This window comes from Microtus oregoni, unplaced genomic scaffold (genome assembly GCF_018167655.1).
Source record: "Microtus oregoni isolate MIOR12 unplaced genomic scaffold, Mior012 000123F_ref0000434, whole genome shotgun sequence".
Classification (NCBI taxonomy): domain Eukaryota; kingdom Metazoa; phylum Chordata; class Mammalia; order Rodentia; family Cricetidae; genus Microtus; species Microtus oregoni.
The window spans coordinates 1,874,747-1,946,835 of record NW_024544755.1 but is presented as its reverse complement, the minus strand read 5'-3'; positions in this window follow the sequence as shown (position 1 = coordinate 1,946,835).

Here is a 72,089-nt window from a genome sequence, read left to right as displayed (position 1 = left end):
ATAGATGGTTGTAAGCCACCATGTGGTTGCTGGGAATTGAACTCAGGACCTGTGGAAAAGCAGTCAGTGCTCTTAACCTCTGAGCCATCTCTCCAGCCCTGTTATAGTCGTTTTTGTTTTACTGGGCAGGAAAAGATATCCAAGTGGGAATTTTTCCACAGCTGCTTTAATTTTCTCAGACTCTGTATTTAGTATGAGAAGTGGGGTGTGGGGTAGGTTGTACAAACACAACTACTGAAGAAAAGAAACCCCAAGAAAGCAAGCGAGTGGTTGCCATGGTGAAATGTCTTTGAAAGGCATTTAGGTGACTGGGAACTGCCCTTGCTGCCTCCCTCCTTTCCTCCCTCTCACCAATCCATAATTGTGGCAGCCCCTTGGCCCACATAGTCCTTTCACTGATCGGTCAGACACACTCTTTGTTTTATTTTTTAATTTTTGAATTGTGGGTGAAGTCAATTAATTGAGCTCTTAGATTATCATCATCATCATCATTATTATTATTTGTTTATTTGTGGTTTTTCTACATAGGGATTCCCTTTGTATGCTTGTTTGCCCTGGAACTCACTTTGTAGACAAGGCTGGCCTCAGACTCACAGAGATCTAGCTGCCCCTGCCTCTACCTCTGCCTCCTAGTGCCGGAATAAAAGGCCTGTACTAAACACACTTTTAGTTTCTCTGTGTCTGTCGTCGCTTTGCCTGCAGAACAAGGTAGCCTCAAACTCACAGCGATCTGCCTGCCTCTGCCTCTCCTGATCTCTGAGGGCTGAGAACTGAGAATAAAGAAATGTGCTGCCACCATTACCCAGCTAGGCAGCTGCCCAAAATATACTGCTGCTGCGGCAGCAATAAAAAAAAAAATAACCTGAGATAAACAAAGAAAAAAAGGAAAACACCAGTTTTTCTTCCTTCTTTCCTTTTTTCCTTCTTTTCTTCCTTCCTTGTTTTTTTTCTGTTTTCTTCTTTTATTATTTTTTTGGTACAGGGTTTCTCTGTATAATACCTTTAACTCACTATATAAACCAGGCTGTCATCTTGGTGACATTATGGTTTTGGTTTTTTTCTTATTTCCTGTTTAATCATTTCTCTCTCTCTCTCTCTCTCTCTCTCTCTCTCTCTTCTCTCTCTCTCTCTCTCACACACACACACACACACACACACTCACACACACACACACAGATTTAATTTATGTTTTTTATTTTTGTTTGTGTTTTTGTTTTGATTTTCAAGGCAGGGTTTTCTCTGTTGCTTTGGAGCCTGTCTTTGGAACTAGCTCTCGTCGACCAGGCTGGCCTCAAACTCCCAGAGATCCACCTGCCTCTCTGCCAGATATGGAACCAGTCCTTTTGAATGCTTTCATCCTTCCTGGTCATTAAAAATTTGAAATGAAACTAAGTTCTACACAACTGGAAAGACTGTCTCAAATAAAAGTTAAGTAAAATGTTCTGAAATAGGGCACCTTCCCTGCCCCCCCCCCACCAAGGACACACTTGGGTGCAGACCAAGAGATACAAACAAAATTTGAAATGAAACTAAATGTACATGAAATTAACAGAATGAGATACTAAAAACTTAGTTGGATTGTCACTGTGGTGCACATCTTTTATTCTATCATCCAAGAGACAGAGACAGGTGTACCTCTGTGAATTCCCAGGTTTTGGAGAGAGGCCCCCATCCCAAATTAAAAAAAAAAGAAGAAAGAAACATTATGAACTGTCTCCTTGTTTCTAGAAACTTGTTTTGATTTGCATTTCTCTGATGACTAAGCATGTTGAACATTTCCTTAAGTGTCTTTCAGCCATTTTAGATTCCTCGGTTGAGAGTTCTCTGTTTAAGTCTGTACTCCATTTTGTGAATTAGATTATTTGTTCTTGAGATGACCAATGTCTTGTGTTCTTTGTATGTTTTGGAGATCAGACAGACCTCTGTCTGATGTGGGGTTAGTGAAGATCTTTTTCCATTCTGTAAGGCCGTCATTTTGTCTTGTTGGCCGTGTTCTTTGCTTTACAGAAGCTTTTCAGTTTCAGGAGGTCTCTCTCACTTATTAATTGTTTCTCTCAGTGTCTGTGCTACTGGGGTTCTATTTAGGAAGCGGTCTCCTGTGCTGATGCGTTCAAATGCGTTTGATATTTTTATTTTTATATTCTTTTATTGTGGATGAAGTCAATTATTTGAACTCTCAAATATTTTTATTGTTATTATCTCTTTATTTGTTTGTTTATTTGTGGTTGTTCAACATAGGGTTTCGTTGTGTGCCCTTGTATGCGTATGCCCTGGGACTCACTTTGTAGACAAAACTGGCCTCAGACTCACAGAGAGCCATCTGCCTCTGCCTCCTAATGCTGGGATTAAAGGCTAAACAACCTTTTTTATATATTTATTTTCCTAATAATTTATTTTGTCGGCATTGGTGTTTTGCCTGCATGTATGTCTATCTGAGGGTGTCAGATCTTGGAGTTACAGACAGCTGTTGACTGCCATGTGGGTGGTAGGAATTGAACCTGGGTCCTCTGGAAGAGCAGTCAGCACTCTTAACCGCAGAGCCATCTCTCCAGCCCCCACCTTTTTTTTGAAAACAGGGTTTCTCTATGTCACTTTGCCTGTCCTGAATCTCAATCTGCAGAACAAGGTAGCTTTAAACTTACAGTGATCTGCCAGCCTTGGTCTCCCTGATCTTGAAGGTGTTTTATCATCTCTCTCTCTGTCTGGCTATCTATCTATCTATCTATCTATCTATCCATTCATTTATTAGTTTATGTATTTGTTTATGTGTTTATTTATGTATTTATTTATTTTTGTTTTCTGAGACAGGATTTCTCTCTAGCTTTTGAGTCTGTCCTGGATCCAGACCTGGTCACAGCTGTACCTGAAAATAAAATAAACAAACAAACAAAAACAAGAACAAAGCAAAGCAAAAGCCAGGCAGGACTCTCTGGTTGACCTTCCCTTTCCCCCTCCCCCATGGGCTCCTCAGAGGCAGTGAGGCCTCCGGCAGGGAATCCACAGAGCCTCTGCCCAAGGCTCTCCAGGGAACCCACTCTCTCCCTTTCCCCCAGCCCCAGGGCTGCCAGCCACATCTATCTCAGGCAGAGGTGGCGGGCACTCTGGCTATCCAGGATGTGACAGACACAGACACAGAGAAGCAGGGAGGAAAGTTGCCCACTCTCTCACTAGACGCAGGCATGCAGGAGGAACAATGAAAGAATGAGAACTGGAGAGATGGAATTTCTGGAATGTCCAGAAACCACATGGTGGGGATCTAGTGACCTCTTTTGGTGACAGGGAGTACAGCACAGATTTGGGTTCTTGTGCTCCTGAGATGTAACCCCCACAAGGCAGCAGCTCATAAGTGATTGTAAATCCAGTTTCACACGACTGCACATAAAATAAAGTTAAATAAATCATAAAAAAATTCTTTAAAAATTTGAAATTAAAATAAGTTCTACACAACCAGAAAGACTGTCTCAAATAAAAGTAAAATAAAATGTTCTAAAATAGGACAACTTCCCTGCCCCCCACCCCCACAGGGACACACTTGGTGCAGACCAAGAGATACAAACAAAATTTGAAATTAAACTAAATCTACAAGAAACTGACCCTGGTTATTGTGGTGCACATCTTTTATTCTATCATCAAAGAGACAGAGGCAGGTGGACCTCTGTGAATTTCCAGGCTTTATAGAGAGGCCCCCAACCCTAGAAACTGGACCATGGGAGTTTAGGACCTATAAGACAGTGCACGAGTCTTGTGATTTCACTTGGTAGATGAGTCTGGATTTTAACTCACAGATGTCCTTCTGCCTGTGTCTCCCACGTGCTGGGATAAAGGGTTCCCTAATTCTTGAATGGCATACTGAAAGTAGTTATTTCTACTTAGTTTGCGTTTGATTTTTTAAAAAAAATCCATGCCTATTTATTTATTTATTTTTGGTTTTTCACGACAGGGTTTCTCTGTAGCTTTGTAGATAGTGTTGGCTGGCTGGCTGGCTGGCTGGCTGGCTGGCTTTCAGTTCCCTGACAGAAATAAGCACATTATGGAGGAACCACAAAGTTGTTACACTATGTGGGTGTGATGAGGAGAGATTGTGAGTGTCCTGTCAGAACAAAGTTAGTCCCATAGTTGATGAAATTCATTATCCCAAAAATTCAGCAGAATATATCCCAAGTTTGCAAATGTGTGATCAGCTTGTGACAGGTTGGGCTGGAGATGCTGAGAACTGGGGAGCCCTCAATGCAAGACCAGATACTCGTTCCCATGAAGAGAGAGGGAGGGAGGGAGGGAGGGAGGGAGGGATCATTCATTCATTCATTCCTATACTCAAGTTTAAGAAAAGAGGAGTGGCTATGGAGAGACCACTCACAGGTATGAAAAATCATTTCCTAAAAATCAAATTTCTCAGTCACTATGCAACTGCTATGGTGCTTCTCCTAGATAGAACAAAACACACACACACACACACACACACACACAAAGGTGAACCAGGGAAAAGCTTTCTAAGCCTTTAAGGATGCACCGTGACTTCAGAGACCTCAGGGAGTATAGGGATGGGTGCTTGATGCTTCAGACTCATGTCATTGAAGGACATAACATAGTCTGGATTCACAGAGATTCACAACACAGAGCCATTGTCACTTACCCAGAGCTAACAAGAAATTGCAGTCTCAGCCGGGCTGTGGTGTGTGCATGCCTTTAATCACAGCACACACACAGATCTCTGTGAATTCAAAGATGGCCTGATTTACAGAGTGAGTTTTAGGACAGCCCAAGATACACAAAGAAACCCTTTCTTGAAAAACAAAACAAAACAGCAAAAGAAAGAAAGAAAGAAATGGAAAAAGAAAAAAAAAAGGCAGTCTCTTCCCACTCTCTCATCCATTGGCTCTTAAAGAGCTCTCAAGCTGAACTGGAGACCAGGGTGTCATTCATAACTGGGAAGCTAGAAACCTTAGGGGACCACAGGAGTCAGACTGACTGCAGCACTTGATGCCTCAACCCTGCTAATGGCTGTGATATAAGGCATGGTAAAATATGGGCTTTGGGCCTTTCGGCCGCGGTAGCCATCTTTCAGTAACTCGCCAAAATGACAAACACAAAGGGAAAGAGGAGGGGCACTCGCTATATGTTCTCTAGGCCCTTTAGGAAACATGGAGTTGTTCCTTTGGCCACGAATCTACAAGAAGGGCGATATTATAGACATCAAGGGAATGGGCACTGTTCAAAAAGGAATGCCCCATAAATGTTACCACGGCAAAACCGGAAGAGTCTACAATGTCACCCAGCATGCTGTGGGCATCATTGTAAACAAGCCAGTTAAGGGCAAGATTCTTGCCAAGAGAATTAATGTGCGGATTGAACACATCAAGCACTCGAAGAGCAGAGACAGCTTTCTGAAGCGGGTGAAGGAGAACAACCAGAAGGAAAAGGAAGACAAAGAGAAGGGCACCTGGGTTCAGCTCAAGCGAACCCAGAGAAGCACACTTCGCGAGGACTAACAGGAAGGAGCCTGAGCTGCTGGAGCCCATTCCCTACGAATTCATGGCCTGATGTACAAAAAGAAATAACACACCTGGACTATTAAAAAAAAAATACGGGGGGCTGGAGAGATGGCTCAGTGGTTAAGAGCATTGCCTGCTCTTCCAAAGGTCCTGAGTTCAATTCCCGGCAACCACATGGTGGCTCACAACCATCTGTAAAGAGGTCTGGTGCCCTCTTCTGGCCTGCAGATACACACAGACAGAATATTGTATACTTAATAAATAAATAAATAAATATTTAAAAAAAAATACGGGCTTTGGCAGAGCGCTACTCCCCTTTCTCTATTATTATTGCTACACAACGAAAAGGACCAGGGGGGGCGTGATGTGCAGTGCTGGTATTGAAATCTCACTGACTCCTTCCGCACTCCTTGTCAATTCCCGACTTTGTCAAATCAACTATCGTGAATCTTTGATGTGGGTTGGCCCTTTAGGAACTCAGAGAAACAAGACAGACCTATTTCATTCCAGAAACCTCCCAGTTCCTGAGCCCTAGCCCTGGAAGTCTCAAAGCCATCACATCCAGAAATCTCTCTAGTCCCTGCTAGTGGTGAACTCACTTCGTCTTCCCCAGGACCACTAATTATTTCTCCGTGTTTTCCTCTGAGATCTGAGGTCAGCTTTCTTCTTCCTCCCTCTGGCCTCTCCATGATCTCCATTCTCTAGACAACATGTCTAGAACTGAGTCTTATAGGCACCGAGAGAGTGTATCTTGAGGGCACTTGGCATTTCTAGGACACGAGTGACATCACAAAATTCCGAGAGCTCTCCGGGATACCGTAGAATTTCCAGAGAAGGGACTGCTGATGTCGTGAGGCACGGCCTTTACCTCCTTGCTAATATTTCTCCCCGAACTGACCAACCGACCGACTGACCGGAACCTGAGGTTTCCTTTCCAGGAGTCTCTCCTGCGACACAGAGGGAGCCATTCAGGATTTCCTCCTTCCAAAACCAGAAATTTCTCTCTGCTTCATTAAAATCTTTTCACTACTTCCTTCTCCCATGGGGAGTTAGTTAGTTGAACACTCACTTTTTTCATGAATGTCCCTTCCTCCCTCTCCGGAACATCTCATATTACTGATTCATACTCAGTAAATCAGTAATATGAGAAATTAGGCCAGGAGGACACGGAAGATGAGGGTTGAGTCCTCTGAAGTGAACAAGCACTTAGGGAAGGCTAAACTTAAGGGAATTTGACTCTGAGTGGCAAGACATGAATAGCTGCTGCCAAGGCACAGATGCAGGCATCGGGCTGAGGCACCAACTGGGCCCTTGGCATCCTCCTGCATCATCAGAGCTGTGTGAGAAACTCAGACCAAAGGAGGGCCATGTTCAAAGGGAGAGGGCATTTTCTATGGATGGCTGCCAGCTATCTCTTGGCTTCTGTAAGTACAGGAACTCAACAAAGACAGAGACATGCCAGACAGGAGGTTTTGGTAAAAATCTGAACTGAACTGAATAGAAACTGGCTATTACGTATTAGTGTTTTCAGAGTTATGTCTGAGGAACAAAATACTTAAATAAAATAAAACCAAATCCTTAAAAAACATCCAGGTGTCCTCTGAGGGGGCATGGAAAACAAAACAAAACAAAAAGATAAGAGGGATTTTAGTTGTTCCAAAAACCCTCAGAGCCGGGCGGTGGTGGCGCATGCCTTTAATCCCAACACTTGGGAGGCAGAGGCAGGTGGATCTCTGTGAGTTCGAGGCCAGCCTGGTCTAGAAGAGCTAGTGCCAGGACAGGCTCCAAAGCTACAGAGAAACCCTGTCTCGAAAAATCAAAAAAAAAAAAAAAAAAAAAAACCCTCAGGAACAAAACTTCCCCTGGAGAATAGCAAGAGTTCATTGGGAAACTGTCTGTCTCCTGTTGCATCGTTTCAAGTTTTTCTAACTTGAGACTGGATGGTATCAGCTGTAAGATTTTCATCTTTTACGCTCACAGTGAGATTCTAGCCTTTTTTCTTTTTTTATTGAGAGATGGACACATGTTCCCTCCCTCTAGTTCTATTGGCTGTACAGCTTTGACCAAGAAAGAGGGTTGGATTTCATCAAAGAATTTCTCTCCATTTTATATTTCACCCACTTTTGATTGCTATTAAGTGCAATCTAGCTGGTTTGTGGTGTTTCAGGAACACTTTCCTTATTCTTCTGGGTTGTGTGTGTGTGTGTGTGTGTGTGTGTTTGGTTGGTTTTGTGAGACAGGGTTTATCTAGGGAACAGTCCTGGAATGTCCTTGGTAGGTGAGGCTGGCCTTGAACTCCCCCTGCCTCTCTGTCATTTCTTCCTACTTGGTGTGTGTTTGGTTGCTGTTTTGAGTTTTCAGATCTCCTGAAAAAAAGATCAAGATCATTTCTTTCCTAAACTCTGTGTCCTTGGGACACAAGCATTAAAGGGTGTGGCTACAGCTCCACTGGACCTCTTTGATATGGATATCTGCAGCCTTTCCTGTTGGAGTTGGGAAACTGAAAGTTGTTGACTTGAATTCACTCATTGCAAAAAAAAAAAAAAACAAGAAACAAAAAAAAAAAACCACCCTTATTTATTTTATTATTTCACATTTTAACTTGATTTTTTTTTCTTTTTTTGAGACAGGAATTGGCTTTTTATTTATGCTCCAGACAATCTATCTCACTACATGGCCCAGGACTTCTTTCTGAACGCTTCCATGATAGTAGTCAGCTGCCCAAAATATACTGCTGCTGCTGCAATTTTAGAAAAAAATTAAATAAAAATAAATAACCTGAGATAAACAAAGAAAAAAAGGAAAGCACCTATTTTTCCTTCCTTCCTTCCTTCCTTCCTTCCTTCCTGTTTTCTTCTTTTATTATTTTTTATTTTTGGTTTCTCTGTATAATACCTTTAACTCACTATATAAACCAGGCTGTCATCTTGGTGACATTATGGTTTTGTTTTTTCTTATTTCTGGTCTGAAAATTGACAAATTGACATTTCTTCTCCCTCTCTCTTTCTCATTTAATTCATGTTTTATTTTATGTATTTATTCATTTATTTATTTATTTATTTATTTTTGTTTGTGTTTTAGTTTTGATTTTCAAGGCATGGTTTCTCTGTTGTCTTAGAACTAGCTCTTGTCGACCAGGCTGTCCTCAAACTCCCAGAGATCCAACTGCCTCTCTGCCAGATATGGAACCAGTCATCTTGGTTAGTTCAAAAGCCACCCCATAAACACATGTGCGCGTGTTTATGACATGAACACGTGAGACATGAACACGTGAGAAACAGGAAGGAACGAGGAGTGGTGTCCACTCTCTCACTAAATGCAGGCCTGCCTGCAGTGATTGAAAGAATCAGAAATGGAGAGATGGAATTTCTGGACTTTCCAGAAACCACATGGTGGAAATCTAGTGCTCTCTTCTGTTGACAGGGCCTAGATGTGCATATTTGCTGTTTTCTGGTTGAAGCTGGGAAACAGTACCTTCTTGCTGAAGTTGGATAATTGTTGAATTCAGCCATTTTCAGGTTTCATAGAAAACAAAACAAAACAAAACAAAAAGCCCCTTCTTGGTTTTATTTCACATTTTAACTTGTTTTTTTTTTTTTTTTTTTGGTTTTTGAGACAGGACCTGTCTTTTTATTTGTGTTTCAGACAAACTATTTTACTACATGGCCCAGGACTTCTTCTTTCTGAACACTTATGCTGCAAATACAATCTTTTTTTTTAAATTAATTATTTATTATGTATACAGCACTCCTTCCATGCATGACTGCAGGCCAGAAGACCCCATTACAGATGGTTGTGAGCCACCATATTGTTGCTAGGAATTGAACTCAGGACCTTTAGAAGAACAGTCAGTGCTCTTAACCTCTGAGCCATCTCTACAGCCCCTGAAAATATAATCTTAAAAGAAAAAGTAAAATTAAAATGAATGGCCTGGAATTAACAAAGACAAAAAAGGGGAAAAAAACCCTGCATTTTCTTGCTTGCTTGCTTTTTTTTTTTCTCTTCTTTTAGTATTTTTTGAGGCACGATTTCTCTGTGTAACAGCCCTAGCTGTCCTGGAACTCAGTTTATAGACCAGGCTGTCTTGTTGGTAACGTTCTCTTTTTATTCTTATTTCCTATCTGTAAATCCACATTTCTTCTCTCTCTCTCTCTCTCTCTCTCTCTCTCTCGCTTTCTCTCTCTCTCTCAATTTATTTATTTCTTGTTTGGTTTTGTGTTTTGCTTTATGAGACAGGGTTTCTCTGCTGATTTGGAGACTGTTCTTGGAACTGGCTCCTTTTTGTAGACCACGCTGGCCTAAAACTCCCAGAGATCCTGCCTTTGCCAGATATGGAGCCAGTGCTCTTGAATGCCTTCATCTGGTGAGGTCAAAGTATACCCCCCCCACACACACACCAAACACAATCACAGGCACAGGCACACCCAGAGACACATAAATAAACTTTTAAATTAAGAGCCTGGAGAGCTAGTTTCTTGGCTCTTCCTGAGAAATTGGGTTCAATTCCCAGCACCTGCATGGTTAAATAAATCATAAAAAAAAATTCTTTAAGAAATTGAAATTAAACTACACAACTGGAAACACTGTCTCAACTAAAAGTAAAATAAAATGTAAAAGAGTGCAGTGCTAAGTGCAGTTATGAAAATGTTTGGAAATATGACACCTTCCCTGTCTCCCCCACATACACAGGCACACCGAGAGAGAGGTTTAAATAAATGTGGTGGTGGCACATGCCTTTATTCCCAGCACACAGGGGGCAGAGGCAGGTGAATTTCTTGGGAGTTGGAAGCCAGCCTGGTCTACAAGAGCTAGTTCCAGATCAGCTAGGACTGTTACCCAGGGAAACCCTGTTTCGAAAAACAAGACAAAAAAATTAAAATTGAAGTAAATGTACAAGCCAAAGCTACAGGCCCTGGCCTCCACTCCTGTCCCTGAAGGCACCTGGTAAAAGTGAGAAGGCAGATTTCAGAGACTAGTAAAGTTCAAGGTCACCAGCCCTTCCTAACAGCTAGAACTCCTTGCTGAACCATTAAAGGGTGAGTCTAAGGCGGGCAGTGGTGGCACACGCCTTTAATCCCAGCACTCTGGAGGCAGAGGCAGGCAAATCTCTGGGAGTTCCAGGACAGGCACCAAAGCTACAGAGAAAACTTGTCTTGAAAAGCCAATAAATAAATAAATAAATAAATAAATAAATAAAATAAAGGGTGAGGCTACAACTTGATTGGTCTGCTTAGATATGTATTTTTTTTATTTTTTTGTTTTTTTTAGATATGCATATTTTTGTTATAGTCGTTTTTTTTTTTTTAAATTTATTTATTATATTATGTGTATAGCATTCCTTCCACGTGTGCCTGCAAGCCAGAAGGGGGCACCAGGTCTCATTATAGATGGTTGTAAGCCACCATGTGGTTGCTGGGAATTGAACTCAGGACCTGTGGAAAAGCAGTCAGTGCTCTTAACCTCTGAGCCATCTCTCCAGCCCTGTTATAGTCGTTTTTGTTTTACTGGGCAGGAAAAGATATCCAAGTGGGAATTTTTCCACAGCTGCTTTAATTTTCTCAGACTCTGTATTTAGTATGAGAAGTGGGGTGTGGGATAGGTTGTACAAACACAACTACTGAAGAAAAGAAACCCCAAGAAAGCAAGCGAGTGGTTGCCATGGTGAAATGTCTTTGAAAGGCATTTAGGTGACTGGGAACTGCCCTTGCTGCCTCCCTCCTTTCCTCCCTCTCACCAATCCATAATTGTGGCAGCCCCTTGGCCCACATAGTCCTTTCACTGATCGGTCAGACACACTCTTTGTTTTATTTTTTAATTTTTGAATTGTGGGTGAAGTCAATTAATTGAGATCTTAGATTATCATCATCATCATCATTATTATTATTTGTTTATTTGTGGTTTTTCTACATAGGGATTCCCTTTGTATGCTTGTTTGCCCTGGAACTCACTTTGTAGACAAGGCTGGCCTCAGACTCACAGAGATCTAGCTGCCCCTGCCTCTACCTCTGCCTCCTAGTGCCGGAATAAAAGGCCTGTACTAAACACACTTTTAGTTTCTCTGTGTCTGTCGTCGCTTTGCCTGCAGAACAAGGTAGCCTCAAACTCACAGCGATCTGCCTGCCTCTGCCTCTCCTGATCTCTGAGGGCTGAGAACTGAGAATAAAGAAATGTGCTGCCACCATTACCCAGCTAGGCAGCTGCCCAAAATATACTGCTGCTGCAGCAGCAATAAAAAAAAAATAACCTGAGATAAACAAAGAAAAAAAGGAAAACACCAGTTTTTCTTCCTTCTTTCCTTTTTTCCTTCTTTTCTTCCTTCCTTGTTTTTTTTCTGTTTTCTTCTTTTATTATATTTTGGTACAGGGTTTCTCTGTATAATACCTTTAACTCACTATATAAACCAGGCTGTCATCTTGGTGACATTATGGTTTTGGTTTTTTTCTTATTTCCTGTTTAATCATTTCTCTCTCTCTCTCTCTCTCTCTCTCTCTCTCTTCTCTCTCTCCCTCTCTCACACACACACACACACACACACACTCACACACACACACACAGATTTAATTTATGTTTTTTATTTTTGTTTGTGTTTTTGTTTTGATTTTCAAGGCAGGGTTTTCTCTGCTTCTTTGGAGCCTGTCTTTGGAACTAGCTCTCGTCGACCAGGCTGGCCTCAAACTCCCAGAGATCCACCTGCCTCTCTGCCAGATATGGAACCAGTCCTTTTGAATGCTTTCATCCTTCCTGGTCATTAAAAATTTGAAATGAAACTAAGTTCTACACAACTGGAAAGACTGTCTCAAATAAAAGTTAAGTAAAATGTTCTGAAATAGGGCACCTTCCCTGCCCCCCCCCACCAAGGACACACTTGGGTGCAGACCAAGAGATACAAACAAAATTTGAAATGAAACTAAATGTACATGAAATTAACAGAATGAGATACTAAAAACTTAGTTGGATTGTCACTGTGGTGCACATCTTTTATTCTATCATCCAAGAGACAGAGACAGGTGTACCTCTGTGAATTCCCAGGTTTTGGAGAGAGGCCCCCATCCCAAATTAAAAAAAAAAAGAAGAAAGAAACATTATGAACTGTCTCCTTGTTTCTAGAAACTTGTTTTGATTTGCATTTCTCTGATGACTAAGCATGTTGAACATTTCCTTAAGTGTCTTTCAGCCATTTTAGATTCCTCGGTTGAGAGTTCTCTGTTTAAGTCTGTACTCCATTTTGTGAATTAGATTATTTGTTCTTGAGATGACCAATGTCTTGTGTTCTTTGTATGTTTTGGAGATCAGACAGACCTCTGTCTGATGTGGCGTTAGTGAAGATCTTTTTCCATTCTGTAAGGCCGTCATTTTGTCTTGTTGGCCGTGTTCTTTGCTTTACAGAAGCTTTTCAGTTTCAGGAGGTCTCTCTCACTTATTAATTGTTTCTCTCAGTGTCTGTGCTACTGGGGTTCTATTTAGGAAGCGGTCTCCTGTGCTGATGCGTTCAAATGCGTTTGATATTTTTATTTTTATATTCTTTTATTGTGGATGAAGTCAATTATTTGAACTCTCAAATATTTTTATTGTTGGGGGCTGGAGAGATGGCTCAGCGGTTAAGAGCATTGCCTGCTCTTCCAAAGGTCCTGAGTTCAATTCCCAGCAACCACATGGTGGCTCACAACCATCTGTAATGAGGTCTGATGCCCTCTTCTGGCCTGCAGACATACACACAGACAGAATATTGTATACATAATAAATAAATAAATAAATATTTAAAAAAAAAAAAATATTTTTATTGTTATTATCTCTTTATTTGTTTGTTTATTTGTGGTTGTTCAACATAGGGTTTCGTTGTGTGCCCTTGTATGCGTATGCCCTGGGACTCACTTTGTAGACAAAACTGGCCTCAGACTCACAGAGAGCCATCTGCCTCTGCCTCCTAATGCTGGGATTAAAGGCTAAACAACCTTTTTTATATATTTATTTTCCTAATAATTTATTTTGTCGGCATTGGTGTTTTGCCTGCATGTATGTCTATCTGAGGGTGTCAGATCTTGGAGTTACAGACAGCTGTTGACTGCCATGTGGGTGGTAGGAATTGAACCTGGGTCCTCTGGAAGAGCAGTCAGCACTCTTAACCGCAGAGCCATCTCTCCAGCCCCCACCTTTTTTTTGAAAACAGGGTTTCTCTATGTCACTTTGCCTGTCCTGAATCTCAATCTGCAGAACAAGGTAGCTTTAAACTTACAGTGATCTGCCAGCCTTGGTCTCCCTGATCTTGAAGGTGTTTTATCATCTCTCTCTCTGTCTGGCTATCTATCTATCTATCTATCTATCTATCTATCTATCTATCTATCCATTCATTTATTAGTTTATGTATTTGTTTATGTGTTTATTTATGTATTTATTTATTTTTGTTTTCTGAGACAGGATTTCTCTCTAGCTTTTGAGTCTGTCCTGGATCCAGACCTGGTCACAGCTGTACCTGAAAATAAAATAAACAAACAAACAAAAACAAGAACAAAGCAAAGCAAAAGCCAGGCAGGACTCTCTGGTTGACCTTCCCTTTCCCCCTCCCCCATGGGCTCCTCAGAGGCAGTGAGGCCTCCGGCAGGGAATCCACAGAGCCTCTGCCCAAGGCTCTCCAGGGAACCCACTCTCTCCCTTTCCCCCAGCCCCAGGGCTGCCAGCCACATCTATCTCAGGCAGAGGTGGCGGGCACTCTGGCTATCCAGGATGTGACAGACACAGACACAGAGAAGCAGGGAGGAAAGTTGCTCACTCTCTCACTAGACGCAGGCATGCAGGAGGAACAATGAAAGAATGAGAACTGGAGAGATGGAATTTCTGGAATGTCCAGAAACCACATGGTGGGGATCTAGTGACCTCTTTTGGTGACAGGGAGTACAGCACAGATTTGGGTTCTTGTGCTCCTGAGATGTAACCCCCACAAGGCAGCAGCTCATAAGTGATTGTAAATCCAGTTTCACACGACTGCACATAAAATAAAGTTAAATAAATCATAAAAAAATTCTTTAAAAATTTGAAATTAAAATAAGTTCTACACAACCAGAAAGACTGTCTCAAATAAAAGTAAAATAAAATGTTCTAAAATAGGACAACTTCCCTGCCCCCCACCCCCACAGGGACACACTTGGTGCAGACCAAGAGATACAAACAAAATTTGAAATTAAACTAAATCTACAAGAAACTGACCCTGGTTATTGTGGTGCACATCTTTTATTCTATCATCAAAGAGACAGAGGCAGGTGGACCTCTGTGAATTTCCAGGCTTTATAGAGAGGCCCCCAACCCTAGAAACTGGACCATGGGAGTTTAGGACCTATAAGACAGTGCACGAGTCTTGTGATCTCACTTGGTAGATGAGTCTGGATTTTAACTCACAGATGTCCTTCTGCCTGTGTCTCCCACGTGCTGGGATAAAGGGTTCCCTAATTCTTGAATGGCATACTGAAAGTAGTTATTTCTACTTAGTTTGCGTTTGATTTTTTAAAAAAAATCCATGCCTATTTATTTATTTATTTTTGGTTTTTCACGACAGGGTTTCTCTGTAGCTTTGTAGATAGTGTTGGCTGGCTGGCTGGCTGGCTGGCTGGCCAGCTGGCTGGCTTTCAGTTCCCTGACAGAAATAAGCACATTATGGAGGAACCACAAAGTTGTTACACTATGTGGGTGTGATGAGGAGAGATTGTGAGTGTCCTGTCAGAACAAAGTTAGTCCCATAGTTGATGAAATTCATTATCCCAAAAATTCAGCAGAATATATCCCAAGTTTGCAAATGTGATCAGCTTGTGACAGGTTGGGCTGGAGATGCTGAGAACTGGGGAGCCCTCAATGCAAGACCAGATACTCGTTCCCATGAAGAGAGAGGGAGGGAGGGAGGGAGGGAGGGAGGGATCATTCATTCATTCATTCCTATACTCAAGTTTAAGAAAAGATGAGTGGCTATGGAGAGACCACTCACAGATATGAAAAATCATTTCCTAAAAATCAAATTTCTCAGTCACTATGCAACTGCTATGGTGCTTCTCCTAGATAGAGCAAAACACACACACACACACACACACACACACACACACACACACAAAGGTGAACCAGGGAAAAGCTTTCTAAGCCTTTAAGGATGCACCGTGACTTCAGAGACCTCAGGGAGTATAGGGATGGGTGCTTGATGCTTCAGACTCATGTCATTGAAGGACATAACATAGTCTGGATTCACAGAGATTCACAACACAGAGCCATTGTCACTTACCCAGAGCTAACAAGAAATTGCAGTCTCAGCCGGGCTGTGGTGTGTGCATGCCTTTAATCACAGCACACACACAGATCTCTGTGAATTCAAAGATGGCCTGATTTACAGAGTGAGTTTTAGGACAGCCCAAGATACACAAAGAAACCCTTTCTTGAAAAACAAAACAAAACAGCAAAAGAAAGAAAGAAAGAAATGGAAAAAGAAAAAAAAAAGGCAGTCTCTTCCCACTCTCTCATCCATTGGCTCTTAAAGAGCTCTCAAGCTGAACTGGAGACCAGGGTGTCATTCATAACTGGGAAGCTAGAAACCTTAGGGGACCACAGGAGTCAGACTGACTGCAGCACTTGATGCCTCAACCCTGCTAATGGCTGTGATATAAGGCATGGTAAAATATGGGCTTTGGGCCTTTCGGCCGCGGTAGCCATCTTTCAGTAACTCGCCAAAATGACAAACACAAAGGGAAAGAGGAGGGGCACTCGCTATATGTTCTCTAGGCCCTTTAGGAAACATGGAGTTGTTCCTTTGGCCACGAATCTACAAGAAGGGCGATATTATAGACATCAAGGGAATGGGCACTGTTCAAAAAGGAATGCCCCATAAATGTTACCACGGCAAAACCGGAAGAGTCTACAATGTCACCCAGCATGCTGTGGGCATCATTGTAAACAAGCCAGTTAAGGGCAAGATTCTTGCCAAGAGAATTAATGTGCGGATTGAACACATCAAGCACTCGAAGAGCAGAGACAGCTTTCTGAAGCGGGTGAAGGAGAACAACCAGAAGGAAAAGGAAGACAAAGAGAAGGGCACCTGGGTTCAGCTCAAGCGAACCCAGAGAAGCACACTTCGCGAGGACTAACAGGAAGGAGCCTGAGCTGCTGGAGCCCATTCCCTACGAATTCATGGCCTGATGTACAAAAAGAAATAACACACCTGGACTATTAAAAAAAAAAATACGGGGGGCTGGAGAGATGGCTCAGTGGTTAAGAGCATTGCCTGCTCTTCCAAAGGTCCTGAGTTCAATTCCCGGCAACCACATGGTGGCTCACAACCATCTGTAAAGAGGTCTGGTGCCCTCTTCTGGCCTGCAGATACACACAGACAGAATATTGTATACTTAATAAATAAATAAATAAATATTTAAAAAAAAATACGGGTTTTGGCAGAGCGCTACTCCCCTTTCTCTATTATTATTGCTACACAACGAAAAGGACCAGGGGGGGCGTGATGTGCAGTGCTGGTATTGAAATCTCACTGACTCCTTCCGCACTCCTTGTCAATTCCCGACTTTGTCAAATCAACTATCGTGAATCTTTGATGTGGGTTGGCCCTTTAGGAACTCAGAGAAACAAGACAGACCTATTTCATTCCAGAAACCTCCCAGTTCCTGAGCCCTAGCCCTGGAAGTCTCAAAGCCATCACATCCAGAAATCTCTCTAGTCCCTGCTAGTGGTGAACTCACTTCGTCTTCCCCAGGACCACTAATTATTTCTCCGTGTTTTCCTCTGAGATCTGAGGTCAGCTTTCTTCTTCCTCCCTCTGGCCTCTCCATGATCTCCATTCTCTAGACAACATGTCTAGAACTGAGTCTTATAGGCACCGAGAGAGTGTATCTTGAGGGCACTTGGCATTTCTAGGACACGAGTGACATCACAAAATTCCGAGAGCTCTCCGGGATACCGTAGAATTTCCAGAGAAGGGACTGCTGATGTCGTGAGGCACGGTCTTTACCTCCTTGCTAATATTTCTCCCCGAACTGACCAACCGACCGACTGACCGGAACCTGAGGTTTCCTTTCCAGGAGTCTCTCCTGCGACACAGAGGGAGCCATTCAGGATTTCCTCCTTCCAAAACCAGAAATTTCTCTCTGCTTCATTAAAATCTTTTCACTACTTCCTTCTCCCATGGGGAGTTAGTTAGTTGAACACTCACTTTTTTCATGAATGTCCCTTCCTCCCTCTCCGGAACATCTCATATTACTGATTCATACTCAGTAAATCAGTAATATGAGAAATTAGGCCAGGAGGACACGGAAGATGAGGGTTGAGTCCTCTGAAGTGAACAAGCACTTAGGGAAGGCTAAACTTAAGGGAATTTGACTCTGAGTGGCAAGACATGAATAGCTGCTGCCAAGGCACAGATGCAGGCATCGGGCTGAGGCACCAACTGGGCCCTTGGCATCCTCCTGCATCATCAGAGCTGTGTGAGAAACTCAGACCAAAGGAGGGCCGTGTTCAAAGGGAGAGGGCATTTTCTATGGATGGCTGCCAGCTATCTCTTGGCTTCTGTAAGTACAGGAACTCAACAAAGACAGAGACATGCCGGACAGGAGGTTTTGGTAAAAATCTGAACTGAACTGAATAGAAACTGGCTATTACGTATTAGTGTTTTCAGAGTTATGTCTGAGGAACAAAATACTTAAATAAAATAAAACCAAATCCTTAAAAAACATCCAGGTGTCCTCTGAGGGGGCATGGAAAACAAAACAAAACAAAAAGATAAGAGGGATTTTAGTTGTTCCAAAAACCCTCAGAGCCGGGCGGTGGTGGCGCATGCCTTTAATCCCAACACTTGGGAGGCAGAGGCAGGTGGATCTCTGTGAGTTCGAGGCCAGCCTGGTCTAGAAGAGCTAGTGCCAGGACAGGCTCCAAAGCTACAGAGAAACCCTGTCTCGAAAAATCAAAAAAAAAAAAAAAAAACCCTCAGGAACAAAACTTCCCCTGGAGAATAGCAAGAGTTCATTGGGAAACTGTCTGTCTCCTGTTGCATCGTTTCAAGTTTTTCTAACTTGAGACTGGATGGTGTCAGCTGTAAGATTTTCATCTTTTACGCTCACAGTGAGATTCTAGCCTTTTTTCTTTTTTTATTGAGAGATGGACACATGTTCCCTCCCTCTAGTTCTATTGGCTGTACAGCTTTGACCAAGAAAGAGGGTTGGATTTCATCAAAGAATTTCTCTCCATTTTATATTTCACCCACTTTTGATTGCTATTAAGTGCAATCTAGCTGGTTTGTGGTGTTTCAGGAACACTTTCCTTATTCTTCTGGGTTTTGTGTGTGTGTGTGTTTGTGTGTGTGTGTGTGTGTTTGGTTGGTTTTGTGAGACAGGGTTTATCTAGGGAACAGTCCTGGAATGTCCTTGGTAGGTGAGGCTGGCCTTGAACTCCCCCTGCCTCTCTGTCATTTCTTCCTACTTGGTGTGTGTTTGGTTGCTGTTTTGAGTTTTCAGATCTCCTGAAAAAAAGATCAAGATCATTTCTTTCCTAAACTCTGTGTCCTTGGGACACAAGCATTAAAGGGTGTGGCTACAGCTCCACTGGACCTCTTTGATATGGATATCTGCAGCCTTTCCTGTTGGAGTTGGGAAACTGAAAGTTGTTGACTTGAATTCACTCATTGCAAAAAAAAAAAAAAACAAGAAACAAAAAAAAAAACCACCCTTATTTATTTTATTATTTCACATTTTAACTTGATTTTTTTTTCTTTTTTTGAGACAGGAATTGGCTTTTTATTTATGCTCCAGACAATCTATCTCACTACATGGCCCAGGACTTCTTTCTGAACGCTTCCATGATAGTAGTCAGCTGCCCAAAATATACTGCTGCTGCTGCAATTTTAGAAAAAATTAAATAAAAATAAATAACCTGAGATAAACAAAGAAAAAAAGGAAAGCACCTATTTTTCCTTCCTTCCTTCCTTCCTTCCTTCCTGTTTTCTTCTTTTATTATTTTTTATTTTTGGTTTCTCTGTATAATACCTTTAACTCACTATATAAACCAGGCTGTCATCTTGGTGACATTATGGTTTTGCTTTTTCTTATTTCTGGTCTGAAAATTGACAAATTGACATTTCTTCTCCCTCTCTCTTTCTCATTTAATTCATGTTTTATTTTATGTATTTATTTATTTATTTATTTATTTATTTTTGTTTGTGTTTTGGTTTTGATTTTCAAGGCATGGTTTCTCTGTTGTCTTAGAACTAGCTCTTGTCGACCAGGCTGTCCTCAAACTCCCAGAGATCCAACTGCCTCTCTGCCAGATATGGAACCAGTCATCTTGGTTAGTTCAAAAGCCACCCCATAAACACATGTGCGCGTGTTTATGACATGAACATGTGAGACATGAACACGTGAGAAACAGGAAGGAACGAGGAGTGGTGTCCACTCTCTCACTAAATGCAGGCCTGCCTGCAGTGATTGAAAGAATCAGAAATGGAGAGATGGAATTTCTGGACTTTCCAGAAACCACATGGTGGAAATCTAGTGCTCTCTTCTGTTGACAGGGCCTAGATGTGCATATTTGCTGTTTTCTGGTTGAAGCTGGGAAACAGTACCTTCTTGCTGAAGTTGGATAATTGTTGAATTCAGCCATTTTCAGGTTTCATAGAAAACAAAACAAAACAAAACAAAAAGCCCCTTCTTGGTTTTATTTCACATTTTAATTTGTTTTTTTTTTTTTTTTTTTTGGTTTTTGAGACAGGACCTGTCTTTTTATTTGTGTTTCAGACAAACTATTTTACTACATGGCCCAGGACTTCTTCTTTCTGAACACTTATGCTGCAAATACAATCTTTTTTTTTAAATTAATTATTTATTATGTATATACAGCACTCCTTCCATGCATGACTGCAGGCCAGAAGACCCCATTACAGATGGTTGTGAGCCACCATATTGTTGCTAGGAATTGAACTCAGGACCTTTAGAAGAACAGTCAGTGCTCTTAACCTCTGAGCCATCTCTACAGCCCCTGAAAATATAATCTTAAAAGAAAAAGTAAAATTAAAATGAATGGCCTGGAATTAACAAAGACAAAAAAGGGGAAAAAAACCCTGCATTTTCTTGCTTGCTTGCTTTTTTTTTTTTCTCTTCTTTTAGTATTTTTTGAGGCACGATTTCTCTGTGTAACAGCCCTAGCTGTCCTGGAACTCAGTTTATAGACCAGGCTGTCTTGTTGGTAACGTTCTCTTTTTATTCTTATTTCCTATCTGTAAATCCACATTTCTTCTCTCTCTCTCTCTCTCTCTCTCTCTCTCTCTCTCTCTCTCTCGCTTTCTCTCTCTCTCTCAATTTATTTATTTCTTGTTTGGTTTTGTGTTTTGCTTTATGAGACAGGGTTTCTCTGCTGATTTGGAGACTGTTCTTGGAACTGGCTCCTTTTTGTAGACCACGCTGGCCTAAAACTCCCAGAGATCCTGCCTTTGCCAGATATGGAGCCAGTGCTCTTGAATGCCTTCATCTGGTGAGGTCAAAATATACCCCCCCCCACACACACACCAAACACAATCACAGGCACAGGCACACCCAGAGACACATAAATAAACTTTTAAATTAAGAGCCTGGAGAGCTAGTTTCTTGGCTCTTCCTGAGAAATTGGGTTCAATTCCCAGCACCTGCATGGTTAAATAAATCATAAAAAAAAATTCTTTAAGAAATTGAAATTAAACTACACAACTGGAAACACTGTCTCAACTAAAAGTAAAATAAAATGTAAAAGAGTGCAGTGCTAAGTGCAGTTATGAAAATGTTTGGAAATATGACACCTTCCCTGTCTCCCCCACATACACAGGCACACCGAGAGAGAGGTTTAAATAAATGTGGTGGTGGCACATGCCTTTATTCCCAGCACACAGGGGGCAGAGGCAGGTGAATTTCTTGGGAGTTGGAAGCCAGCCTGGTCTACAAGAGCTAGTTCCAGATCAGCTAGGACTGTTACCCAGGGAAACCCTGTTTCGAAAAACAAGACAAAAAAATTAAAATTGAAGTAAATGTACAAGCCAAAGCTACAGGCCCTGGCCTCCACTCCTGTCCCTGAAGGCACCTGGTAAAAGTGAGAAGGCAGATTTCAGAGACTAGTAAAGTTCAAGGTCACCAGCCCTTCCTAACAGCTAGAACTCCTTGCTGAACCATTAAAGGGTGAGTCTAAGGCGGGCAGTGGTGGCGCACGCCTTTAATCCCAGCACTCTGGAGGCAGAGGCAGGCAAATCTCTGGGAGTTCCAGGACAGGCACCAAAGCTACAGAGAAAACTTGTCTTGAAAAGCCAATAAATAAATAAATAAATAAATAAATAAATAAATAAATAAATAATATAAAGGGTGAGGCTACAACTTGATTGGTCTGCTTAGATATGTATTTTTTTTATTTTTTTGTTTTTTTTAGATATGCATATTTTTGTTATAGTCGTTTTTTTTTTTTAATTTATTTATTATATTATGTGTATAGCATTCCTTCCACGTGTGCCTGCAAGCCAGAAGGGGGCACCAGGTCTCATTATAGATGGTTGTAAGCCACCATGTGGTTGCTGGGAATTGAACTCAGGACCTGTGGAAAAGCAGTCAGTGCTCTTAACCTCTGAGCCATCTCTCCAGCCCTGTTATAGTCGTTTTTGTTTTACTGGGCAGGAAAAGATATCCAAGTGGGAATTTTTCCACAGCTGCTTTAATTTTCTCAGACTCTGTATTTAGTATGAGAAGTGGGGTGTGGGGTAGGTTGTACAAACACAACTACTGAAGAAAAGAAACCCCAAGAAAGCAAGCGAGTGGTTGCCATGGTGAAATGTCTTTGAAAGGCATTTAGGTGACTGGGAACTGCCCTTGCTGCCTCCCTCCTTTCCTCCCTCTCACCAATCCATAATTGTGGCAGCCCCTTGGCCCACATAGTCCTTTCACTGATCGGTCAGACACACTCTTTGTTTTATTTTTTAATTTTTGAATTGTGGGTGAAGTCAATTAATTGAGCTCTTAGATTATCATCATCATCATCATTATTATTATTTGTTTATTTGTGGTTTTTCTACATAGGGATTCCCTTTGTATGCTTGTTTGCCCTGGAACTCACTTTGTAGACAAGGCTGGCCTCAGACTCACAGAGATCTAGCTGCCCCTGCCTCTACCTCTGCCTCCTAGTGCCGGAATAAAAGGCCTGTACTAAACACACTTTTAGTTTCTCTGTGTCTGTCGTCGCTTTGCCTGCAGAACAAGGTAGCCTCAAACTCACAGCGATCTGCCTGCCTCTGCCTCTCCTGATCTCTGAGGGCTGAGAACTGAGAATAAAGAAATGTGCTGCCACCATTACCCAGCTAGGCAGCTGCCCAAAATATACTGCTGCTGCGGCAGCAATAAAAAAAAAAATAACCTGAGATAAACAAAGAAAAAAAGGAAAACACCAGTTTTTCTTCCTTCTTTCCTTTTTTCCTTCTTTTCTTCCTTCCTTGTTTTTTTTCTGTTTTCTTCTTTTATTATTTTTTTGGTACAGGGTTTCTCTGTATAATACCTTTAACTCACTATATAAACCAGGCTGTCATCTTGGTGACATTATGGTTTTGGTTTTTTTCTTATTTCCTGTTTAATCATTTCTCTCTCTCTCTCTCTCTCTCTCTCTCTCTCTCTCTTCTCTCTCTCTCTCTCTCACACACACACACACACACACACACTCACACACACACACAGATTTAATTTATGTTTTTTATTTTTGTTTGTGTTTTTGTTTTGATTTTCAAGGCAGGGTTTTCTCTGTTGCTTTGGAGCCTGTCTTTGGAACTAGCTCTCGTCGACCAGGCTGGCCTCAAACTCCCAGAGATCCACCTGCCTCTCTGCCAGATATGGAACCAGTCCTTTTGAATGCTTTCATCCTTCCTGGTCATTAAAAATTTGAAATGAAACTAAGTTCTACACAACTGGAAAGACTGTCTCAAATAAAAGTTAAGTAAAATGTTCTGAAATAGGGCACCTTCCCTGCCCCCCCCCCCCCACCAAGGACACACTTGGGTGCAGACCAAGAGATACAAACAAAATTTGAAATGAAACTAAATGTACATGAAATTAACAGAATGAGATACTAAAAACTTAGTTGGATTGTCACTGTGGTGCACATCTTTTATTCTATCATCCAAGAGACAGAGACAGGTGTACCTCTGTGAATTCCCAGGTTTTGGAGAGAGGCCCCCATCCCAAATTAAAAAAAAAAGAAGAAAGAAACATTATGAACTGTCTCCTTGTTTCTAGAAACTTGTTTTGATTTGCATTTCTCTGATGACTAAGCATGTTGAACATTTCCTTAAGTGTCTTTCAGCCATTTTAGATTCCTCGGTTGAGAGTTCTCTTTTAAGTCTGTACTCCATTTTGTGAATTAGATTATTTGTTCTTGAGATGACCAATGTCTTGTGTTCTTTGTATGTTTTGGAGATCAGACAGACCTCTGTCTGATGTGGGGTTAGTGAAGATCTTTTTCCATTCTGTAAGGCCGTCATTTTGTCTTGTTGGCCGTGTTCTTTGCTTTACAGAAGCTTTTCAGTTTCAGGAGGTCTCTCTCACTTATTAATTGTTTCTCTCAGTGTCTGTGCTACTGGGGTTCTATTTAGGAAGCGGTCTCCTGTGCTGATGCGTTCAAATGCGTTTGATATTTTTATTTTTATATTCTTTTATTGTGGATGAAGTCAATTATTTGAACTCTCAAATATTTTTATTGTTATTATCTCTTTATTTGTTTGTTTATTTGTGGTTGTTCAACATAGGGTTTCGTTGTGTGCCCTTGTATGCGTATGCCCTGGGACTCACTTTGTAGACAAAACTGGCCTCAGACTCACAGAGAGCCATCTGCCTCTGCCTCCTAATGCTGGGATTAAAGGCTAAACAACCTTTTTTATATATTTATTTTCCTAATAATTTATTTTGTCGGCATTGGTGTTTTGCCTGCATGTATGTCTATCTGAGGGTGTCAGATCTTGGAGTTACAGACAGCTGTTGACTGCCATGTGGGTGGTAGGAATTGAACCTGGGTCCTCTGGAAGAGCAGTCAGCACTCTTAACCGCAGAGCCATCTCTCCAGCCCCCACCTTTTTTTTGAAAACAGGGTTTCTCTATGTCACTTTGCCTGTCCTGAATCTCAATCTGCAGAACAAGGTAGCTTTAAACTTACAGTGATCTGCCAGCCTTGGTCTCCCTGATCTTGAAGGTGTTTTATCATCTCTCTCTCTGTCTGGCTATCTATCTATCTATCTATCTATCTATCTATCCATTCATTTATTAGTTTATGTATTTGTTTATGTGTTTATTTATGTATTTATTTATTTTTGTTTTCTGAGACAGGATTTCTCTCTAGCTTTTGAGTCTGTCCTGGATCCAGACCTGGTCACAGCTGTACCTGAAAATAAAATAAACAAACAAACAAAAACAAGAACAAAGCAAAGCAAAAGCCAGGCAGGACTCTCTGGTTGACCTTCCCTTTCCCCCTCCCCCATGGGCTCCTCAGAGGCAGTGAGGCCTCCGGCAGGGAATCCACAGAGCCTCTGCCCAAGGCTCTCCAGGGAACCCACTCTCTCCCTTTCCCCCAGCCCCAGGGCTGCCAGCCACATCTATCTCAGGCAGAGGTGGCGGGCACTCTGGCTATCCAGGATGTGACAGACACAGACACAGAGAAGCAGGGAGGAAAGTTGCCCACTCTCTCACTAGACGCAGGCATGCAGGAGGAACAATGAAAGAATGAGAACTGGAGAGATGGAATTTCTGGAATGTCCAGAAACCACATGGTGGGGATCTAGTGACCTCTTTTGGTGACAGGGAGTACAGCACAGATTTGGGTTCTTGTGCTCCTGAGATGTAACCCCCACAAGGCAGCAGCTCATAAGTGATTGTAAATCCAGTTTCACACGACTGCACATAAAATAAAGTTAAATAAATCATAAAAAAATTCTTTAAAAATTTGAAATTAAAATAAGTTCTACACAACCAGAAAGACTGTCTCAAATAAAAGTAAAATAAAATGTTCTAAAATAGGACAACTTCCCTGCCCCCCACCCCCACAGGGACACACTTGGTGCAGACCAAGAGATACAAACAAAATTTGAAATTAAACTAAATCTACAAGAAACTGACCCTGGTTATTGTGGTGCACATCTTTTATTCTATCATCAAAGAGACAGAGGCAGGTGGACCTCTGTGAATTTCCAGGCTTTATAGAGAGGCCCCCAACCCTAGAAACTGGACCATGGGAGTTTAGGACCTATAAGACAGTGCACGAGTCTTGTGATCTCACTTGGTAGATGAGTCTGGATTTTAACTCACAGATGTCCCTCTGCCTGTGTCTCCCACGTGCTGGGAAAAAGGGTTCCCTAATTCTTGAATGGCATACTGAAAGTAGTTATTTCTACTTAGTTTGCGTTTGATTTTTTAAAAAAAATCCATGCCTATTTATTTATTTATTTTTGGTTTTTCACGACAGGGTTTCTCTGTAGCTTTGTAGATAGTGTTGGCTGGCTGGCTGGCTGGCTGGCTGGCTGGCTGGCTGGCTTTCAGTTCCCTGACAGAAATAAGCACATTATGGAGGAACCACAAAGTTGTTACACTATGTGGGTGTGATGAGGAGAGATTGTGAGTGTCCTGTCAGAACAAAGTTAGTCCCATAGTTGATGAAATTCATTATCCCAAAAATTCAGCAGAATATATCCCAAGTTTGCAAATGTGTGATCAGCTTGTGACAGGTTGGGCTGGAGATGCTGAGAACTGGGGAGCCCTCAATGCAAGACCAGATACTCGTTCCCATGAAGAGAGAGGGAGGGAGGGAGGGAGGGAGGGATCATTCATTCATTCATTCCTATACTCAAGTTTAAGAAAAGATGAGTGGCTATGGAGAGACCACTCACAGATATGAAAAATCATTTCCTAAAAATCAAATTTCTCAGTCACTATGCAACTGCTATGGTGCTTCTCCTAGATAGAACAAAACACACACACACACACACACACACACACACACACACACACACACACAAAGGTGAACCAGGGAAAAGCTTTCTAAGCCTTTAAGGATGCACCGTGACTTCAGAGACCTCAGGGAGTATAGGGATGGGTGCTTGATGCTTCAGACTCATGTCATTGAAGGACATAACATAGTCTGGATTCACAGAGATTCACAACACAGAGCCATTGTCACTTACCCAGAGCTAACAAGAAATTGCAGTCTCAGCCGGGCTGTGGTGTGTGCATGCCTTTAATCACAGCACACACACAGATCTCTGTGAATTCAAAGATGGCCTGATTTACAGAGTGAGTTTTAGGACAGCCCAAGATACACAAAGAAACCCTTTCTTGAAAAACAAAACAAAACAGCAAAAGAAATAAAGAAAGAAATGGAAAAAGAAAAAAAAAGGCAGTCTCTTCCCACTCTCTCATCCATTGGCTCTTAAAGAGCTCTCAAGCTGAACTGGAGACCAGGGTGTCATTCATAACTGGGAAGCTAGAAACCTTAGGGGACCACAGGAGTCAGACTGACTGCAGCACTTGATGCCTCAACCCTGCTAATGGCTGTGATATAAGGCATGGTAAAATATGGGCTTTGGGCCTTTCGGCCGCGGTAGCCATCTTTCAGTAACTCGCCAAAATGACAAACACAAAGGGAAAGAGGAGGGGCACTCGCTATATGTTCTCTAGGCCCTTTAGGAAACATGGAGTTGTTCCTTTGGCCACGAATCTACAAGAAGGGCGATATTATAGACATCAAGGGAATGGGCACGGTTCAAAAAGGAATGCCCCATAAATGTTACCACGGCAAAACCGGAAGAGTCTACAATGTCACCCAGCATGCTGTGGGCATCATTGTAAACAAGCCAGTTAAGGGCAAGATTCTTGCCAAGAGAATTGATGTGCGGATTGAACACATCAAGCACTCGAAGAGCAGAGACAGCTTTCTGAAGCGGGTGAAGGAGAACAACCAGAAGGAAAAGGAAGACAAAGAGAAGGGCACCTGGGTTCAGCTCAAGCGAACCCAGAGAAGCACACTTCGCGAGGACTAACAGGAAGGAGCCTTAGCTGCTGGAGCCCATTCCCTACGAATTCATGGCCTGATGTACAAAAAGAAATAACACACCTGGACTATTAAAAAAAAAAATACGGGGGGCTGGAGAGATGGCTCAGTGGTTAAGAGCATTGCCTGCTCTTCCAAAGGTCCTGAGTTCAATTCCCGGCAACCACATGGTGGCTCACAACCATCTGTAAAGAGGTCTGGTGCCCTCTTCTGGCCTGCAGACATACACACAGACAGAATATTGTATACTTAATAAATAAATAAATAAATATTTAAAAAAAAATACGGGCTTTGGCAGAGCGCTACTCCCCTTTCTCTATTATTATTGCTACACAACGAAACGGACCGGGGGGGGGGGGGGGGGGGTGATGTGCAGTGCTGGTATTGAAATCTCACTGACTCCTTCCGCACTCCTTGTCAATTCCCGACTTTGTCAAATCAACTATCGTGAATCTTTGATGTGGGTTGGCTCTTTAGGAACTCAGAGAAACAAGACAGACCTATTTCATTCCAGAAACCTCCCAGTTCCTGAGCCCTAGCCCTGGAAGTCTCAAAGCCATCACATCCAGAAATCTCTCTAGTCCCTGCTAGTGGTGAACTCACTTCGTCTTCCCCAGGACCACTAATTATTTCTCCGTGTTTTCCTCTGAGATCTGAGGTCAGCTTTCTTCTTCCTCCCTCTGGCCTCTCCATGATCTCCATTCTCTAGACAACATGTCTAGAACTGAGTCTTATAGGCACCAAGAGAGTGTATCTTGAGGACACTTGGCATTTCTACGACACGAGTGACATCACAAAATTCCGAGAGCTCTCCGGGATACCGTAGAATTTCCAGAGAAGGGACTGCTGATGTCGTGAGGCACGGCCTTTACCTCCTTGCTAATATTTCTCCCCGAACTGACCAACCGACCGACTGACCGGAACCTGAGGTTTCCTTTCCAGGAGTCTCTCCTGCGACACAGAGGGAGCCATTCAGGATTTCCTCCTTCCAAAACCAGAAATTTCTCTCTGCTTCATTAAAATCTTTTCACTACTTCCTTCTCCCATGGGGAGTTAGTTAGTTGAACACTCACTTTTTTCATGAATGTCCCTTCCTTCCTCTCCGGAACATCTCATATTACTGATTCATACTCAGTAAATCAGTAATATGAGAAATTAGGCCAGGAGGACACGGAAGATGAGGGTTGAGTCCTCTGAAGTGAACAAGCACTTAGGGAAGGCTAAACTTAAGGGAATTTGACTCTGAGTGGCAAGACATGAATAGCTGCTGCCAAGGCACAGATGCAGGCATCGGGCTGAGGCACCAACTGGGCCCTTGGCATCCTCCTGCATCATCAGAGCTGTGTGAGAAACTCAGACCAAAGGAGGGCCGTGTTCAAAGGGAGAGGGCATTTTCTATGGATGGCTGCCAGCTATCTCTTGGCTTCTGTAAGTACAGGAACTCAACAAAGACAGAGACATGCCAGACAGGAGGTTTTGGTAAAAATCTGAACTGAACTGAATAGAAACTGGCTATTACGTATTAGTGTTTTCAGAGTTATGTCTGAGGAACAAAATACTTAAATAAAATAAAACCAAATCCTTAAAAAACATCCAGGTGTCCTCTGAGGGGGCATGGAAAACAAAACAAAACAAAAAGATAAGAGGGATTTTAGTTGTTCCAAAAACCCTCAGAGCCGGGCGGTGGTGGCGCATGCCTTTATCCCAACACTTGGGAGGCAGAGGCATGTGGATCTCTGTGAGTTCGAGGCCAGCCTGGTCTAGAAGAGCTAGTGCCAGGACAGGCTCCAAAGCTACAGAGAAACCCTGTCTCGAAAAATCAAAAAAAAAAAAAAAAAAAACCCTCAGGAACAAAACTTCCCCTGGAGAATAGCAAGAGTTCATTGGGAAACTGTCTGTCTCCTGTTGCATCGTTTCAAGTTTTTCTAACTTGAGACTGGATGGTGTCAGCTGTAAGATTTTCATCTTTTACGCTCACAGTGAGATTCTAGCCTTTTTTCTTTTTTTATTGAGAGATGGACACATGTTCCCTCCCTCTAGTTCTATTGGCTGTACAGCTTTGACCAAGAAAGAGGGTTGGATTTCATCAAAGAATTTCTCTCCATTTTATATTTCACCCACTTTTGATTGCTATTAAGTGCAATCTAGCTGGTTTGTGGTGTTTCAGGAACACTTTCCTTATTCTTCTGGGTTGTGTGTGTGTGTGTGTGTGTGTGTGTGTGTGTGTGTGTTTGGTTGGTTTTGTGAGACAGGGTTTATCTAGGGAACAGTCCTGGAATGTCCTTGGTAGGTGAGGCTGGCCTTGAACTCCCCCTGCCTCTCTGTCATTTCTTCCTACTTGGTGTGTGTTTGGTTGCTGTTTTGAGTTTTCAGATCTCCTGAAAAAAAGATCAAGATCATTTCTTTCCTAAACTCTGTGTCCTTGGGACACAAGCATTAAAGGGTGTGGCTACAGCTCCACTGGACCTCTTTGATATGGATATCTGCAGCCTTTCCTGTTGGAGTTGGGAAACTGAAAGTTGTTGACTTGAATTCACTCATTGCAAAAAAAAAAAAAAACAAGAAACAAAAAAAAAAAACCACCCTTATTTATTTTATTATTTCACATTTTAACTTGATTTTTTTTTCTTTTTTTGAGACAGGAATTGGCTTTTTATTTATGCTCCAGACAATCTATCTCACTACATGGCCCAGGACTTCTTTCTGAACGCTTCCATGATAGTAGTCAGCTGCCCAAAATATACTGCTGCTGCTGCAATTTTAGAAAAAAATTAAATAAAAATAAATAACCTGAGATAAACAAAGAAAAAAAGGAAAGCACCTATTTTTCCTTCCTTCCTTCCTTCCTTCCTTCCTTCCTGTTTTCTTCTTTTATTATTTTTTATTTTTGGTTTCTCTGTATAATACCTTTAACTCACTATATAAACCAGGCTGTCATCTTGGTGACATTATGGTTTTGTTTTTTCTTATTTCTGGTCTGAAAATTGACAAATTGACATTTCTTCTCCCTCTCTCTTTCTCATTTAATTCATGTTTTATTTTATGTATTTATTCATTTATTTATTTATTTATTTATTTTTGTTTGTGTTTTAGTTTTGATTTTCAAGGCATGGTTTCTCTGTTGTCTTAGAACTAGCTCTTGTCGACCAGGCTGTCCTCAAACTCCCAGAGATCCAACTGCCTCTCTGCCAGATATGGAACCAGTCATCTTGGTTAGTTCAAAAGCCACCCCATAAACACATGTGCGCGTGTTTATGACATGAACACGTGAGACATGAACACGTGAGAAACAGGAAGGAACGAGGAGTGGTGTCCACTCTCTCACTAAATGCAGGCCTGCCTGCAGTGATTGAAAGAATCAGAAATGGAGAGATGGAATTTCTGGACTTTCCAGAAACCACATGGTGGAAATCTAGTGCTCTCTTCTGTTGACAGGGCCTAGATGTGCATATTTGCTGTTTTCTGGTTGAAGCTGGGAAACAGTACCTTCTTGCTGACGTTGGATAATTGTTGAATTCAGCCATTTTCAGGTTTCATAGAAAACAAAACAAAACAAAACAAAAAGCCCCTTCTTGGTTTTATTTCACATTTTAACTTGTTTTTTTTTTTTTTTTTTGGTTTTTGAGACAGGACCTGTCTTTTTATTTGTGTTTCAGACAAACTATTTTACTACATGGCCCAGGACTTCTTCTTTCTGAACACTTATGCTGCAAATACAATCTTTTTTTTTAAATTAATTATTTATTATGTATAGAGCACTCCTTCCATGCATGACTGCAGGCCAGAAGACCCCATTACAGATGGTTGTGAGCCACCATATTGTTGCTAGGAATTGAACTCAGGACCTTTAGAAGAACAGTCAGTGCTCTTAACCTCTGAGCCATCTCTACAGCCCCTGAAAATATAATCTTAAAAGAAAAAGTAAAATTAAAATGAATGGCCTGGAATTAACAAAGACAAAAAAGGGGAAAAAAACCCTGCATTTTCTTGCTTGCTTGCTTTTTTTTTTTTCTCTTCTTTTAGTATTTTTTGAGGCACGATTTCTCTGTGTAACAGCCCTAGCTGTCCTGGAACTCAGTTTATAGACCAGGCTGTCTTGTTGGTAACGTTCTCTTTTTATTCTTATTTCCTATCTGTAAATCCACATTTCTTCTCTCTCTCTCTCTCTCTCTCTCTCTCTCTCTCTCTCTCTCTCTCGCTTTCTCTCTCTCTCTCAATTTATTTATTTCTTGTTTGGTTTTGTGTTTTGCTTTATGAGACAGGGTTTCTCTGCTGATTTGGAGACTGTTCTTGGAACTGGCTCCTTTTTGTAGACCACGCTGGCCTAAAACTCCCAGAGATCCTGCCTTTGCCAGATATGGAGCCAGTGCTCTTGAATGCCTTCATCTGGTGAGGTCAAAATATACCCCCCCCACACACACACCAAACACAATCACAGGCACAGGCACACCCAGAGACACATAAATAAACTTTTAAATTAAGAGCCTGGAGAGCTAGTTTCTTGGCTCTTCCTGAGAAATTGGGTTCAATTCCCAGCACCTGCATGGTTAAATAAATCATAAAAAAAAATTCTTTAAGAAATTGAAATTAAACTACACAACTGGAAACACTGTCTCAACTAAAAGTAAAATAAAATGTAAAAGAGTGCAGTGCTAAGTGCAGTTATGAAAATGTTTGGAAATATGACACCTTCCCTGTCTCCCCCACATACACAGGCACACCGAGAGAGAGGTTTAAATAAATGTGGTGGTGGCACATGCCTTTATTCCCAGCACACAGGGGGCAGAGGCAGGTGAATTTCTTGGGAGTTGGAAGCCAGCCTGGTCTACAAGAGCTAGTTCCAGATCAGCTAGGACTGTTACCCAGGGAAACCCTGTTTCGAAAAACAAGACAAAAAAATTAAAATTGAAGTAAATGTACAAGCCAAAGCTACAGGCCCTGGCCTCCACTCCTGTCCCTGAAGGCACCTGGTAAAAGTGAGAAGGCAGATTTCAGAGACTAGTAAAGTTCAAGGTCACCAGCCCTTCCTAACAGCTAGAACTCCTTGCTGAACCATTAAAGGGTGAGTCTAAGGCGGGCAGTGGTGGCGCACGCCTTTAATCCCAGCACTCTGGAGGCAGAGGCAGGCAAATCTCTGGGAGTTCCAGGACAGGCACCAAAGCTACAGAGAAAACTTGTCTTGAAAAGCCAATAAATAAATAAATAAATAAATAAATAAATAAATAAATAATATAAAGGGTGAGGCTACAACTTGATTGGTCTGCTTAGATATGTATTTTTTTTATTTTTTTGTTTTTTTTAGATATGCATATTTTTGTTATAGTCGTTTTTTTTTTTTAATTTATTTATTATATTATGTGTATAGCATTCCTTCCACGTGTGCCTGCAAGCCAGAAGGGGGCACCAGGTCTCATTATAGATGGTTGTAAGCCACCATGTGGTTGCTGGGAATTGAACTCAGGACCTGTGGAAAAGCAGTCAGTGCTCTTAACCTCTGAGCCATCTCTCCAGCCCTGTTATAGTCGTTTTTGTTTTACTGGGCAGGAAAAGATATCCAAGTGGGAATTTTTCCACAGCTGCTTTAATTTTCTCAGACTCTGTATTTAGTATGAGAAGTGGGGTGTGGGGTAGGTTGTACAAACACAACTACTGAAGAAAAGAAACCCCAAGAAAGCAAGCGAGTGGTTGCCATGGTGAAATGTCTTTGAAAGGCATTTAGGTGACTGGGAACTGCCCTTGCTGCCTCCCTCCTTTCCTCCCTCTCACCAATCCATAATTGTGGCAGCCCCTTGGCCCACATAGTCCTTTCACTGATCGGTCAGACACACTCTTTGTTTTATTTTTTAATTTTTGAATTGTGGGTGAAGTCAATTAATTGAGCTCTTAGATTATCATCATCATCATCATTATTATTATTTGTTTATTTGTGGTTTTTCTACATAGGGATTCCCTTTGTATGCTTGTTTGCCCTGGAACTCACTTTGTAGACAAGGCTGGCCTCAGACTCACAGAGATCTAGCTGCCCCTGCCTCTACCTCTGCCTCCTAGTGCCAGAATAAAAGGCCTGTACTAAACACACTTTTAGTTTCTCTGTGTCTGTCGTCGCTTTGCCTGCAGAACAAGGTAGCCTCAAACTCACAGCGATCTGCCTGCCTCTGCCTCTCCTGATCTCTGAGGGCTGAGAACTGAGAATAAAGAAATGTGCTGCCACCATTACCCAGCTAGGCAGCTGCCCAAAATATACTGCTGCTGCGGCAGCAATAAAAAAAAAATAACCTGAGATAAACAAAGAAAAAAAGGAAAACACCAGTTTTTCTTCCTTCTTTCCTTTTTTCCTTCTTTTCTTCCTTCCTTGTTTTTTTTCTGTTTTCTTCTTTTATTATTTTTTTGGTACAGGGTTTCTCTGTATAATACCTTTAACTCACTATATAAACCAGGCTGTCATCTTGGTGACATTATGGTTTTGGTTTTTTTCTTATTTCCTGTTTAATCATTTCTCTCTCTCTCTCTCTCTCTCTCTCTCTCTCTCTTCTCTCTCTCTCTCTCTCACACACACACACACACACACACTCACACACACACACACAGATTTAATTTATGTTTTTTATTTTTGTTTGTGTTTTTGTTTTGATTTTCAAGGCAGGGTTTTCTCTGTTGCTTTGGAGCCTGTCTTTGGAACTAGCTCTCGTCGACCAGGCTGGCCTCAAACTCCCAGAGATCCACCTGCCTCTCTGCCAGATATGGAACCAGTCCTTTTGAATGCTTTCATCCTTCCTGGTCATTAAAAATTTGAAATGAAACTAAGTTCTACACAACTGGAAAGACTGTCTCAAATAAAAGTTAAGTAAAATGTTCTGAAATAGGGCACCTTCCCTGCCCCCCCCCCCACCAAGGACACACTTGGGTGCAGACCAAGAGATACAAACAAAATTTGAAATGAAACTAAATGTACATGAAATTAACAGAATGAGATACTAAAAACTTAGTTGGATTGTCACTGTGGTGCACATCTTTTATTCTATCATCCAAGAGACAGAGACAGGTGTACCTCTGTGAATTCCCAGGTTTTGGAGAGAGGCCCCCATCCCAAATTAAAAAAAAAAGAAGAAAGAAACATTATGAACTGTCTCCTTGTTTCTAGAAACTTGTTTTGATTTGCATTTCTCTGATGACTAAGCATGTTGAACATTTCCTTAAGTGTCTTTCAGCCATTTTAGATTCCTCGGTTGAGAGTTCTCTGTTTAAGTCTGTACTCCATTTTGTGAATTAGATTATTTGTTCTTGAGATGACCAATGTCTTGTGTTCTTTGTATGTTTTGGAGATCAGACAGACCTCTGTCTGATGTGGGGTTAGTGAAGATCTTTTTCCATTCTGTAAGGCCGTCATTTTGTCTTGTTGGCCGTGTTCTTTGCTTTACAGAAGCTTTTCAGTTTCAGGAGGTCTCTCTCACTTATTAATTGTTTCTCTCAGTGTCTGTGCTACTGGGGTTCTATTTAGGAAGCGGTCTCCTGTGCTGATGCGTTCAAATGCGTTTGATATTTTTATTTTTATATTCTTTTATTGTGGATGAAGTCAATTATTTGAACTCTCAAATATTTTTATTGTTATTATCTCTTTATTTGTTTGTTTATTTGTGGTTGTTCAACATAGGGTTTCGTTGTGTGCCCTTGTATGCGTATGCCCTGGGACTCACTTTGTAGACAAAACTGGCCTCAGACTCACAGAGAGCCATCTGCCTCTGCCTCCTAATGCTGGGATTAAAGGCTAAACAACCTTTTTTATATATTTATTTTCCTAATAATTTATTTTGTCGGCATTGGTGTTTTGCCTGCATGTATGTCTATCTGAGGGTGTCAGATCTTGGAGTTACAGACAGCTGTTGACTGCCATGTGGGTGGTAGGAATTGAACCTGGGTCCTCTGGAAGAGCAGTCAGCACTCTTAACCGCAGAGCCATCTCTCCAGCCCCCACCTTTTTTTTGAAAACAGGGTTTCTCTATGTCACTTTGCCTGTCCTGAATCTCAATCTGCAGAACAAGGTAGCTTTAAACTTACAGTGATCTGCCAGCCTTGGTCTCCCTGATCTTGAAGGTGTTTTATCATCTCTCTCTCTGTCTGGCTATCTATCTATCTATCTATCTATCTATCTATCTATCTATCCATTCATTTATTAGTTTATGTATTTGTTTATGTGTTTATTTATGTATTTATTTATTTTTGTTTTCTGAGACAGGATTTCTCTCTAGCTTTTGAGTCTGTCCTGGATCCAGACCTGGTCACAGCTGTACCTGAAAATAAAATAAACAAACAAACAAAAACAAGAACAAAGCAAAGCAAAAGCCAGGCAGGACTCTCTGGTTGACCTTCCCTTTCCCCCTCCCCCATGGGCTCCTCAGAGGCAGTGAGGCCTCCGGCAGGGAATCCACAGAGCCTCTGCCCAAGGCTCTCCAGGGAATCCACTCTCTCCCTTTCCCCCAGCCCCAGGGCTGCCAGCCACATCTATCTCAGGCAGAGGTGGCGGGCACTCTGGCTATCCAGGATGTGACAGACACAGACACAGAGAAGCAGGGAGGAAAGTTGCTCACTCTCTCACTAGACGCAGGCATGCAGGAGGAACAATGAAAGAATGAGAACTGGAGAGATGGAATTTCTGGAATGTCCAGAAACCACATGGTGGGGATCTAGTGACCTCTTTTGGTGACAGGGAGTACAGCACAGATTTGGGTTCTTGTGCTCCTGAGATGTAACCCCCACAAGGCAGCAGCTCATAAGTGATTGTAAATCCAGTTTCACACGACTGCACATAAAATAAAGTTAAATAAATCATAAAAAAATTCTTTAAATGGCTGGAGAGATGGCTCAGAAGTTAAGAGCATTGCCTGCTCTTCCAAAGGTCCTGAGTTCAATTCCCAGCAACCACATGGTGGCTCACAACCATCTGTAATGAGGTCTGGTGCCCTCTTCTGGCCTGCAGGCACACACAGACAGAATATTGTATACATAATAAATAAATAAATAAATATTTAAAAAAAAATTCTTTAAAAATTTGAAATTAAAATAAGTCGACACAACCAGAAAGACTGTCTCAAATAAAAGTAAAATAAAATGTTCTAAAATAGGACAACTTCCCTGCCCCCCACCCCCACAGGGACACACTTGGTGCAGACCAAGAGATACAAACAAAATTTGAAATTAAACTAAATCTACAAGAAACTGACCCTGGTTATTGTGGTGCACATCTTTTATTCTATCATCAAAGAGACAGAGGCAGGTGGACCTCTGTGAATTTCCAGGCTTTATAGAGAGGCCCCCAACCCTAGAAACTGGACCATGGGAGTTTAGGACCTATAAGACAGTGCACGAGTCTTGTGATTTCACTTGGTAGATGAGTCTGGATTTTAACTCACAGATGTCCTTCTGCCTGTGTCTCCCACGTGCTGGGATAAAGGGTTCCCTAATTCTTGAATGGCATACTGAAAGTAGTTATTTCTACTTAGTTTGCGTTTGATTTTTTAAAAAAAATCCATGCCTATTTATTTATTTATTTTTGGTTTTTCACGACAGGGTTTCTCTGTAGCTTTGTAGATAGTGTTGGCTGGCTGGCTGGCTGGCTGGCTGGCTGGCTGGCTGGCTTTCAGTTCCCTGACAGAAATAAGCACATTATGGAGGAACCACAAAGTTGTTACACTATGTGGGTGTGATGAGGAGAGATTGTGAGTGTCCTGTCAGAACAAAGTTAGTCCCATAGTTGATGAAATTCATTATCCCAAAAATTCAGCAGAATATATCCCAAGTTTGCAAATGTGTGATCAGCTTGTGACAGGTTGGGCTGGAGATGCTGAGAACTGGGGAGCCCTCAATGCAAGACCAGATACTCGTTCCCATGAAGAGAGAGGGAGGGAGGGAGGGAGGGAGGGAGGGAGGGATCATTCATTCATTCATTCCTATACTCAAGTTTAAGAAAAGAGGAGTGGCTATGGAGAGACCACTCACAGGTATGAAAAATCATTTCCTAAAAATCAAATTTCTCAGTCACTATGCAACTGCTATGGTGCTTCTCCTAGATAGAGCAAAACACACACACACACACACACACACACACACACACACACACACACACAAAGGTGAACCAGGGAAAAGCTTTCTAAGCCTTTAAGGATGCACCGTGACTTCAGAGACCTCAGGGAGTATAGGGATGGGTGCTTGATGCTTCAGACTCATGTCATTGAAGGACATAACATAGTCTGGATTCACAGAGATTCACAACACAGAGCCATTGTCACTTACCCAGAGCTAACAAGAAATTGCAGTCTCAGCCGGGCTGTGGTGTGTGCATGCCTTTAATCACAGCACACACACAGATCTCTGTGAATTCAAAGATGGCCTGATTTACAGAGTGAGTTTTAGGACAGCCCAAGATACACAAAGAAACCCTTTCTTGAAAAACAAAACAAAACAGCAAAAGAAAGAAAGAAAGAAATGGAAAAAGAAAAAAAAAAGGCAGTCTCTTCCCACTCTCTCATCCATTGACTCTTAAAGAGCTCTCAAGCTGAACTGGAGACCAGGGTGTCATTCATAACTGGGAAGCTAGAAACCTTAGGGGACCACAGGAGTCAGACTGACTGCAGCACTTGATGCCTCAACCCTGCTAATGGCTGTGATATAAGGCATGGTAAAATATGGGCTTTGGGCCTTTCGGCCGCGGTAGCCATCTTTCAGTAACTCGCCAAAATGACAAACACAAAGGGAAAGAGGAGGGGCACTCGCTATATGTTCTCTAGGCCCTTTAGGAAACATGGAGTTGTTCCTTTGGCCACGAATCTACAAGAAGGGCGATATTATAGACATCAAGGGAATGGGCACTGTTCAAAAAGGAATGCCCCATAAATGTTACCACGGCAAAACCGGAAGAGTCTACAATGTCACCCAGCATGCTGTGGGCATCATTGTAAACAAGCCAGTTAAGGGCAAGATTCTTGCCAAGAGAATTAATGTGCGGATTGAACACATCAAGCACTCGAAGAGCAGAGACAGCTTTCTGAAGCGGGTGAAGGAGAACAACCAGAAGGAAAAGGAAGACAAAGAGAAGGGCACCTGGGTTCAGCTCAAGCGAACCCAGAGAAGCACACTTCGCGAGGACTAACAGGAAGGAGCCTGAGCTGCTGGAGCCCATTCCCTACGAATTCATGGCCTGATGTACAAAAAGAAATAACACACCTGGACTATTAAAAAAAAAATACGGGGGGCTGGAGAGATGGCTCAGTGGTTAAGAGCATTGCCTGCTCTTCCAAAGGTCCTGAGTTCAATTCCCGGCAACCACATGGTGGCTCACAACCATCTGTAAAGAGGTCTGGTGCCCTCTTCTGGCCTGCAGATACACACAGACAGAATATTGTATACTTAATAAATAAATAAATAAATATTTAAAAAAAAATACGGGCTTTGGCAGAGCGCTACTCCCCTTTCTCTATTATTATTGCTACACAACGAAAAGGACCAGGGGGGGCGTGATGTGCAGTGCTGGTATTGAAATCTCACTGACTCCTTCCGCACTCCTTGTCAATTCCCGACTTTGTCAAATCAACTATCGTGAATCTTTGATGTGGGTTGGCCCTTTAGGAACTCAGAGAAACAAGACAGACCTATTTCATTCCAGAAACCTCCCAGTTCCTGAGCCCTAGCCCTGGAAGTCTCAAAGCCATCACATCCAGAAATCTCTCTAGTCCCTGCTAGTGGTGAACTCACTTCGTCTTCCCCAGGACCACTAATTATTTCTCCGTGTTTTCCTCTGAGATCTGAGGTCAGCTTTCTTCTTCCTCCCTCTGGCCTCTCCATGATCTCCATTCTCTAGACAACATGTCTAGAACTGAGTCTTATAGGCACCGAGAGAGTGTATCTTGAGGGCACTTGGCATTTCTAGGACACGAGTGACATCACAAAATTCCGAGAGCTCTCCGGGATACCGTAGAATTTCCAGAGAAGGGACTGCTGATGTCGTGAGGCACGGCCTTTACCTCCTTGCTAATATTTCTCCCCGAACTGACCAACCGACCGACTGACCGGAACCTGAGGTTTCCTTTCCAGGAGTCTCTCCTGCGACACAGAGGGAGCCATTCAGGATTTCCTCCTTCCAAAACCAGAAATTTCTCTCTGCTTCATTAAAATCTTTTCACTACTTCCTTCTCCCATGGGGAGTTAGTTAGTTGAACACTCACTTTTTTCATGAATGTCCCTTCCTCCCTCTCCGGAACATCTCATATTACTGATTCATACTCAGTAAATCAGTAATATGAGAAATTAGGCCAGGAGGACACGGAAGATGAGGGTTGAGTCCTCTGAAGTGAACAAGCACTTAGGGAAGGCTAAACTTAAGGGAATTTGACTCTGAGTGGCAAGACATGAATAGCTGCTGCCAAGGCACAGATGCAGGCATCGGGCTGAGGCACCAACTGGGCCCTTGGCATCCTCCTGCATCATCAGAGCTGTGTGAGAAACTCAGACCAAAGGAGGGCCATGTTCAAAGGGAGAGGGCATTTTCTATGGATGGCTGCCAGCTATCTCTTGGCTTCTGTAAGTACAGGAACTCAACAAAGACAGAGACATGCCAGACAGGAGGTTTTGGTAAAAATCTGAACTGAACTGAATAGAAACTGGCTATTACGTATTAGTGTTTTCAGAGTTATGTCTGAGGAACAAAATACTTAAATAAAATAAAACCAAATCCTTAAAAAACATCCAGGTGTCCTCTGAGGGGGCATGGAAAACAAAACAAAACAAAAAGATAAGAGGGATTTTAGTTGTTCCAAAAACCCTCAGAGCCGGGCGGTGGTGGCGCATGCCTTTAATCCCAACACTTGGGAGGCAGAGGCAGGTGGATCTCTGTGAGTTCGAGGCCAGCCTGGTCTAGAAGAGCTAGTGCCAGGACAGGCTCCAAAGCTACAGAGAAACCCTGTCTCGAAAAATCAAAAAAAAAAAAAAAAAAAAAAACCCTCAGGAACAAAACTTCCCCTGGAGAATAGCAAGAGTTCATTGGGAAACTGTCTGTCTCCTGTTGCATCGTTTCAAGTTTTTCTAACTTGAGACTGGATGGTATCAGCTGTAAGATTTTCATCTTTTACGCTCACAGTGAGATTCTAGCCTTTTTTCTTTTTTTATTGAGAGATGGACACATGTTCCCTCCCTCTAGTTCTATTGGCTGTACAGCTTTGACCAAGAAAGAGGGTTGGATTTCATCAAAGAATTTCTCTCCATTTTATATTTCACCCACTTTTGATTGCTATTAAGTGCAATCTAGCTGGTTTGTGGTGTTTCAGGAACACTTTCCTTATTCTTCTGGGTTGTGTGTGTGTGTGTGTGTGTGTGTGTTTGGTTGGTTTTGTGAGACAGGGTTTATCTAGGGAACAGTCCTGGAATGTCCTTGGTAGGTGAGGCTGGCCTTGAACTCCCCCTGCCTCTCTGTCATTTCTTCCTACTTGGTGTGTGTTTGGTTGCTGTTTTGAGTTTTCAGATCTCCTGAAAAAAAGATCAAGATCATTTCTTTCCTAAACTCTGTGTCCTTGGGACACAAGCATTAAAGGGTGTGGCTACAGCTCCACTGGACCTCTTTGATATGGATATCTGCAGCCTTTCCTGTTGGAGTTGGGAAACTGAAAGTTGTTGACTTGAATTCACTCATTGCAAAAAAAAAAAAAAACAAGAAACAAAAAAAAAAAACCACCCTTATTTATTTTATTATTTCACATTTTAACTTGATTTTTTTTTCTTTTTTTGAGACAGGAATTGGCTTTTTATTTATGCTCCAGACAATCTATCTCACTACATGGCCCAGGACTTCTTTCTGAACGCTTCCATGATAGTAGTCAGCTGCCCAAAATATACTGCTGCTGCTGCAATTTTAGAAAAAAATTAAATAAAAATAAATAACCTGAGATAAACAAAGAAAAAAAGGAAAGCACCTATTTTTCCTTCCTTCCTTCCTTCCTTCCTTCCTTCCTGTTTTCTTCTTTTATTATTTTTTATTTTTGGTTTCTCTGTATAATACCTTTAACTCACTATATAAACCAGGCTGTCATCTTGGTGACATTATGGTTTTGTTTTTTCTTATTTCTGGTCTGAAAATTGACAAATTGACATTTCTTCTCCCTCTCTCTTTCTCATTTAATTCATGTTTTATTTTATGTATTTATTCATTTATTTATTTATTTATTTATTTTTGTTTGTGTTTTAGTTTTGATTTTCAAGGCATGGTTTCTCTGTTGTCTTAGAACTAGCTCTTGTCGACCAGGCTGTCCTCAAACTCCCAGAGATCCAACTGCCTCTCTGCCAGATATGGAACCAGTCATCTTGGTTAGTTCAAAAGCCACCCCATAAACACATGTGCGCGTGTTTATGACATGAACACGTGAGACATGAACACGTGAGAAACAGGAAGGAACGAGGAGTGGTGTCCACTCTCTCACTAAATGCAGGCCTGCCTGCAGTGATTGAAAGAATCAGAAATGGAGAGATGGAATTTCTGGACTTTCCAGAAACCACATGGTGGAAATCTAGTGCTCTCTTCTGTTGACAGGGCCTAGATGTGCATATTTGCTGTTTTCTGGTTGAAGCTGGGAAACAGTACCTTCTTGCTGAAGTTGGATAATTGTTGAATTCAGCCATTTTCAGGTTTCATAGAAAACAAAACAAAACAAAACAAAAAGCCCCTTCTTGGTTTTATTTCACATTTTAACTTGTTTTTTTTTTTTTTTTTTGGTTTTTGAGACAGGACCTGTCTTTTTATTTGTGTTTCAGACAAACTATTTTACTACATGGCCCAGGACTTCTTCTTTCTGAACACTTATGCTGCAAATACAATCTTTTTTTTTAAATTAATTATTTATTATGTATACAGCACTCCTTCCATGCATGACTGCAGGCCAGAAGACCCCATTACAGATGGTTGTGAGCCACCATATTGTTGCTAGGAATTGAACTCAGGACCTTTAGAAGAACAGTCAGTGCTCTTAACCTCTGAGCCATCTCTACAGCCCCTGAAAATATAATCTTAAAAGAAAAAGTAAAATTAAAATGAATGGCCTGGAATTAACAAAGACAAAAAAGGGGAAAAAAACCCTGCATTTTCTTGCTTGCTTGCTTTTTTTTTTTCTCTTCTTTTAGTATTTTTTGAGGCACGATTTCTCTGTGTAACAGCCCTAGCTGTCCTGGAACTCAGTTTATAGACCAGGCTGTCTTGTTGGTAACGTTCTCTTTTTATTCTTATTTCCTATCTGTAAATCCACATTTCTTCTCTCTCTCTCTCTCTCTCTCTCTCTCTCTCGCTTTCTCTCTCTCTCTCAATTTATTTATTTCTTGTTTGGTTTTGTGTTTTGCTTTATGAGACAGGGTTTCTCTGCTGATTTGGAGACTGTTCTTGGAACTGGCTCCTTTTTGTAGACCACGCTGGCCTAAAACTCCCAGAGATCCTGCCTTTGCCAGATATGGAGCCAGTGCTCTTGAATGCCTTCATCTGGTGAGGTCAAAGTATACCCCCCCCACACACACACCAAACACAATCACAGGCACAGGCACACCCAGAGACACATAAATAAACTTTTAAATTAAGAGCCTGGAGAGCTAGTTTCTTGGCTCTTCCTGAGAAATTGGGTTCAATTCCCAGCACCTGCATGGTTAAATAAATCATAAAAAAAAATTCTTTAAGAAATTGAAATTAAACTACACAACTGGAAACACTGTCTCAACTAAAAGTAAAATAAAATGTAAAAGAGTGCAGTGCTAAGTGCAGTTATGAAAATGTTTGGAAATATGACACCTTCCCTGTCTCCCCCACATACACAGGCACACCGAGAGAGAGGTTTAAATAAATGTGGTGGTGGCACATGCCTTTATTCCCAGCACACAGGGGGCAGAGGCAGGTGAATTTCTTGGGAGTTGGAAGCCAGCCTGGTCTACAAGAGCTAGTTCCAGATCAGCTAGGACTGTTACCCAGGGAAACCCTGTTTCGAAAAACAAGACAAAAAAATTAAAATTGAAGTAAATGTACAAGCCAAAGCTACAGGCCCTGGCCTCCACTCCTGTCCCTGAAGGCACCTGGTAAAAGTGAGAAGGCAGATTTCAGAGACTAGTAAAGTTCAAGGTCACCAGCCCTTCCTAACAGCTAGAACTCCTTGCTGAACCATTAAAGGGTGAGTCTAAGGCGGGCAGTGGTGGCACACGCCTTTAATCCCAGCACTCTGGAGGCAGAGGCAGGCAAATCTCTGGGAGTTCCAGGACAGGCACCAAAGCTACAGAGAAAACTTGTCTTGAAAAGCCAATAAATAAATAAATAAATAAATAAATAAATAAAATAAAGGGTGAGGCTACAACTTGATTGGTCTGCTTAGATATGTATTTTTTTTATTTTTTTGTTTTTTTTAGATATGCATATTTTTGTTATAGTCGTTTTTTTTTTTTTAAATTTATTTATTATATTATGTGTATAGCATTCCTTCCACGTGTGCCTGCAAGCCAGAAGGGGGCACCAGGTCTCATTATAGATGGTTGTAAGCCACCATGTGGTTGCTGGGAATTGAACTCAGGACCTGTGGAAAAGCAGTCAGTGCTCTTAACCTCTGAGCCATCTCTCCAGCCCTGTTATAGTCGTTTTTGTTTTACTGGGCAGGAAAAGATATCCAAGTGGGAATTTTTCCACAGCTGCTTTAATTTTCTCAGACTCTGTATTTAGTATGAGAAGTGGGGTGTGGGATAGGTTGTACAAACACAACTACTGAAGAAAAGAAACCCCAAGAAAGCAAGCGAGTGGTTGCCATGGTGAAATGTCTTTGAAAGGCATTTAGGTGACTGGGAACTGCCCTTGCTGCCTCCCTCCTTTCCTCCCTCTCACCAATCCATAATTGTGGCAGCCCCTTGGCCCACATAGTCCTTTCACTGATCGGTCAGACACACTCTTTGTTTTATTTTTTAATTTTTGAATTGTGGGTGAAGTCAATTAATTGAGATCTTAGATTATCATCATCATCATCATTATTATTATTTGTTTATTTGTGGTTTTTCTACATAGGGATTCCCTTTGTATGCTTGTTTGCCCTGGAACTCACTTTGTAGACAAGGCTGGCCTCAGACTCACAGAGATCTAGCTGCCCCTGCCTCTACCTCTGCCTCCTAGTGCCGGAATAAAAGGCCTGTACTAAACACACTTTTAGTTTCTCTGTGTCTGTCGTCGCTTTGCCTGCAGAACAAGGTAGCCTCAAACTCACAGCGATCTGCCTGCCTCTGCCTCTCCTGATCTCTGAGGGCTGAGAACTGAGAATAAAGAAATGTGCTGCCACCATTACCCAGCTAGGCAGCTGCCCAAAATATACTGCTGCTGCGGCAGCAATAAAAAAAAAAATAACCTGAGATAAACAAAGAAAAAAAGGAAAACACCAGTTTTTCTTCCTTCTTTCCTTTTTTCCTTCTTTTCTTCCTTCCTTGTTTTTTTTCTGTTTTCTTCTTTTATTATTTTTTTGGTACAGGGTTTCTCTGTATAATACCTTTAACTCACTATATAAACCAGGCTGTCATCTTGGTGACATTATGGTTTTGGTTTTTTTCTTATTTCCTGTTTAATCATTTCTCTCTCTCTCTCTCTCTCTCTCTCTCTCTCTCTCTTCTCTCTCTCTCTCTCTCACACACACACACACACACACACTCACACACACACACAGATTTAATTTATGTTTTTTATTTTTGTTTGTGTTTTTGTTTTGATTTTCAAGGCAGGGTTTTCTCTGTTGCTTTGGAGCCTGTCTTTGGAACTAGCTCTCGTCGACCAGGCTGGCCTCAAACTCCCAGAGATCCACCTGCCTCTCTGCCAGATATGGAACCAGTCCTTTTGAATGCTTTCATCCTTCCTGGTCATTAAAAATTTGAAATGAAACTAAGTTCTACACAACTGGAAAGACTGTCTCAAATAAAAGTTAAGTAAAATGTTCTGAAATAGGGCACCTTCCCTGCCCCCCCCCCCCCACCAAGGACACACTTGGGTGCAGACCAAGAGATACAAACAAAATTTGAAATGAAACTAAATGTACATGAAATTAACAGAATGAGATACTAAAAACTTAGTTGGATTGTCACTGTGGTGCACATCTTTTATTCTATCATCCAAGAGACAGAGACAGGTGTACCTCTGTGAATTCCCAGGTTTTGGAGAGAGGCCCCCATCCCAAATTAAAAAAAAAAGAAGAAAGAAACATTATGAACTGTCTCCTTGTTTCTAGAAACTTGTTTTGATTTGCATTTCTCTGATGACTAAGCATGTTGAACATTTCCTTAAGTGTCTTTCAGCCATTTTAGATTCCTCGGTTGAGAGTTCTCTGTTTAAGTCTGTACTCCATTTTGTGAATTAGATTATTTGTTCTTGAGATGACCAATGTCTTGTGTTCTTTGTATGTTTTGGAGATCAGACAGACCTCTGTCTGATGTGGGGTTAGTGAAGATCTTTTTCCATTCTGTAAGGCCGTCATTTTGTCTTGTTGGCCGTGTTCTTTGCTTTACAGAAGCTTTTCAGTTTCAGGAGGTCTCTCTCACTTATTAATTGTTTCTCTCAGTGTCTGTGCTACTGGGGTTCTATTTAGGAAGCGGTCTCCTGTGCTGATGCGTTCAAATGCGTTTGATATTTTTATTTTTATATTCTTTTATTGTGGATGAAGTCAATTATTTGAACTCTCAAATATTTTTATTGTTATTATCTCTTTATTTGTTTGTTTATTTGTGGTTGTTCAACATAGGGTTTCGTTGTGTGCCCTTGTATGCGTATGCCCTGGGACTCACTTTGTAGACAAAACTGGCCTCAGACTCACAGAGAGCCATCTGCCTCTGCCTCCTAATGCTGGGATTAAAGGCTAAACAACCTTTTTTATATATTTATTTTCCTAATAATTTATTTTGTCGGCATTGGTGTTTTGCCTGCATGTATGTCTATCTGAGGGTGTCAGATCTTGGAGTTACAGACAGCTGTTGACTGCCATGTGGGTGGTAGGAATTGAACCTGGGTCCTCTGGAAGAGCAGTCAGCACTCTTAACCGCAGAGCCATCTCTCCAGCCCCCACCTTTTTTTTGAAAACAGGGTTTCTCTATGTCACTTTGCCTGTCCTGAATCTCAATCTGCAGAACAAGGTAGCTTTAAACTTACAGTGATCTGCCAGCCTTGGTCTCCCTGATCTTGAAGGTGTTTTATCATCTCTCTCTCTGTCTGGCTATCTATCTATCTATCCATTCATTTATTAGTTTATGTATTTGTTTATGTGTTTATTTATGTATTTATTTATTTTTGTTTTCTGAGACAGGATTTCTCTCTAGCTTTTGAGTCTGTCCTGGATCCAGACCTGGTCACAGCTGTACCTGAAAATAAAATAAACAAACAAACAAAAACAAGAACAAAGCAAAGCAAAAGCCAGGCAGGACTCTCTGGTTGACCTTCCCTTTCCCCCTCCCCCATGGGCTCCTCAGAGGCAGTGAGGCCTCCGGCAGGGAATCCACAGAGCCTCTGCCCAAGGCTCTCCAGGGAACCCACTCTCTCCCTTTCCCCCAGCCCCAGGGCTGCCAGCCACATCTATCTCAGGCAGAGGTGGCGGGCACTCTGGCTATCCAGGATGTGACAGACACAGACACAGAGAAGCAGGGAGGAAAGTTGCTCACTCTCTCACTAGACGCAGGCATGCAGGAGGAACAATGAAAGAATGAGAACTGGAGAGATGGAATTTCTGGAATGTCCAGAAACCACATGGTGGGGATCTAGTGACCTCTTTTGGTGACAGGGAGTACAGCACAGATTTGGGTTCTTGTGCTCCTGAGATGTAACCCCCACAAGGCAGCAGCTCATAAGTGATTGTAAATCCAGTTTCACATGACTGCACATAAAATAAAGTTAAATAAATCATAAAAAAATTCTTTAAAAATTTGAAATTAAAATAAGTTCTACACAACCAGAAAGACTGTCTCAAATAAAAGTAAAATAAAATGTTCTAAAATAGGACAACTTCCCTGCCCCCCACCCCCACAGGGACACACTTGGTGCAGACCAAGAGATACAAACAAAATTTGAAATTAAACTAAATCTACAAGAAACTGACCCTGGTTATTGTGGTGCACATCTTTTATTCTATCATCAAAGAGACAGAGGCAGGTGGACCTCTGTGAATTTCCAGGCTTTATAGAGAGGCCCCCAACCCTAGAAACTGGACCATGGGAGTTTAGGACCTATAAGACAGTGCACGAGTCTTGTGATTTCACTTGGTAGATGAGTCTGGATTTTAACTCACAGATGTCCTTCTGCCTGTGTCTCCCACGTGCTGGGATAAAGGGTTCCCTAATTCTTGAATGGCATACTGAAAGTAGTTATTTCTACTTAGTTTGCGTTTGATTTTTTAAAAAAAATCCATGCCTATTTATTTATTTATTTTTGGTTTTTCACGACAGGGTTTCTCTGTAGCTTTGTAGATAGTGTTGGCTGGCTGGCTGGCTGGCTGGCTGGCTGGCTGGCTGGCTTTCAGTTCCCTGACAGAAATAAGCACATTATGGAGGAACCACAAAGTTGTTACACTATGTGGGTGTGATGAGGAGAGATTGTGAGTGTCCTGTCAGAACAAAGTTAGTCCCATAGTTGATGAAATTCATTATCCCAAAAATTCAGCAGAATATATCCCAAGTTTGCAAATGTGTGATCAGCTTGTGACAGGTTGGGCTGGAGATGCTGAGAACTGGGGAGCCCTCAATGCAAGACCAGATACTCGTTCCCATGAAGAGAGAGGGAGGGAGGGAGGGAGGGAGGGAGGGATCATTCATTCATTCATTCCTATACTCAAGTTTAAGAAAAGAGGAGTGGCTATGGAGAGACCACTCACAGGTATGAAAAATCATTTCCTAAAAATCAAATTTCTCAGTCACTATGCAACTGCTATGGTGCTTCTCCTAGATAGAACAAAACACACACACACACACACACACACACAAAGGTGAACCAGGGAAAAGCTTTCTAAGCCTTTAAGGATGCACCGTGACTTCAGAGACCTCAGGGAGTATAGGGATGGGTGCTTGATGCTTCAGACTCATGTCATTGAAGGACATAACATAGTCTGGATTCACAGAGATTCACAACACAGAGCCATTGTCACTTACCCAGAGCTAACAAGAAATTGCAGTCTCAGCCGGGCTGTGGTGTGTGCATGCCTTTAATCACAGCACACACACAGATCTCTGTGAATTCAAAGATGGCCTGATTTACAGAGTGAGTTTTAGGACAGCCCAAGATACACAAAGAAACCCTTTCTTGAAAAACAAAACAAAACAGCAAAAGAAAGAAAGAAAGAAATGGAAAAAGAAAAAAAAAAAGGCAGTCTCTTCCCACTCTCTCATCCATTGGCTCTTAAAGAGCTCTCAAGCTGAACTGGAGACCAGGGTGTCATTCATAACTGGGAAGCTAGAAACCTTAGGGGACCACAGGAGTCAGACTGACTGCAGCACTTGATGCCTCAACCCTGCTAATGGCTGTGATATAAGGCATGGTAAAATATGGGCTTTGGGCCTTTCGGCCGCGGTAGCCATCTTTCAGTAACTCGCCAAAATGACAAACACAAAGGGAAAGAGGAGGGGCACTCGCTATATGTTCTCTAGGCCCTTTAGGAAACATGGAGTTGTTCCTTTGGCCACGAATCTACAAGAAGGGCGATATTATAGACATCAAGGGAATGGGCACTGTTCAAAAAGGAATGCCCCATAAATGTTACCACGGCAAAACCGGAAGAGTCTACAATGTCACCCAGCATGCTGTGGGCATCATTGTAAACAAGCCAGTTAAGGGCAAGATTCTTGCCAAGAGAATTAATGTGCGGATTGAACACATCAAGCACTCGAAGAGCAGAGACAGCTTTCTGAAGCGGGTGAAGGAGAACAACCAGAAGGAAAAGGAAGACAAAGAGAAGGGCACCTGGGTTCAGCTCAAGCGAACCCAGAGAAGCACACTTCGCGAGGACTAACAGGAAGGAGCCTGAGCTGCTGGAGCCCATTCCCTACGAATTCATGGCCTGATGTACAAAAAGAAATAACACACCTGGACTATTAAAAAAAAAATACGGGGGGCTGGAGAGATGGCTCAGTGGTTAAGAGCATTGCCTGCTCTTCCAAAGGTCCTGAGTTCAATTCCCGGCAACCACATGGTGGCTCACAACCATCTGTAAAGAGGTCTGGTGCCCTCTTCTGGCCTGCAGATACACACAGACAGAATATTGTATACTTAATAAATAAATAAATAAATATTTAAAAAAAAATACGGGTTTTGGCAGAGCGCTACTCCCCTTTCTCTATTATTATTGCTACACAACGAAAAGGACCAGGGGGGGCGTGATGTGCAGTGCTGGTATTGAAATCTCACTGACTCCTTCCGCACTCCTTGTCAATTCCCGACTTTGTCAAATCAACTATCGTGAATCTTTGATGTGGGTTGGCCCTTTAGGAACTCAGAGAAACAAGACAGACCTATTTCATTCCAGAAACCTCCCAGTTCCTGAGCCCTAGCCCTGGAAGTCTCAAAGCCATCACATCCAGAAATCTCTCTAGTCCCTGCTAGTGGTGAACTCACTTCGTCTTCCCCAGGACCACTAATTATTTCTCCGTGTTTTCCTCTGAGATCTGAGGTCAGCTTTCTTCTTCCTCCCTCTGGCCTCTCCATGATCTCCATTCTCTAGACAACATGTCTAGAACTGAGTCTTATAGGCACCGAGAGAGTGTATCTTGAGGGCACTTGGCATTTCTAGGACACGAGTGACATCACAAAATTCCGAGAGCTCTCCGGGATACCGTAGAATTTCCAGAGAAGGGACTGCTGATGTCGTGAGGCACGGCCTTTACCTCCTTGCTAATATTTCTCCCCGAACTGACCAACCGACCGACTGACCGGAACCTGAGGTTTCCTTTCCAGGAGTCTCTCCTGCGACACAGAGGGAGCCATTCAGGATTTCCTCCTTCCAAAACCAGAAATTTCTCTCTGCTTCATTAAAATCTTTTCACTACTTCCTTCTCCCATGGGGAGTTAGTTAGTTGAACACTCACTTTTTTCATGAATGTCCCTTCCTCCCTCTCCGGAACATCTCATATTACTGATTCATACTCAGTAAATCAGTAATATGAGAAATTAGGCCAGGAGGACACGGAAGATGAGGGTTGAGTCCTCTGAAGTGAACAAGCACTTAGGGAAGGCTAAACTTAAGGGAATTTGACTCTGAGTGGCAAGACATGAATAGCTGCTGCCAAGGCACAGATGCAGGCATCGGGCTGAGGCACCAACTGGGCCCTTGGCATCCTCCTGCATCATCAGAGCTGTGTGAGAAACTCAGACCAAAGGAGGGCCGTGTTCAAAGGGAGAGGGCATTTTCTATGGATGGCTGCCAGCTATCTCTTGGCTTCTGTAAGTACAGGAACTCAACAAAGACAGAGACATGCCAGACAGGAGGTTTTGGTAAAAATCTGAACTGAACTGAATAGAAACTGGCTATTACGTATTAGTGTTTTCAGAGTTATGTCTGAGGAACAAAATACTTAAATAAAATAAAACCAAATCCTTAAAAAACATCCAGGTGTCCTCTGAGGGGGCATGGAAAACAAAACAAAACAAAAAGATAAGAGGGATTTTAGTTGTTCCAAAAACCCTCAGAGCCGGGCGGTGGTGGCGCATGCCTTTATCCCAACACTTGGGAGGCAGAGGCAGGTGGATCTCTGTGAGTTCGAGGCCAGCCTGGTCTAGAAGAGCTAGTGCCAGGACAGGCTCCAAAGCTACAGAGAAACCCTGTCTCGAAAAATCAAAAAAAAAAAAAAAAAAACCCTCAGGAACAAAACTTCCCCTGGAGAATAGCAAGAGTTCATTGGGAAACTGTCTGTCTCCTGTTGCATCGTTTCAAGTTTTTCTAACTTGAGACTGGATGGTGTCAGCTGTAAGATTTTCATCTTTTACGCTCACAGTGAGATTCTAGCCTTTTTTCTTTTTTTATTGAGAGATGGACACATGTTCCCTCCCTCTAGTTCTATTGGCTGTACAGCTTTGACCAAGAAAGAGGGTTGGATTTCATCAAAGAATTTCTCTCCATTTTATATTTCACCCACTTTTGATTGCTATTAAGTGCAATCTAGCTGGTTTGTGGTGTTTCAGGAACACTTTCCTTATTCTTCTGGGTTTTGTGTGTGTGTGTGTTTGTGTGTGTGTGTGTGTGTTTGGTTGGTTTTGTGAGACAGGGTTTATCTAGGGAACAGTCCTGGAATGTCCTTGGTAGGTGAGGCTGGCTTTGAACTCCCCCTGCCTCTCTGTCATTTCTTCCTACTTGGTGTGTGTTTGGTTGCTGTTTTGAGTTTTCAGATCTCCTGAAAAAAAGATCAAGATCATTTCTTTCCTAAACTCTGTGTCCTTGGGACACAAGCATTAAAGGGTGTGGCTACAGCTCCACTGGACCTCTTTGATATGGATATCTGCAGCCTTTCCTGTTGGAGTTGGGAAACTGAAAGTTGTTGACTTGAATTCACTCATTGCAAAAAAAAAAAAAAACAAGAAACAAAAAAAAAAAACCACCCTTATTTATTTTATTATTTCACATTTTAACTTGATTTTTTTTTCTTTTTTTGAGACAGGAATTGGCTTTTTATTTATGCTCCAGACAATCTATCTCACTACATGGCCCAGGACTTCTTTCTGAACGCTTCCATGATAGTAGTCAGCTGCCCAAAATATACTGCTGCTGCTGCAATTTTAGAAAAAATTAAATAAAAATAAATAACCTGAGATAAACAAAGAAAAAAAGGAAAGCACCTATTTTTCCTTCCTTCCTTCCTTCCTTCCTGTTTTCTTCTTTTATTATTTTTTATTTTTGGTTTCTCTGTATAATACCTTTAACTCACTATATAAACCAGGCTGTCATCTTGGTGACATTATGGTTTTGCTTTTTCTTATTTCTGGTCTGAAAATTGACAAATTGACATTTCTTCTCCCTCTCTCTTTCTCATTTAATTCATGTTTTATTTTATGTATTTATTTATTTATTTATTTATTTTTGTTTGTGTTTTGGTTTTGATTTTCAAGGCATGGTTTCTCTGTTGTCTTAGAACTAGCTCTTGTCGACCAGGCTGTCCTCAAACTCCCAGAGATCCAACTGCCTCTCTGCCAGATATGGAACCAGTCATCTTGGTTAGTTCAAAAGCCACCCCATAAACACATGTGCGCGTGTTTATGACATGAACACGTGAGACATGAACACGTGAGAAACAGGAAGGAACGAGGAGTGGTGTCCACTCTCTCACTAAATGCAGGCCTGCCTGCAGTGATTGAAAGAATCAGAAATGGAGAGATGGAATTTCTGGACTTTCCAGAAACCACATGGTGGAAATCTAGTGCTCTCTTCTGTTGACAGGGCCTAGATGTGCATATTTGCTGTTTTCTGGTTGAAGCTGGGAAACAGTACCTTCTTGCTGAAGTTGGATAATTGTTGAATTCAGCCATTTTCAGGTTTCATAGAAAACAAAACAAAACAAAACAAAAAGCCCCTTCTTGGTTTTATTTCACATTTTAATTTGTTTTTTTTTTTTTTTTTGGTTTTTGAGACAGGACCTGTCTTTTTATTTGTGTTTCAGACAAACTATTTTACTTCATGGCCCAGGACTTCTTCTTTCTGAACACTTATGCTGCAAATACAATCTTTTTTTTTAAATTAATTATTTATTATGTATACAGCACTCCTTCCATGCATGACTGCAGGCCAGAAGACCCCATTACAGATGGTTGTGAGCCACCATATTGTTGCTAGGAATTGAACTCAGGACCTTTAGAAGAACAGTCAGTGCTCTTAACCTCTGAGCCATCTCTACAGCCCCTGAAAATATAATCTTAAAAGAAAAAGTAAAATTAAAATGAATGGCCTGGAATTAACAAAGACAAAAAAGGGGAAAAAAACCCTGCATTTTCTTGCTTGCTTGCTTTTTTTTTTTCTCTTCTTTTAGTATTTTTTGAGGCACGATTTCTCTGTGTAACAGCCCTAGCTGTCCTGGAACTCAGTTTATAGACCAGGCTGTCTTGTTGGTAACGTTCTCTTTTTATTCTTATTTCCTATCTGTAAATCCACATTTCTTCTCTCTCTCTCTCTCTCTCTCTCTCTCTCTCTCTCGCTTTCTCTCTCTCTCTCAATTTATTTATTTCTTGTTTGGTTTTGTGTTTTGCTTTATGAGACAGGGTTTCTCTGCTGATTTGGAGACTGTTCTTGGAACTGGCTCCTTTTTGTAGACCACGCTGGCCTAAAACTCCCAGAGATCCTGCCTTTGCCAGATATGGAGCCAGTGCTCTTGAATGCCTTCATCTGGTGAGGTCAAAATATACCCCCCCCCACACACACACCAAACACAATCACAGGCACAGGCACACCCAGAGACACATAAATAAACTTTTAAATTAAGAGCCTGGAGAGCTAGTTTCTTGGCTCTTCCTGAGAAATTGGGTTCAATTCCCAGCACCTGCATGGTTAAATAAATCATAAAAAAAAATTCTTTAAGAAATTGAAATTAAACTACACAACTGGAAACACTGTCTCAACTAAAAGTAAAATAAAATGTAAAAGAGTGCAGTGCTAAGTGCAGTTATGAAAATGTTTGGAAATATGACACCTTCCCTGTCTCCCCCACATACACAGGCACACCGAGAGAGAGGTTTAAATAAATGTGGTGGTGGCACATGCCTTTATTCCCAGCACACAGGGGGCAGAGGCAGGTGAATTTCTTGGGAGTTGGAAGCCAGCCTGGTCTACAAGAGCTAGTTCCAGATCAGCTAGGACTGTTACCCAGGGAAACCCTGTTTCGAAAAACAAGACAAAAAAATTAAAATTGAAGTAAATGTACAAGCCAAAGCTACAGGCCCTGGCCTCCACTCCTGTCCCTGAAGGCACCTGGTAAAAGTGAGAAGGCAGATTTCAGAGACTAGTAAAGTTCAAGGTCACCAGCCCTTCCTAACAGCTAGAACTCCTTGCTGAACCATTAAAGGGTGAGTCTAAGGCGGGCAGTGGTGGCACACGCCTTTAATCCCAGCACTCTGGAGGCAGAGGCAGGCAAATCTCTGGGAGTTCCAGGACAGGCACCAAAGCTACAGAGAAAACTTGTCTTGAAAAGCCAATAAATAAATAAATAAATAAATAAATAAATAAATAAAATAAAGGGTGAGGCTACAACTTGATTGGTCTGCTTAGATATGTATTTTTTTTATTTTTTTGTTTTTTTTAGATATGCATATTTTTGTTATAGTCGTTTTTTTTTTTTAAATTTATTTATTATATTATGTGTATAGCATTCCTTCCACGTGTGCCTGCAAGCCAGAAGGGGGCACCAGGTCTCATTATAGATGGTTGTAAGCCACCATGTGGTTGCTGGGAATTGAACTCAGGACCTGTGGAAAAGCAGTCAGTGCTCTTAACCTCTGAGCCATCTCTCCAGCCCTGTTATAGTCGTTTTTGTTTTACTGGGCAGGAAAAGATATCCAAGTGGGAATTTTTCCACAGCTGCTTTAATTTTCTCAGACTCTGTATTTAGTATGAGAAGTGGGGTGTGGGATAGGTTGTACAAACACAACTACTGAAGAAAAGAAACCCCAAGAAAGCAAGCGAGTGGTTGCCATGGTGAAATGTCTTTGAAAGGCATTTAGGTGACTGGGAACTGCCCTTGCTGCCTCCCTCCTTTCCTCCCTCTCACCAATCCATAATTGTGGCAGCCCCTTGGCCCACATAGTCCTTTCACTGATCGGTCAGACACACTCTTTGTTTTATTTTTTAATTTTTGAATTGTGGGTGAAGTTAATTAATTGAGATCTTAGATTATCATCATCATCATCATTATTATTATTTGTTTATTTGTGGTTTTTCTACATAGGGATTCCCTTTGTATGCTTGTTTGCCCTGGAACTCACTTTGTAGACAAGGCTGGCCTCAGACTCACAGAGATCTAGCTGCCCCTGCCTCTACCTCTGCCTCCTAGTGCCGGAATAAAAGGCCTGTACTAAACACACTTTTAGTTTCTCTGTGTCTGTCGTCGCTTTGCCTGCAGAACAAGGTAGCCTCAAACTCACAGCGATCTGCCTGCCTCTGCCTCTCCTGATCTCTGAGGGCTGAGAACTGAGAATAAAGAAATGTGCTGCCACCATTACCCAGCTAGGCAGCTGCCCAAAATATACTGCTGCTGCGGCAGCAATAAAAAAAAAAATAACCTGAGATAAACAAAGAAAAAAAGGAAAACACCAGTTTTTCTTCCTTCTTTCCTTTTTTCCTTCTTTTCTTCCTTCCTTGTTTTTTTTCTGTTTTCTTCTTTTATTATATTTTTGGTACAGGGTTTCTCTGTATAATACCTTTAACTCACTATATAAACCAGGCTGTCATCTTGGTGACATTATGGTTTTGGTTTTTTTCTTATTTCCTGTTTAATCATTTCTCTCTCTCTCTCTCTCTCTCTCTCTCTCTCTCTTCTCTCTCTCTCTCTCTCACACACACACACACACACACACACACTCACACACACACACAGATTTAATTTATGTTTTTTATTTTTGTTTGTGTTTTTGTTTTGATTTTCAAGGCAGGGTTTTCTCTGTTGCTTTGGAGCCTGTCTTTGGAACTAGCTCTCGTCGACCAGGCTGGCCTCAAACTCCCAGAGATCCACCTGCCTCTCTGCCAGATATGGAACCAGTCCTTTTGAATGCTTTCATCCTTCCTGGTCATTAAAAATTTGAAATGAAACTAAGTTCTACACAACTGGAAAGACTGTCTCAAATAAAAGTTAAGTAAAATGTTCTGAAATAGGGCACCTTCCCTGCCCCCCCCCCCACCAAGGACACACTTGGGTGCAGACCAAGAGATACAAACAAAATTTGAAATGAAACTAAATGTACATGAAATTAACAGAATGAGATACTAAAAACTTAGTTGGATTGTCACTGTGGTGCACATCTTTTATTCTATCATCCAAGAGACAGAGACAGGTGTACCTCTGTGAATTCCCAGGTTTTGGAGAGAGGCCCCCATCCCAAATTAAAAAAAAAAGAAGAAAGAAACATTATGAACTGTCTCCTTGTTTCTAGAAACTTGTTTTGATTTGCATTTCTCTGATGACTAAGCATGTTGAACATTTCCTTAAGTGTCTTTCAGCCATTTTAGATTCCTCGGTTGAGAGTTCTCTGTTTAAGTCTGTACTCCATTTTGTGAATTAGATTATTTGTTCTTGAGATGACCAATGTCTTGTGTTCTTTGTATGTTTTGGAGATCAGACAGACCTCTGTCTGATGTGGGGTTAGTGAAGATCTTTTTCCATTCTGTAAGGCCGTCATTTTGTCTTGTTGGCCGTGTTCTTTGCTTTACAGAAGCTTTTCAGTTTCAGGAGGTCTCTCTCACTTATTAATTGTTTCTCTCAGTGTCTGTGCTACTGGGGTTCTATTTAGGAAGCGGTCTCCTGTGCTGATGCGTTCAAATGCGTTTGATATTTTTATTTTTATATTCTTTTATTGTGGATGAAGTCAATTATTTGAACTCTCAAATATTTTTATTGTTATTATCTCTTTATTTGTTTGTTTATTTGTGGTTGTTCAACATAGGGTTTCGTTGTGTGCCCTTGTATGCGTATGCCCTGGGACTCACTTTGTAGACAAAACTGGCCTCAGACTCACAGAGAGCCATCTGCCTCTGCCTCCTAATGCTGGGATTAAAGGCTAAACAACCTTTTTTATATATTTATTTTCCTAATAATTTATTTTGTCGGCATTGGTGTTTTGCCTGCATGTATGTCTATCTGAGGGTGTCAGATCTTGGAGTTACAGACAGCTGTTGACTGCCATGTGGGTGGTAGGAATTGAACCTGGGTCCTCTGGAAGAGCAGTCAGCACTCTTAACCGCAGAGCCATCTCTCCAGCCCCCACCTTTTTTTTGAAAACAGGGTTTCTCTATGTCACTTTGCCTGTCCTGAATCTCAATCTGCAGAACAAGGTAGCTTTAAACTTACAGTGATCTGCCAGCCTTGGTCTCCCTGATCTTGAAGGTGTTTTATCATCTCTCTCTCTGTCTGGCTATCTATCTATCTATCTATCTATCTATCTATCCATTCATTTATTAGTTTATGTATTTGTTTATGTGTTTATTTATGTATTTATTTATTTTTGTTTTCTGAGACAGGATTTCTCTCTAGCTTTTGAGTCTGTCCTGGATCCAGACCTGGTCACAGCTGTACCTGAAAATAAAATAAACAAACAAACAAAAACAAGAACAAAGCAAAGCAAAAGCCAGGCAGGACTCTCTGGTTGACCTTCCCTTTCCCCCTCCCCCATGGGCTCCTCAGAGGCAGTGAGGCCTCCGGCAGGGAATCCACAGAGCCTCTGCCCAAGGCTCTCCAGGGAACCCACTCTCTCCCTTTCCCCCAGCCCCAGGGCTGCCAGCCACATCTATCTCAGGCAGAGGTGGCGGGCACTCTGGCTATCCAGGATGTGACAGACACAGACACAGAGAAGCAGGGAGGAAAGTTGCTCACTCTCTCACTAGACGCAGGCATGCAGGAGGAACAATGAAAGAATGAGAACTGGAGAGATGGAATTTCTGGAATGTCCAGAAACCACATGGTGGGGATCTAGTGACCTCTTTTGGTGACAGGGAGTACAGCACAGATTTGGGTTCTTGTGCTCCTGAGATGTAACCCCCACAAGGCAGCAGCTCATAAGTGATTGTAAATCCAGTTTCACACGACTGCACATAAAATAAAGTTAAATAAATCATAAAAAAATTCTTTAAAGGGCTGGAGAGATGGCTCAGAAGTTAAGAGCATTGCCTGCTCTTCCAAAGGTCCTGAGTTCAATTCCCAGCAACCACATGGTGGCTCACAACCATCTGTAATGAGGTCTGGTGCCCTCTTCTGGCCTGCAGGCACACACAGACAGAATATTGTATACATAATAAATAAATAAATAAATATTTAAAAAAAAATTCTTTAAAAATTTGAAATTAAAATAAGTCTACACAACCAGAAAGACTGTCTCAAATAAAAGTAAAATAAAATGTTCTAAAATAGGACAACTTCCCTGCCCCCCACCCCCACAGGGACACACTTGGTGCAGACCAAGAGATACAAACAAAATTTGAAATTAAACTAAATCTACAAGAAACTGACCCTGGTTATTGTGGTGCACATCTTTTATTCTATCATCAAAGAGACAGAGGCAGGTGGACCTCTGTGAATTTCCAGGCTTTATAGAGAGGCCCCCAACCCTAGAAACTGGACCATGGGAGTTTAGGACCTATAAGACAGTGCACGAGTCTTGTGATTTCACTTGGTAGATGAGTCTGGATTTTAACTCACAGATGTCCTTCTGCCTGTGTCTCCCACGTGCTGGGATAAAGGGTTCCCTAATTCTTGAATGGCATACTGAAAGTAGTTATTTCTACTTAGTTTGCGTTTGATTTTTTAAAAAAAATCCATGCCTATTTATTTATTTATTTTTGGTTTTTCACGACAGGGTTTCTCTGTAGCTTTGTAGATAGTGTTGGCTGGCTGCTGGCTGGCTGGCTGGCTGGCTTTCAGTTCCCTGACAGAAATAAGCACATTATGGAGGAACCACAAAGTTGTTACACTATGTGGGTGTGATGAGGAGAGATTGTGAGTGTCCTGTCAGAACAAAGTTAGTCCCATAGTTGATGAAATTCATTATCCCAAAAATTCAGCAGAATATATCCCAAGTTTGCAAATGTGTGATCAGCTTGTGACAGGTTGGGCTGGAGATGCTGAGAACTGGGGAGCCCTCAATGCAAGACCAGATACTCGTTCCCATGAAGAGAGAGGGAGGGAGGGAGGGAGGGAGGGATCATTCATTCATTCATTCCTATACTCAAGTTTAAGAAAAGAGGAGTGGCTATGGAGAGACCACTCACAGGTATGAAAAATCATTTCCTAAAAATCAAATTTCTCAGTCACTATGCAACTGCTATGGTGCTTCTCCTAGATAGAGCAAAACACACACACACACACACACACACACACACACACACACAAAGGTGAACCAGGGAAAAGCTTTCTAAGCCTTTAAGGATGCACCGTGACTTCAGAGACCTCAGGGAGTATAGGGATGGGTGCTTGATGCTTCAGACTCATGTCATTGAAGGACATAACATAGTCTGGATTCACAGAGATTCACAACACAGAGCCATTGTCACTTACCCAGAGCTAACAAGAAATTGCAGTCTCAGCCGGGCTGTGGTGTGTGCATGCCTTTAATCACAGCACACACACAGATCTCTGTGAATTCAAAGATGGCCTGATTTACAGAGTGAGTTTTAGGACAGCCCAAGATACACAAAGAAACCCTTTCTTGAAAAACAAAACAAAACAGCAAAAGAAAGAAAGAAAGAAATGGAAAAAGAAAAAAAAAGGCAGTCTCTTCCCACTCTCTCATCCATTGGCTCTTAAAGAGCTCTCAAGCTGAACTGGAGACCAGGGTGTCATTCATAACTGGGAAGCTAGAAACCTTAGGGGACCACAGGAGTCAGACTGACTGCAGCACTTGATGCCTCAACCCTGCTAATGGCTGTGATATAAGGCATGGTAAAATATGGGCTTTGGGCCTTTCGGCCGCGGTAGCCATCTTTCAGTAACTCGCCAAAATGACAAACACAAAGGGAAAGAGGAGGGGCACTCGCTATATGTTCTCTAGGCCCTTTAGGAAACATGGAGTTGTTCCTTTGGCCACGAATCTACAAGAAGGGCGATATTATAGACATCAAGGGAATGGGCACTGTTCAAAAAGGAATGCCCCATAAATGTTACCACGGCAAAACCGGAAGAGTCTACAATGTCACCCAGCATGCTGTGGGCATCATTGTAAACAAGCCAGTTAAGGGCAAGATTCTTGCCAAGAGAATTAATGTGCGGATTGAACACATCAAGCACTCGAAGAGCAGAGACAGCTTTCTGAAGCGGGTGAAGGAGAACAACCAGAAGGAAAAGGAAGACAAAGAGAAGGGCACCTGGGTTCAGCTCAAGCGAACCCAGAGAAGCACACTTCGCGAGGACTAACAGGAAGGAGCCTGAGCTGCTGGAGCCCATTCCCTACGAATTCATGGCCTGATGTACAAAAAGAAATAACACACCTGGACTATTAAAAAAAAAATACGGGGGGCTGGAGAGATGGCTCAGTGGTTAAGAGCATTGCCTGCTCTTCCAAAGGTCCTGAGTTCAATTCCCGGCAACCACATGGTGGCTCACAACCATCTGTAAAGAGGTCTGGTGCCCTCTTCTGGCCTGCAGACATACACACAGACAGAATATTGTATACTTAATAAATAAATAAATAAATATTTAAAAAAAAATACGGGCTTTGGCAGAGCGCTACTCCCCTTTCTCTATTATTATTGCTACACAACGAAAAGGACCAGGGGGGGCGTGATGTGCAGTGCTGGTATTGAAATCTCACTGACTCCTTCCGCACTCCTTGTCAATTCCCGACTTTGTCAAATCAACTATCGTGAATCTTTGATGTGGGTTGGCCCTTTAGGAACTCAGAGAAACAAGACAGACCTATTTCATTCCAGAAACCTCCCAGTTCCTGAGCCCTAGCCCTGGAAGTCTCAAAGCCATCACATCCAGAAATCTCTCTAGTCCCTGCTAGTGGTGAACTCACTTCGTCTTCCCCAGGACCACTAATTATTTCTCCGTGTTTTCCTCTGAGATCTGAGGTCAGCTTTCTTCTTCCTCCCTCTGGCCTCTCCATGATCTCCATTCTCTAGACAACATGTCTAGAACTGAGTCTTATAGGCACCGAGAGAGTGTATCTTGAGGGCACTTGGCATTTCTAGGACACGAGTGACATCACAAAATTCCGAGAGCTCTCCGGGATACCGTAGAATTTCCAGAGAAGGGACTGCTGATGTCGTGAGGCACGGCCTTTACCTCCTTGCTAATATTTCTCCCCGAACTGACCAACCGACCGACTGACCGGAACCTGAGGTTTCCTTTCCAGGAGTCTCTCCTGCGACACAGAGGGAGCCATTCAGGATTTCCTCCTTCCAAAACCAGAAATTTCTCTCTGCTTCATTAAAATCTTTTCACTACTTCCTTCTCCCATGGGGAGTTAGTTAGTTGAACACTCACTTTTTTCATGAATGTCCCTTCCTCCCTCTCCGGAACATCTCATATTACTGATTCATACTCAGTAAATCAGTAATATGAGAAATTAGGCCAGGAGGACACGGAAGATGAGGGTTGAGTCCTCTGAAGTGAACAAGCACTTAGGGAAGGCTAAACTTAAGGGAATTTGACTCTGAGTGGCAAGACATGAATAGCTGCTGCCAAGGCACAGATGCAGGCATCGGGCTGAGGCACCAACTGGGCCCTTGGCATCCTCCTGCATCATCAGAGCTGTGTGAGAAACTCAGACCAAAGGAGGGCCGTGTTCAAAGGGAGAGGGCATTTTCTATGGATGGCTGCCAGCTATCTCTTGGCTTCTGTAAGTACAGGAACTCAACAAAGACAGAGACATGCCAGACAGGAGGTTTTGGTAAAAATCTGAACTGAACTGAATAGAAACTGGCTATTACGTATTAGTGTTTTCAGAGTTATGTCTGAGGAACAAAATACTTAAATAAAATAAAACCAAATCCTTAAAAAACATCCAGGTGTCCTCTGAGGGGGCATGGAAAACAAAACAAAACAAAAAGATAAGAGGGATTTTAGTTGTTCCAAAAACCCTCAGAGCCCGGCGGTGGTGGCGCATGCCTTTAATCCCAACACTTGGGAGGCAGAGGCAGGTGGATCTCTGTGAGTTCGAGGCCAGCCTGGTCTAGAAGAGCTAGTGCCAGGACAGGCTCCAAAGCTACAGAGAAACCCTGTCTTGAAAAATCAAAAAAAAAAAAAAAAAAAAAAAACCCTCAGGAACAAAACTTCCCCTGGAGAATAGCAAGAGTTCATTGGGAAACTGTCTGTCTCCTGTTGCATCGTTTCAAGTTTTTCTAACTTGAGACTGGATGGTATCAGCTGTAAGATTTTCATCTTTTACGCTCACAGTGAGATTCTAGCCTTTTTTCTTTTTTTATTGAGAGATGGACACATGTTCCCTCCCTCTAGTTCTATTGGCTGTACAGCTTTGACCAAGAAAGAGGGTTGGATTTCATCAAAGAATTTCTCTCCATTTTATATTTCACCCACTTTTGATTGCTATTAAGTGCAATCTAGCTGGTTTGTGGTGTTTCAGGAACACTTTCCTTATTCTTCTGGGTTGTGTGTGTGTGTGTGTGTGTGTGTGTTTGGTTGGTTTTGTGAGACAGGGTTTATCTAGGGAACAGTCCTGGAATGTCCTTGGTAGGTGAGGCTGGCCTTGAACTCCCCCTGCCTCTCTGTCATTTCTTCCTACTTGGTGTGTGTTTGGTTGCTGTTTTGAGTTTTCAGATCTCCTGAAAAAAAGATCAAGATCATTTCTTTCCTAAACTCTGTGTCCTTGGGACACAAGCATTAAAGGGTGTGGCTACAGCTCCACTGGACCTCTTTGATATGGATATCTGCAGCCTTTCCTGTTGGAGTTGGGAAACTGAAAGTTGTTGACTTGAATTCACTCATTGCAAAAAAAAAAAAAAACAAGAAACAAAAAAAAAAAACCACCCTTATTTATTTTATTATTTCACATTTTAACTTGATTTTTTTTTCTTTTTTTGAGACAGGAATTGGCTTTTTATTTATGCTCCAGACAATCTATCTCACTACATGGCCCAGGACTTCTTTCTGAACGCTTCCATGATAGTAGTCAGCTGCCCAAAATATACTGCTGCTGCTGCAATTTTAGAAAAAAATTAAATAAAAATAAATAACCTGAGATAAACAAAGAAAAAAAGGAAAGCACCTATTTTTCCTTCCTTCCTTCCTTCCTTCCTTCCTTCCTGTTTTCTTCTTTTATTATTTTTTATTTTTGGTTTCTCTGTATAATACCTTTAACTCACTATATAAACCAGGCTGTCATCTTGGTGACATTATGGTTTTGTTTTTTCTTATTTCTGGTCTGAAAATTGACAAATTGACATTTCTTCTCCCTCTCTCTTTCTCATTTAATTCATGTTTTATTTTATGTATTTATTTATTTATTTATTTATTTTTGTTTGTGTTTTGGTTTTGATTTTCAAGGCATGGTTTCTCTGTTGTCTTAGAACTAGCTCTTGTCGACCAGGCTGTCCTCAAACTCCCAGAGATCCAACTGCCTCTCTGCCAGATATGGAACCAGTCATCTTGGTTAGTTCAAAAGCCACCCCATAAACACATGTGCGCGTGTTTATGACATGAACACGTGAGACATGAACACGTGAGAAACAGGAAGGAACGAGGAGTGGTGTCCACTCTCTCACTAAATGCAGGCCTGCCTGCAGTGATTGAAAGAATCAGAAATGGAGAGATGGAATTTCTGGACTTTCCAGAAACCACATGGTGGAAATCTAGTGCCCTCTTCTGTTGACAGGGCCTAGATGTGCATATTTGCTGTTTTCTGGTTGAAGCTGGGAAACAGTACCTTCTTGCTGAAGTTGGATAATTGTTGAATTCAGCCATTTTCAGGTTTCATAGAAAACAAAACAAAACAAAAAAAAAGCCCCTTCTTTGTTTTATTTCACATTTTAATTTTTTTTTTTTTTGTTTTTTGTTTTTTGAGACAGGACCTGTCTTTTTATTTGTGTTTCAGACAAACTATTTTACTACATGGCCCAGGATTTCTTCTTTCTGAACACTTATGCTGCAAATACAATCTTTTTTTTAAATTAATTATTTATTATGTATACAGCACTCCTTCCATGCATGACTGCAGGCCAGAAGACCCCATTACAGATGGTTGTGAGCCACCATATTGTTGCTAGGAATTGAACTCAGGACCTTTGGAAGAACAGTCAGTGCTCTTAACCTCTGAGCCATCTCTACAGCCCCTGAAAATATAATCTTAAAAGAAAAAGTAAAATTAAAATGAATGGCCTGGAATTAACAAAGACAAAAAAGGGGAAAAAAAACCCTGCATTTTCTTGCTTGCTTGCTTTTTTTTTTTTTCTCTTCTTTTAGTATTTTTTGAGGCACGATTTCTCTGTGTAACAGCCCTAGCTGTCCTGGAACTCAGTTTATAGTCCAGGCTGTCTTGTTGGTAACGTTCTCTTTTTATTCTTATTTCCTATCTGTAAATCCACATTTCTTCTCTCTCTCTCTCTCTCTCTCTCTCTCTCTCTCTCTCTCGCTTTCTCTCTCTCTCTCAATTTATTTATTTCTTGTTTGGTTTTGTGTTTTGCTTTATGAGACAGGGTTTCTCTGCTGATTTGGAGACTGTTCTTGGAACTGGCTCCTTTTTGTAGACCACGCTGGCCTAAAACTCCCAGAGATCCTCCCTCTGCCAGATATGGAGCCAGTGCTCTTGAATGCCTTCATCTGGTGAGGTCAAAATATACCCCCCCCCCCACACACACACCAAACACAATCACAGGCACAGGCACACCCAGAGACACATAAATAAACTTTTAAATTAAGAGCCTGGAGAGCTAGTTTCTTGGCTCTTCCTGAGAAATTGGGTTCAATTCCCAGCACCTGCATGGTTAAATAAATCATAAAAAAAAATTCTTTAAGAAATTGAAATTAAACTACACAACTGGAAACACTGTCTCAACTAAAAGTAAAATAAAATGTAAAAGAGTGCAGTGCTAAGTGCAGTTATGAAAATGTTTGGAAATATGACACCTTCCCTGTCTCCCCCACATACACAGGCACACCGAGAGAGAGGTTTAAATAAATGTGGTGGTGGCACATGCCTTTATTCCCAGCACACAGGGGGCAGAGGCAGGTGAATTTCTTGGGAGTTGGAAGCCAGCCTGGTCTACAAGAGCTAGTTCCAGATCAGCTAGGACTGTTACCCAGGGAAACCCTGTTTCGAAAAACAAGACAAAAAAATTAAAATTGAAGTAAATGTACAAGCCAAAGCTACAGGCCCTGGCCTCCACTCCTGTCCCTGAGGGCACCTGGTAAAAGTGAGAAGGCAGATTTCAGAGACTAGTAAAGTTCAAGGTCACCAGCCCTTCCTAACAGCTAGAACTCCTTGCTGAACCATTAAAGGGTGAGTCTAAGGCGGGCAGTGGTGGCACACGCCTTTAATCCCAGCACTCTGGAGGCAGAGGCAGGCAAATCTCTGGGAGTTCCAGGACAGGCACCAAAGCTACAGAGAAAACTTGTCTTGAAAAGCCAATAAATAAATAAATAAATAAATAAATAATATAAAGGGTGAGGCTACAACTTGATTGGTCTGCTTAGATATGTATTTTTTTTATTTTTTTGTTTTTTTTAGATATGCATATTTTTGTTATAGTCGTTTTTTTTTTTAAATTTATTTATTATATTATGTGTATAGCATTCCTTCCACGTGTGCCTGCAAGCCAGAAGGGGGCACCAGGTCTCATTATAGATGGTTGTAAGCCACCATGTGGTTGCTGGGAATTGAACTCAGGACCTGTGGAAAAGCAGTCAGTGCTCTTAACCTCTGAGCCATCTCTCCAGCCCTGTTATAGTCGTTTTTGTTTTACTGGGCAGGAAAAGATATCCAAGTGGGAATTTTTCCACAGCTGCTTTAATTTTCTCAGACTCTGTATTTAGGATGAGAAGTGGGGTGTGGGGTAGGTTGTACAAACACAACTACTGAAGAAAAGAAACCCCAAGAAAGCAAGCAAGTGTTTGCCATGGTGAAATGTCTTTGAAAGGCATTTAGGTGACTGGGAACTGCCCTTGCTGCCTCCCTCCTTTCCTCCCTCTCACCAATCCATAATTGTGGCAGCCCCTTGGCCCACATAGTCCTTTCACTGATCGGTCAGACACACTCTTTGTTTTATTTTTTAATTTTTGAATTGTGGGTGAAGTCAATTAATTGAGCTCTTAGATTATTATCATCATCATCATTCTTATTATTTGTTTATTTGTGGTTTTTCTACATAGGGATTCCCTTTGTATGCTTGTTTGCCCTGGAACTCACTTTGTAGACAAGGCTGGCCTCAGACTCACAGAGATCTAGCTGCCCCTGCCTCTACCTCTGCCTCCTAGTGCCGGAATAAAAGGCCTGTACTAAACACACTTTTAGTTTCTCTGTGTCTGTCGTCGCTTTGCCTGCAGAACAAGGTAGCCTCAAACTCACAGCGATCTGCCTGCCTCTGCCTCTCCTGATCTCTGAGGGCTGAGAACTGAGAATAAAGAAATGTGCTGCCACCATTACCCAGCTAGGCAGCTGCCCAAAATATACTGCGGCTGCGGCAGCAATAAAAAAAAAAAAAATAACCTGAGATAAACAAAGAAAAAAAGGAAAACACCAGTTTTTCTTCCTTCTTTCCTTTTTTCCTTCTTTTCTTCCTTCCTTGTTTTTTTTCTGTTTTCTTCTTTTATTATTTTTTTGGTACAGGGTTTCTCTGTATAATACCTTTAACTCACTATATAAACCAGGCTGTCATCTTGGTGACATTATGGTTTTGTGTTTTTTCTTATTTCCTGTTTAATCATTTCTCTCTCTCTCTCTCTCTCTCTCTCTCTCTCTCTCTCTCTTCTCTCTCTCTCTCTCACACACACACACATACAGAGATTTAATTTATGTTTTTTATTTTTGTTTGTGTTTTTGTTTTGATTTTCAAGGCAGGGTTTTCTCTGTTGCTTTGGAGCCTGTCTTTGGAACTAGCTCTCGTCGACCAGGCTGGCCTCAAACTCCCAGAGAAATTATAGTGCCTTTCACTGCTGATGAACTAAAGAAATTATGGGAAGATAATGAACCATGGCAAAGAGCTTGTGCTAATTTTTTGGGAGACATTAATAACAACTATCCAAAAAGCAAGCGGCTTAACTTCATAAAGAGAACTTCTTGGATTCTTCCTCGAATCGTCCGTGATGCTCCAATAACTGGAGCCCGTACATTCTATACTGATCCCAATAAATCAGGGAAGGCAGGTTACAAATCAGAAGACTTGGATAAGGTGGAACAAAGTCCGTATACTTCTGTCCAGAAGGCGGAATTATATGCCATTCTTATGGTGCTAAGGGATTTTAAAGAACCTATTAATATAGTTACAGATTCACAATACGCAGAAAGAGTTATTTTACATATTGAAACTGCTGAATTTATACCTGATGATACTGAACTAACCTCATTGTTCCTCCAGGTTCAAGATTTGATCAGGAACAGGCTTTGCCCTATGTACATAACACACATCCGATCCCATACGGGTCTGCCAGGTCCTCTAGCACAAGGTAATGCAGAAATTGATCAATTATTGATTGGTAGTGTGCTACAAGCCTCTGAATTTCATAAAAAACATCATGTTAATAGCAAAGGTTTGAAGAAAGAGTTTTCAATTACATGGCAACAAGCTAAGGAGATTGTAAAGAAATGCCCTACTTGCTCTTTCTATAACCAAACGCCACTGCCTGCAGGGGCTAATCCAAAGGGCACCCAAAGGAATGAAATCTGGCAGATGGATGTGTTCCACTTTGCAGAATTTGGCAAATTAAAATATGTACACCACACCATAGACACGTATTCAGGTTTTCAATGGGCTACTGCCCTGAGCTCAGAAAAGGCTGATTCAGTAATCACACATTTATTGGAAGTTATGGCCATCATGGGTATACCTGCGCAAATAAAGACAGATAATGGTCCAGCATATGTATCTAAGAAAATGAAACACTTTTTTGATTATTATAATATAAAACACATTACAGGTATACCAAATAATCCTACAGGTCAGGCAGTTATAGAAAGATCAAATCGTACTATAAAGGATATGCTGAACAAACAGAAAGGGACTGAAAATACCCCCAGAAATAGATTACATAATGCTTTACTAACCTTGAATTTTCTTAACGCTAATGAGAAAGGAACGACAGCAGCAGAAAGACATTGGATAATGGAAAAGTCTGCTGAACTAAATCAACCGATTTATTTCAAAGATGTGCTGACCTCTCAGTGGAAGCCAGGAGATGTGCTACGTTGGGGAAGGGGTTTTGCTCTTGTTTCCACAGGAGAAGAAAAATTGTGGATACCATCAAAATTAATAAAGTTTCGATTTGAAGAGGAGAAACCTCTTGGAAAGGAGAAATGACAACTCATCCACAACGATGATATTCATACAGGTGGTAAGAAAAACATATAGAATGGGGGCAGGGTTCTGTTCTTATCTCCACAGGAAAACACTCATCTTTGAGAAATTCAAGGGACCCTGGATGTTTGGATACTGACAGATGGAAAAATACCTGCCCAATAGGAAATATCAAGACACCTGAATGGGTTGTGTAAGTAATATTAAACCATATTTCTAAATTTATAAAGCTGGTTTTGAAGTTGGACTCTGGCTCAGTCCCTCTCCAATTCCAAGCCTGTTAGTAAGAGAAAAACCCAGAGTTTCTGGAGTTTCTGTCTCATGTCAAGAGCCATGATATGGGACAGAAAGAAATATGAGTTTAGAAAACATCTTTGCTTCTCTTCATATCTATCATACTTTTCATTGAATATATCTATCATGTCTTTCATTGAATATATATATATATATGTCTATATGATTAATGTTTAAGTTTTTCATAATGAACAATGAGTTTTTCCTGAAGTGACATTTGAAGTTTCCAGGAAGAAGATGGGGCCCCATAACAACAACTCCACCTGGTTGATATGACGTCATGATACTGATAGCGCTACTACAAGACCTGCTTTTGGTACCAGCTGCACAAGACAGTTCCAACTTGGTTAGCTGAAATGGTGCACATCTTATACAACATTTTGGCCAGACCTGCACGAAAATACTCAGAGACTATTTGCAATTTTAAAAGACATTATCTTGAAATTTAACCATCATTTTACTTTCACAGGATCCCCCAGAAAGAACGTCGCCCCTATGACAGCTGGAAGTAATTCTAGAGAACGACGTCCCCTCTCCCAGTAAAGTTTGCCCTTGGGTTTAGGGACATCATTTAGGGGTTGATTATAATTAGTATATGATTGAGGGTTGGGAGAGGAATTTTATAAGCTCAAGGATCATTTTGAAAAAAAAAAAAGAGGGAATGATGGGATAATAGATTTATAATTGTGAGTTACTGCTTTTAGACAAATATATTGGTATCAATTCTTGTATAGTGAAACAAAGTTAAATTATATGGACTATTGTACGCATGCATGTTTCTACCTCTGTTTAAAACATTTTTATGTATTGACATATATTGTATTGATATATATATTGTATATATTTACCATATTGCAGTGTACATTTCTACCTCTGATTAAGATACTTATATAATATTTGTGTATTGATATATATTTACCTACTGCAATGTATATTTGTACATTGTTTATATTTGGAGGTCATTGTCCTCATTTGTTTCACAGTCGTTTATTGTCTTAGTCTTTAAGTTAGATAGATATTGAGAATTATATAGACTAATTGTCATCTAAGTTTGTCATTTATAATTAGACTAATCAGGTTCTTTAGATATATAGAGATTATACTCAGTATAGATAGATAATCTTCAACCTCTTCAAAGAGCTGTAGAATATGGCCTTTAATCTAACTCAGAGTTTCGTGATAGTGAGACACAATTGCTCCTGGCAACACCGCTCTATTCCCGAGAGAATGTTGAGCACCAAAAACACTCCACCTGGAGCCTTTCTATTTTGGCAGAACTGGCCTTTGGGCAAAGAAATGCCCATACCTCAACCACTGACACAGATACAGAGCATGCATCAATGGATAAAACCGGACTGTCATATCCTGCCAAGACAGGGTAAGATAGTTTTGAAAAGTTCCTTGCCTTTAATAATGGTATGTCAGTTATGTTAGGCCTTAGCCAAAATTGGTTGACTCAACGTTGCAAACGAGACTTTGGGTGATTGCCCAGGTAGTCAGTTGTCTCTGTCAATTGTTGCACATTTTGGATATATCTCGTTTGTTGAGTAGTGTTTATTCCCTTCTCAGATCTTTGACTGAGTTGAAGATTATATAATTGTAGTTACTCTTTACATTATTTGGACTCCTTGAGATAGAATGTTTAGCAAAGCTTTTGTTCTCAATATTGTTTGTTATATTTATTATTTGTTGTTATTGTATGTAGTTGTATTTGGTTTAGTTCTGTCTTATTTAGACAAAAAGGGGAGATGTAGGGATAAGTCCCGCCCCTTAGGGGGCGTGTTCGCCTCGGGCTAATGTCTGCCTATAAATTTGGCGAGCAAGCTCCGAGTGCTTGCTTCTGCTTTCCTGGTCTCCGCGGGAACGGTGGTTCTGTAAGTCTATTTCTACATTAAAGCTATATATATATTTTTACACTCTGTCTGCATTCATTTACGCCGTTACAGATATGGGTCTATTTTCATTCTTCTATGTGTTTACATCCAGTTATGCCAGCACCATTTGTTAAATATGCTTTCTTTTTTCCATCTGATATATTTTGCTTCTTGGTCTAAAATCAGGTGTTGAAGGTGTATGGATTAATATCTGGGTCTTTGATTCCCTTCCATTGGTCCTCCTGTCTATTTTTATGCCATTACCAGGCTGTTTTTAGTACTTTAGCTCTGTAGTAGAGTTTGAAGTCAGGGATTGTGATGCCTCCAGAAGTTCTTTTATTGTGCAGGATTGTTTTGCCTGAAGCTCCATAATTTTTTTGTAGTTTCTATTGCTGTTATGATTCAGTTGTTGTGGCATCTTCTTCAGTTAATTGATGTTCCAGATAACAGGTTCTATAACTAATCTACTTCTGTGGGTTGAATGCTGTCTGTAGCAAATATCACTATCAATAACTCAAATAATAAATTAGAAGATTACTATGAATAAGATACTTGTTAAGTAATAATACTATTAGTGAATAAAAGTTTTAATGACACTATATATAATAATACATTAGTTTGATTGGAAAGGAAAATAACTTAAATAAGTATACAGTGAGACTGGTGGTATCAAGTTGTTACTTGGGAAGTTGTAAAGAGTCACGCTCATAACCGCACAAATATGTAAGACAAAGGCAAAAAAAGGGACTGATTTTTTTTTGAGTTCATATTTACAGTAGACTTAAAACAACAGGAAAAATATATGGCCAAGTATCATAAACTAGGACTACCTTGAAACTTTGGGGTATGTAACAGTATGAAGAATGGGTGTAAAGAAAGAAAACAGAAGTTGGAAAAAGAAACCAATGGAAAAGTAAAGGAAGAAAAGAGAGTATAAGCAGGAAAAACAGTAAAACCATATATAATTGGAATAGGGGATGGAATACAATCTTGTACTATATAGGTAAGAAATGACTATTGTATCAACAGGGAGTACTGGGTGAAGATATAAAATAAGGGACTTTCTGGCAAATAAATAGCTACAATTCTGGGCATTGTTTCACAAACTTTAAAAGCCAGAATTAGGATTTGGAGACTGAATCTACATAAATTCAGGGCTACTATGGTTGATACAGGGAGTTTCAAGTTACCTAGGCTTCTTGGTGAGACCATATTGGGAAAAAAAAACAAATAAA